Raw genomic sequence first — 51675 nt, forward strand, 5'->3', positions numbered from 1 at the left:
ATGTTGATTATTATTACACATAATTTTTTTTTCAAGAACTTTCAGAACTCTTAGAAAACTTATTCTAAAATATTGACGAGAAAACATGTTTTCCATCGTAAGCTTATGTTTATTTCCATTACAATCTAATTATCTCGTTTCAAAAATAAGACGAATACAACATAATGTGAAATCACTTACTTCATGGAATTAAGGATTACATCCTTTCTTCTTTCAAAGGCTTCGACATTCGAATTTCAAATCTCTGAAGATTCGAAATTGCGAGGTTCATTATTTGAATTTCGAAGATATCAAAGCTTCGAAAATCGGAATTATAAGATTTTTAACTATATAATTTAAACTATATATTTTTAAACTATATTTAGATCGTATTCTTCGAAGCTTCAAAATTTCGAAGATTAAATCCTTTCGAAGCTTCAAAATTATTGAAAATGAACAATTATATTATTAAATATACAGTGCCACTATTTGAAATAATATAATATATAGCACAATTTGGAAAGATATGACTATCTTTGAATAAGTAATATATTTTTAGTATCACATTTATTGACAAGTGATAAAAAAAATAATAATAAACGATAACAATTTACGATTATTTGATTATAAGACATCATGAAACTACGTTTATATCAACTTGAAGTGAAACTTGAAAGAATGGCTTTTGGCCAAGAAATGTCAATCTCAGACCATTGTGCATTGGCTGTGAACGACAACGGGGACGAATCGCCGCGACCCTGAGCGGTCTTTCGCGACGAGGACGAGTCGCGAATTATACTGTCGGTCGTTATGGAAAAATAAAGAAAGGGGCGAGGGAGACAACAACATAACGCGCGCATCACGGATCTCCTCGTGATCGTCTACGTGCTCATTCTCCGACTCGGCAATTTATCGTGCTTACATCCCCGTCGCCATTTCCGAGCCGTCTTATTCAACGTCAACCGGGACAGCTCACGACATAATCTGCACTTCCGGCATTTTACAAGGCATCAAGATCGACAGCGTTATATACTATTGATCGGTGATCGAAACCGCAACGTTGCGCGGTATTTGGGACGTTCAATGAAAAATCACGTCGTCTGATCTCGCAAATTACAAACGGATGATGTTCATGATGTGTATATATAACAGTCAGAAAGTGTCTCATTGTGCAATCAAAGAGCCTTACAATTATTTGCTTGAGACACAATATTATTATTTATTACTTCATTAGATACATTATTACTATTTATTACTATTAAAATGTTACAGACAATTGCTGTACTGTTGAATGTCATCAATTTTGAAATTGCAAGATCAGGCGTGATTTTCAAAGAAATGATTTAAAAAGAAAGGAGGTCAAATTGCGGGATCAGGCGTGATTTTCAAAGAAATGGTTTAAAAAGAAAGGAGGTCAAATTGTAGATTTAATCTGCATATATTTATAACGAATATACTGTATATGCAAATTATTATCGATATTAAAATAACTTGCATCTGCTGCGTGTATATTATAAATACATGGAAGATCTACAATTTGGCTCTTATCGCCTCTTTTTCTTATATTGAGAAATAATAATTGTTTAATAATAATTTAGTAATAATAATTTAATAATAATTCAGTAATAATAATTTGAGAGTAATAATAAAGTAATATTTTAAATATATTCTCTCGTATTTTCCGAAGCAAAATCGAGAAACGGTGTTCTTGCTAATATTCGAATTTAGGTGTTCTGAAAGCAATAACCGACGGTACGCATTTGCAAGTGCGAACGCAAGTGGGCGGCATCGCGCGGAGGTTGTAGTTACCCCACTTCCAGTCGAAATCGAGACAACTGCTATTGTTTCAAGAAAGTCGCTCGCGTTTATCCGACAATTTGCGATAATTCAGTACATGTTCGCGCTGAATCGGCCAAGAAAACGCACCGATAATTTCGGTTTGCCCGCCTGGCCGTGGCGAATCGCGTTCTTATATATAGAAATAGTCAATAGGACGTCGACGGTACTGTTAGGAATTTAGTAGAGTATACGCAACTCGGGGAAATTGATCGTCTTGGAAAGTTCGAAATTGCCGTGCGTTTGGAACGTTGTTTACCATATTGTCCGTTAATAAACGGTACCTCCGTCATTTTTACGGACGACCGGATCTCTTCCAGGAAACCGTTCATTGTTACCCCCTACTCCGCGAGCGCGTGGATATATAAATTATTACGATATTTCGCAAACGCCGCGGCACCGCTGCTCCTTTGTCGGAGGAAAAGCATTTTCTCTCGACATTCCAGTACGATGGTGAGGAAAGTCCGATTTGTCGCTTTTTGGTTTCAGAGATTATCATTGACCATTAGGTTGGTACAAAACATTTGGTTTTTTGTGTTAAATTTCATAAGAAATTTTGATTCTTTTGAGTTTTAAATTTCGATTTTCGAAAACAGTTGACCATTTGGAAGCTGAGATATTCACAATTAAAGATGTCACTTTTTATATATTTTCCTTGAAGTTAATGTCCTATTTATAACTTCTATTTTTAATTTCTTCTAAACTAGATTTAGGATTTTAATAAAAAATTACTGATATTAAAGATGATATTAAAAGTTAATATAAAGACAATTATACAATATACGATGAACATTTTGCATCAATCGCACTGAAAAATGAATTTGATTGGATCTACCTGACAATTAATAATCAAACGCATTCTGGTTGAAGGAAACAAAATTTCTAGTTAATAAAATAATTAATAGCTTAATTAATACCTGACATAAAAATGTATTATTATATCGGTAATCTAATTTTAAATCACTGGTAATTTGAATATAAAACATCCCTATTCAATCATTATTTAATTAACCCTTTGTGTTCCAAATTCCAACAACCTAAATTATTGGAAATCTTGGAAATCTTGGGATTCTACTATATAAAAAATTACGGACACCATATGGTAGAAAAATTTTGTTGAATTTGACACATTTGACATGTCCAGACATGTTCCAAACAGTCCGCACAAATTTTTATGTTAAATTAACCCAAATTGTATATGTTAAAAACAACACAAATACTGTGTCAAAAACTAACGCAAAATTAATATATCCATCGGCACAGAAATATAAAATGTCTTATTTTAACATTTATTTATGTTGATATCGACATGACACAAAATATGTATTGAGATAACATAAGCACAATGTGTTAAATTGACACACGGGTATGTTAAAAATTTAACACAAAAATTTGAACAAGTATCTACTTTAACGCAAATACAAAATGTTTTTTACTGCGTGTATAACCGACTGTTGATAAATGTATTCTTTTCACATAATTCGACAGTACTTATGAATAAACTGCCAACGTGCAAGAAATGGAGCTCATCGAGTTAAAACGTATCGAGCTGTTTATCTAGAAACACGAGACTCGCGCGTTTCTTTCCGTGTGAACGTACATCCGTTTCCGAAAGTGCCGAGATATATTCTATTAGGTTGGTACAAATGAAATGTCCGTTTTCAGTGTTTTGAATTTCCCACCCCTATAGATTACTTTTCATTCATACAGAGGACGGTGTATATATACTGTGTGAAAAGTACATGATCCACATGTGATTTAGCGTACATAACTTTATTTCTATATTGTACTGTTAGTCATAGAAGTTTGCATTAACGCTGTGATGGAAAATAGAGAAATTCGTATAATTTACTTATACGAGTTCAAACTTGGTCATATTGCAGCCGAGGCAACGCGTAACATTCATACTGCATTTGGTGAAGGTACTGTAAGTGAAAGAACGACGAGACGTTGATTTGAAAAATTTCGTTCTGAAGACACAAACCTCGACAATTTGTCTCGCGGATACGCACCTTCCGTCATTGATGACGTTGTTTTGAAGAAGATGGTTGAAACAGATCCGAGGTTAACAATCTGAAAGATTGTCAAAAGATTCGAAGTTGATCATTCAACTGCCGTCCGATATTTAAACAAGTTGGGAAAAGTGAAAAAGTTGGATAAATAGGTCCCCCATGAAATCATAAAGAGAAAGAAATTGAGACGTTTGGAGATCTGCATTTCTTTGCGGTTGCGACAGAACACAGATGGAATTTTACACAGTATTGTGACTTGTGATAAAAAATGGATTTTGTACGACAACCATCGACGTTCTGCGCAATGGTTAGATGTGAATGAGGCTCCAAAATACATTCCAAAATCGAATCTTCACCCCAAGAAAATGATGGTGTCTATATGGTGGTCTAGCAAAGGTATCGTTCATTATTCATTTACCAAACAAGGTGATGTTATAAATTCTGATAAGTACTGTCAGGAAATTGCCACCATGCACCGAAAACTGTGCGCTCCACAGCCAGCATTGGTCAACAGACACGGCATGTTTCTGTTGCACGATAACGCTAAACCACAGATTGCAAAACAAACCGTTCAAAAACTCGCCGAGTGAACATTGAAGTTCTCCTTCACCTTCCCTATTCTCTAGACATTTCACCAACAGATTATCATCTTTTCAAACATCTGGATGCGTTTTTGGCGGGCAAAAATTTCAATGAAGAAAGAAGTGTGAAAAATGCATTTAAGGAGTTTATCGATTCACGCTCTCTAGATTTTTTTAGAAAGTGCACTGATGCATTTGGATCACGTTGGCAGAAGTGTGTTGAAGTAGGTGGAAGCTATTTTGATTAGTTATGAAAGTTTTAAATTTGAAAAATACAAATTTCAACTTTACATTTATAAACGGCCATTTCATTTGCACCATCCTAATAGAAGTAATTTCTTCGAGGTTACTCCGAGAGAAGAAATTTACTTGAGGAAAATACGGGAGATACGAGCATGTACGCGCATGTAGCGCATACGCGATATATGCGTCGGGGTGTGAAACAAGAAGGTGAGAAGAAAGGTGATATTACTACCACTGATACCCGGTGCCGGCTGAGTGATTGCATAGACCTCGTTAATTTGAGACCGCATGTCCGTTATGCGCTCGAAACGCATCGCGTGCGTTTGTACTTTCGCATTTTTTCCCCGTGGTAACGTGAAGTGAACGTTGAATGCCGCGAATTCCTCGCCTCGGGAACGACCGATTTGTCGGAATCGCGCGATCCGGCCGCCGTGTTACGCGGCGTGTTCCCTCCTTCGAACGAACCACGCATCGCCGGCCGTTGGATCACATAGCGAGAGGCGCCAATTAATTCATCCTCACGATAAGAAGGCTATATCATCAATCGGCGCTAACGCAAAACGCACGAGAGATCCTCGGATCTACTTTTCAAACTGGGATAGGAAACGGATATGCTTCCTCCTCGCGCTACATTTCTGCAACTCAAATTCGATATGCGCGTGATGCAGAAAAAGAAACAAAAAAAGTTAAAAATTTTACGATATATTCACAAAATTGTGAAAGTATTATATATACGAGGGCGGTCCGATAAGTACTTAGCCTACAAAAGAAAAACGAAAATTTTGGAAAAGTGGCGATTTATTTCTCAACATAGTCTCTTTTTAGCTCGATACACTTGACCCAGCGATGCTCCAACTTCTTTAACCCATCTGAAAAATACGTTTTCTCGAAGTCTGCAAATAGGCCTCCGTGGCGGCGATGACCTCCTCATTCGGCCAAATTGGTCGAATTGGACTACGAACTGCTGCCCCATCCACCGTATTCTCCAGATTTGGCCCCGTGCGACTTTTTTTTGTTTCCAAACTTGAAAAAGTCACTCGCCGGGCAGAAATTTGAGTCGAATGAGGAGGTCATCGCCGCCACGGAGGCCTTTGCAGACTTCGAGAAAACGTATTTTTCAGATGGGTTAAAGAAGTTGGAGCATCGCTGGGTCAAGTGTATCGAGCTAAAAAGAGACTATGTTGAGAAATAAATCGCCACTTTTCCAAAATTTTCGTTTTTCTTTTGTAGGCTAAGTACTTATCGGACTGCCCTCGTATATAGTGAAAATATACAATAAGAAAAAATATAATATATAATAATATGAAAGCATTTTATATATTAATATATTAGTATTATAACTATTATTATATATATTATACATAGCATTTTTTAATATCATTAAAACAAGTTTCTAAAACTCTACCACTGAATTGTGCGTGGGCGTTTTTCAAAGTTTTCCGTAATTTCCAACGCTGCAATTCCAGAAAGTTTGCGCATCGATATCTCCAAAAGAAGCTCATAGATAAGACTTTAAGCATCAAACACTCGAGCCCTGCTTATCGATAGATAAACAATGTCCAGAACCAAATCAATGAACGCGTGATTATGCATGAGAATCTTTACGAGACGCGGATAGTGTCGGGAGGATCGTAGACAGCAAGGTGCGTCGACCGGACGGACGGACGCCTGCGTTCCTCATCGTGTTCGCCGCTTCTCGACGGTGCTGTCCTCTCCAACAGTCCATATATATACCTGCATTTGCCGTCCCACTGCGCGGGTCGACATAATCACAACCGATACCGTTATTTCAGCCCCCACCACGAAGGCCACGGTCGTGTACCTGCACAGCCCACGGCTGGGGGTTCTCGCGTAGGAAGCGGAGAAGGAAGGGAACACCACGTGGAGGCAATGACACACTAACCTTGATGCATGCGAGGCACCGAGGGGGAAAGCCGACGGACCAATCGCAGACACGGTCCGCTTTCCTACCTCGCTCGACACAGTGACCCCGTTTCCTTCCTCTTCCTAGTCTCCCACCTGGCGCGATCCTCTCTCTCTCCCCGCGCCCCCCACCCGCGTGACACGTCATTCTATCTTTTCTCCGTCCGTGAACCCGCATGTAGGTCATTAGCCTTCTCGTCTGACCGACTGAATAACCCGCTTACGGCTCTGTACGTACACGTACCATGTATCTTTCTCTCTCTCTCCATCTCTCTTTTCCTCTCCGCTTCGGAATGTGTCTTTCCCAATGTTCACTTAATTGCTCGCGAATCGGGAAACCTTCGTTGCGAATATAATCTTTGTCGAATATAACCTATATCGATGTCGCAAGATGATATCGCGAACTCATCCAGATCGAGCGATAGTGAGATATTGACGCGCCCCGAGCTCCGCAATTTGCCGATGATGCGTGGCACTTTTTGACGATTTCTCATCGCCGTCGCAGTGATAGACTGGAAAAAGGATTCTGTAACAATTATCGAGATTAGATTAAATAATTTCCAAATTGTTTGATTACTGCAAATCATTTAGTATTATACTGTATTGTAGTACCATGTGTTATATACAGTATTATATGAGGAAAATGATGTAGTGAAAATTACCATTGTTGCAATCTTTATTGATATACTCCATTGTGCGTGTCATTAAAGATTACAATATATCAATACAATAATAATTTCAATCGTAATTCCGGTACGGTCTAATATTACAAAATATTAGTAATTGTAATAATTTTTACTATAATATTTTCTCCGCGTATATACTAAATAATTTGTTTGCAGCAATCGCCGAACAATTTAATCGAAACTAATTAAATCTTGGTAATTAGTGCCAAATTCTTTTTTCAGTGAACATGGCTCTGGTTGCTTAGCCGATGTTGTAATAATATAGACAAGTTTTATTATAAAAATACGATTTATTTCACGTCAACATCAAAGGAGTGTATGCGCGCGAACACACGCGACGAATAAATAAATAAATAAATAAGTGGCAAGGTGACTTGTCGCGTTTCTCATTGGATATCGTGGTACGGATATTGTTCGCTGTTGTATTCGGGTGCCCAGCCTTTGTAGGGTGAACTGACCTCTTGCTCCGACCTGTGCCAATGATCATGGTGAATCTCATGCGGTTTTATCACCCCGTAGGTGACCCTCGGCGGCGGCGGCGGCGCAAGAAGGGCCTTCAAGGTCACAGCGCCCGATAGCAGAAGCGCCAAGAAGGCATTGCCTAAGCCCTTGAGGCCTATCAGGCCGATCACGGTGATGACGATGGGCAGGATAATCAGAGTCTTGAATTTTAGCAGCAACAACAGAGGCAGGATCATCTTTTTCAGCCTGGTGCGCGCTGCAGAAAGCGATGCGATAAAGTATCTTGCATATTGTTGTGTCATCGTCACACACGGAGAGGAAAGATTGGTTGAATTAACGTGAACAAATCAAACGCGTTTTCGTTCGAATGAAACAGAATTTATAGTTTTTGTAAACTGAATTCGATTTTTAGAACCAGAAATTTGGTTTCCTCCCACCAATACGCATACGGTTTGTCTCCTGTCACGTTTCGACTAATCTTCCTTTTCATGCATTATTTGATAACAATTTGTAATTTGTGATAATTCATTTTCATAAACGTGAAGAAAACCTTCCGGTTACATATTTAATGAGAAAATATAGTCCGTAATAGTAATATTATGTCAAATTATTATATAGGGCGAGACCGTAACTATACCATTATACGTATTATACCACTTTGAATATCTTCGAGAGATAAAAATATTTTATTAACAACTAGATGAAAGTAAAACAAGTTCACACGTACAGAAGGTGTGAAGGATCGAAATGATGATCATTGATATTAATGCAATTTCTGTTAGATGAATTTGTTTCCTATTATCATATTTCAAAAATATCCAAGATACTGTAATAATTATCGCTTCTGTATGTGACAAGATATTGTATATAGTAATGGGAAAAGATCTCAATAAGTTAGAAATCATTAACATAACGTTATTACAATGATATTTTATAACATGTAACATTTTCAAATATAGTAATTCTTAATATTGTATATAAAGTTATTATTAATAATATTTGACAAACATTAAAAATGATATTTCTACACTATGATTTTAATATTTAGGAACATTACATTATCAAGTATAATAATTAGGAACATTACGTTATCAACAATTTAAGAACATTTATAAAATATTATTACGTCAAAATATATATAAAATCCGATATAAAATCGATGTTTCAAAAGATTGATACGATATTCCTTGTTTACTGGGATGTTACATCATTTTCCTATGTACTACATAGAGACTGTAATTTTCATCCTTGTTGCTATTAATTCGCTACAATAACCAATATGGAAGATTAGATAAGATTATTCTCGACGGGTTCTCTCGTGAATGACAACGGAGCTCGGGGAGAGAACACACAGCGAGGTGAATAAAATCGTTATTAACTATAACGGAAATGTAGAGCGCGATTAACATCGGCGGATCGATAATCGCAGGATGCCACGCGGCGCGAGGGGCATTTCTAGGAGACTCCAAACGGACGTACATCATCCAGTCTACTTTCTTCGACGTGCGACACTCTCGTTCAAGGTCCTTCTTAGACGTCTTCTCGCGGTGGCCCCGTCCCAGAAACCCGGAATCCCACCAGACCCCGCCGAACGTTGGTAACCCACTTCGGCCCACTCCCACCCTGCGGCGTTTGTTTTCGCGGATATGGCTGCAAGTGGGACGCGTCGTCGTAGCTTTCTATGTACGAGTCTCCTCGTTCCGGTCGCTCTCACTTCCCTCTCTCTCGTGCCTCGTCGACGAACGTCGGTAACATGCGCGCGCGTGCGCGAATTTTTCAACATTTTCAAAACGTCGCATATGTGGCGATAAGAGCGGAGGAAAAAAATCCGGGAAAATTTACGAATCACCGGATGAAAAGAAAAAAGAGGAAGCTGCACATACCACGATAGAGAGATGCGGAGGACGCGTGCCGGCCGCGATCCAATCGATAGGGAAGATGCGGCGAGTTATACTTTCCAGCCAATGAGCCCGGGGGCTCGTGGGCTACTTCGAGCTCATTGGCAGAATTTTAGAAAGGTGAGCCGCTATAAGTTTGCGCCCGGTGAATGATGTATTCATACCGGAGCGAAGCGTCAGGGAGGAGAGAACGAGGCAGCTCCATATTAGAGACCTGACGGAATGCAGAGTCTTGTGCGTTGAAGTCGATAGCTTAGATGCGGCAAATATGTTCGCGGGATACAGATTGGTCCGATAAATAAATTGTATGGATGTTTGAGAGAAAGAATGTTTTACACACTTGTAATTGCGCGGAAAAAAAGAAGTTAGCTCCCATAGCTGAAAACTAGCTGCCGCGGTTAAAAATTGGCTCGCGCAGACAAAAATTAGCTGTCCATATAATACAACTGAAATTTAGTTAATTTAGCTCATTCTTTTTGTCCCTATACCTAGTTTTTAGCTCCCACAGCCAAAAATTAGGTCTGGTAACTAAATTTCAGTTGTATTATACGGATAGATAATTTCTCTTTTCCGTGTGTATAACGCGTAGGAAGGTATAACAAGATTTATGTGCATTATTAGATAGACTCAATGGACCAGTATTACAAATTCAATGGATTACCATTCGCTAATTGTTATCTCGAAATAATATCTATACCTTTGAAAATTCTAAAATTATCTCTTGATGTATGAAATATGTACTGAGGAAATAAATGGTAGAATCATTCCTTGGCGTATAAAAATATACATTGAGAATAAACGTAACCAACGAAATTTTGTTTAAATGAACAAAATGTTTACAAGTGAAAAATTTAGTTCATTGAATAAATTATACAACTACTGTAATGAGTTATTGATTGATTCAACGATTGCGATTTGATCAGCAACTATATCAACGTATTGTTGCACCAACGCGTAATTTGTTTAGTGGATACTTTTTTAATGAGTATGACCGCCGACTTTTTGTCATTCCGTTTCTTTTCTCAATGTAATAATAATTTATGCAATCGAGTATGAATAGACATGAATAGATTTTTTAAGCGATACGGCTGCGGGGAAATTATTATCTTTCCTTGAAGTGCATTTAGTAGTTGAAAATTGCCGAAACTGCCTTAAAAATGTGGTCTAATGCAGCTTTTATAGACGCTAAGCGCATCGTATTACGTGAATCGTGTTTCTTAAACTATAGTATAATTTCCTAACTTCGATCTAATTTTTAAAACGACATTTCTCTTTGCGAACGTATTTCTCCGAATTATTCTAATAACACGAGCTCATTATGCGTACAAATTTCAAGACGAGTGCAGCCGCCTTCCACTTACCCAATTGCACAAAACTGTCTGAAATTTACAAACTTGCGTTCTACCTGTTGAACTTAAAACAGGATTAATCCCCCGGTCCCGTTTCTTTCTCTTAAAATTCTTGATGCCTCGTTGCAGTTGTCTTGCTTGATAACGTCAGAAGCGAAAAATCCTTGCGAGATAAGTTGAAACAAAAGGACGTGTTCGTAAAATGACACTCGTGATCAATTGAGACACATTTGTAAAATATATTTAAATCTGTCCTCTCTTGCAATCAATAAACAACCGTAAAATTCATCTGATGTACAATCTTCCTTTCTGGCCTATCTTTCCTCATGATTTTGTTATGTTAATCTTACAGCTACTTACTGACCGTTTAAATAAAATTAATGTTAAAGTAAAAAAAAATTTTTCGGATTATTTTACAAATGTGCTCAGTTGATCACAAATACTGGATAAAAAATTTTATGTTACAATCAGTACATTGAAATGTTGTGTTACTTTAACATGGAGAATATATTTAAGAAAGTACACAAATATAATGTTAAATCATCATTTATCTTGTCAACGTATGTTGACGTTAATTTAACATTATACTTGTATATTTTTTAACACATTCCCCGTATTAAAGTAACAACATTTCAATTTGCCGTTTCTAACATAAGATTTTTTACTATGTATCATTTTATGGACGTATATTTTCAACGTATTCCTCAAGAATTTTCGGTATACCCGAATTTTCTCGCTTCCGACATTATCATTAATCAAGATGACTGCGACGAGGAAACAGGAGCATCGAGCATCATTCTTATACGAATCATCGTTTACCTTCGGACGCTCCGCTCGTCAAACTTCTTAATTCTACGTCGATGCTCTTGCGGCCAAGGGCGCGGCCGAATAAACCGGCGGTCGAGCTGTCATTCGGCAGATTGATTTGGATCTTCCGCGTCTTCAGGAATTTCTCAACTCTGCTGACGAGCGGGTCAGCGCTCTCCTCCGCCGGCTGCTCTCCTCCGTCCTCCGTGATCTTCTCTGCGGTGATCATATCGCCGTAGATGCTGATGGTGTTCTTCTTGTTGACCTCGTCCATCGCCTTCGTGAGCTTCCCTTCCACGTACTCCAGACTGTTGCCGTCTTCCCGGCTCGGATCGGCCGCCACCGCCAAGGCTGCCAGTTGCAAGGCCAACATTACGATCGCTCTGCTCCTCATTGTTACGAAAGTGCGACTTCGGAGAAACGACTTTTGACTGTTCGCCCCCGGGGCCATTTTTTCTTTTATACGATTCGCGGTCGATGGTGGGGTCGGGCTGGGTCATTTGGCAAGCTACGGACAAGGGCAGCGGTGTCGAGAATTTTAATGTCGCCCACCCTCTGAAAAGCGCCAACACGCGCCTCTGAACGTTCTCGTCGCGTGACGTAGCATAGAACCGAGTGGAGTTCGAGTAGCCGGCAGAAGAAAATTTTCCTTTTACTCGCGAATCACTTTCCGACCGTGTCGTTTGGAATTCTGCTCCTCGAGCATTTTTTCCCGACGCGCGTTTTCCAACGGAGAGTCCCACTCGTTTCCGAGCGGATTCCCTTGGCGAACATGCAACACGTCAGTCTTTATCTCGCGTTCCAACGTATGCAACCGCGCGTTGTTATATCTTTACGTGAAAGTTAATTACGTAATTAGCCAAAAGTACTTCTCTGCAAGTACATGAAAAAATGCGTTTCCAATTAACTGCCGCGTGCATCAATTTCTATCGTGTAGATCTCTTTTCGCGGAGGAAAAATTTCATTTCCACCAAGAAAGTGGAAATTAATCTACGACGAATTGTATCTTCCGGCCACAATCTGGTGTCAATTCCGTTGAAGTATAAATTTAGATTTAGTCATACAATTATTTATAAATTAATTAAATAAACTAAAATAAAATAATTATACTTTTGAAGGCTCGGAAAATCCTGGTCTCTTCTATTTTCCTGCAAATATTTTCGGTTTCTTTCCCAAGGACAAATAAATTCGTTCAGAAAAATTCATGTGTGTTCGGTTGAAACCGGCGTCATATTTATTTATTTCCGTAAGATAATAACATATATTTGACTGAAATTAAATGAAATTATTATGTTATATGTTAAACAACAATATATTGCTTTCAAAATATTGTAGCCAAATATATTGTAGATAAATATATAATATATAATATATATAATATAATGTTATATCACTGCGCATAATTTTTTTTAAATCCGTGTTAATAAGAAATAACTATTGGTTGGCTCATATAAAGTTACAGACTAACGTTTCGAAAAAAATTTATATTCGAAAAAGAGTTTCAGACAAAAGTTTTAAGATTTCGTGGGAGGCATAAATATCATTGCATTATTAAACAATTTTTTGAAATATTATTTCAAAGTCAACTTTCATTTTTTTAACGGAATCATACGATTTCCTCACATGGCAAAGAAAAAGTAAATTTTAATAATAAAAATCGTTTTTTTCTTATTTCTCTCCTGCAATCAGGCATCGATCTTTTAAACTGTAAGAATAACCAACTTTTTTTCTTAATCCAATTATTTCATTTCCCGCGATTGTAAGACTTCTCGCATGATCGCGAAGATCGTGAAAGTTGGCGTTAATTGGAAAAAATAATTGTGAAAGACGCAATCCCACCGTTTTATCGCGCCCAGACTTTTCTCACTCTCCTCGGCAAGTGTGCCGTTACAATTTCGTCGATGAGCGAGCCGCCTCGCGCTCGTAAGGATTTCTCCCGCTCGTCGTCATCTCTGCACCTGCATTTCGTATCTGCGTCACATATGCATACAATAGCAGCCCTCGCGTTTACGACTCGGCATGCATCATCGTCGCCGCAATCCGTCCGCGCGGACTCCGGTGAAAATTAGATTTCCGTGTCTCTCGGTGACACGGTATGGTATGTGAGGCTTGTGTCCCGAATCGCGCTCGCTCGGAAGCCGGCTCGGACAAGAGAAATGGAACGAGTGACCGATGCGGCGGTTCGAACGAAGAAGGAAGAAGAAAAGAAAGAAAGAAATATCGACGAGGCGTGAAGTGGGAGTGCAAATGACCCCCGTAGGTATGCCCATATCCGATCGGAATCGCGCATGAGCCCGGCGCACGCGATTGCAACGCCAAGCTGTCAATATTTCACGCTAGCTGAAACTGATCACGTACGAGAGGACAACGTTCTCTCTCTCTCTCTCTCTCTCTCCATGTATCGCGATCGCATATCCTCACACCGGCAATTCCCCCGCTATAATTCAGAAGTCCGATTCTCGCTCGCATTTCGTCGAATCTCGCCGTCGGTTCGTCGTTGTCGACAGCAAAATCTCAGGTTCTCATTGAAAGGAAAGGGAACAGGAAAGAAGAAAAGAGGAAAAGGAAACGACTCACGGTGGAATAATCACGCTCTCTTTTCACTTTCGCAAATAGTTTATTAAATGTAAAAAGTTGTAATTATATTTAAAAGACGTACGATCTCGTTCAATAATTTATATTTATTATAATCGTGATATTTATTCATTTATAACGTAACTTCTATAATTTAATAAATTACATACGTGTAGGCACTAATCTAGCAGTCGTAGGTGGGTCCAATGGCCTCGAGAAGGTCTCCGCAGTGTATGGCTGTCGGATACTCGCTGATCCTTCCGACGTTCTCGCATCGTCAGCTCGGCAGAGAGAGTCGAGCGAAGAAAAGTCGCGTTTAATTGCTGACGGTCGTCGGCACGTATGCAGAATACGCCAGTTTCTGGGCGTCGGCCTCCTGCGGCAAGCTCCTGCGGTAGGTTCCTTGGATCGGGGACCCGTTGGACCAGCCCGCGGAGCCGTTGTCGTAATAGCCGTACTGTGGAGACTTGACCATATTGTTGTTGTAGAAGAGCTTGTACAACAGCATGGAGCCGATGGCCAGCAGGGCGATCTTGGCGGTCATGAACGCCTTCATGGCCATCACGCTAATGAAGCCGACGATCGGTAACACCGTCACAGCCTTGATTCCGGCGATCAATGGGATGAGCGTCTTCTTGAGCTTGAGGCGTCCTAATTCGAAGAAATTGTGAGAAAAAATCTCATGTAACCGAGCTGCCAAATCGATGTAGACATTATTAGTTATATGAGAGCAGAAATCAAGTCAACTGTTAAGGAAACTAACGTTTCTAAAATAATCGATTCTAAGATGAATGATATCTGAGATAAACGATAATTGTGATTCTGACACTCATTAATGTGAAAAATCTGGAGGAATCGACTATTTACTTCTGGAAAAATGAATTAGATTAGCGCAATTATTTAGGTTTGCGGAAAATATGAAAATTAAAGAATTAATTTATGAAAATTAAATATTATTTAAAGGAAGATGTGTATGTACTCGGCTGAAAATTATTTTCATCGAAAAATGTATATTTAGATGTTTATTGATATTTTTATTTATATTATATTTATATTCATATGAATAATGAAAATATCGTTTAAAGAACAATGTGCGTACCCGATTGAAAATTTTTATTTCCTTTTGAAAAAATTTATGTTTAGATTTTCATTCGTATCTTTATTTACATTTATTTACACTTATACATTATATTTATATATGGAAAATTTATATTTACATGTCCTAATATACATAAGACAGAGTAAAAGAGTACTTATCGAAGCTCTCGCGTTTTCTGTTTATTTAACATATTTAGGAAGGAAAGCGAATTGCACTGGAGGAACGAGATTATCGGGAACAGGTCTGACGACGCACATATAGATATCGCGAAGGTGAAAGGCACGCCGAGGCGCTTATTCGTTTATACTCATGACGTCGCGAGTCCGTGACGTTAATCGTCTAGACATAATAAAGGAAAGGTGGACGCTCGATTGTGTAATCGAAATATTATTCAACGGAGTGGCGAGAAAGAAAGAGAGAGAAAGAGTACTCACCTTCTTCCAGGGCGCGTGATATCGGCACATCATGCATGGTGAGTTTCAGACTGTGACTCTTTAAGAAAGAGATTATTGAAGTATACAACATTTTCCCAAGTTTGATCACTCTTTCGTTATCGTCTTGCGGCAGTTCACTCAATATCTCATGTTCGGACTTCTGCAGAATCCTCGCTGTGCGCTCCACTAACGATCAATTTTTTTAAACGATTACGATCGGTGTTAGCAAGAAGAAGATAATCGATTATCACATGGGAAAAAATGCTCTTGAATCGATAAAACGTCCAATAAAAGCGTAATTGGAGTAAATTTTCTCGGTTCAATGGCAAATATAAAAAAAACCAGTATGTTATGTGTATTGCTTCAGTAATTAAAATATTAGTTTCAATGATATCGTTATTGAATTAAGAAGATTTACTCCAATTACACGTGCTGTTAGAAATTCGGTTGATTCGAACAGAATTTGTTCCGCACACACAAGAGGACAACTCGGTTTCGTGAACAAGAATCGACGATAGATATACGAAGTTATTTCTCTGTTTCTTCTTAAAAAATTAATAATATGCAATCTGCTTGCATATTTTTCGAAAGTACTAAATTTAACCAACTTACTTTAACTTGTTTAAGTCTACGTGTTTCACAGAAATTTGGTGTAATATTAATAAATATGTTCTCAAACTAGGCACTAATTGATCAAATTGACCTAAGCGGAAAATTAAAATCCCACAGTGGTCGAATCTTGAATTATTGCACATATATTATATATAATTATTGTACATAGAAACCTTCTCTTAAAGCTTACAAAATATCTTACTTCCGTGTAATCCCAATACACTATTTTCCCTTGCATACCTTAAATTACGAAATAAGAAACAATGTTAATAGCTCACTCGGTGCCTCCCGTATGAAGGTGACGCCATCGATGATCTTGATGTCGCCCGATCGGGCCGCTTTGTCGAGGGCAACATAGGTCTTCACCAAGAAACAGCTGTAGATATGGTTGTCCGTCGTCGAGCAATCAAATCCCTCCAGCGGATGCAGGGAACCCAGCATGGGTTCGGCCGCGACGCACGCGGCCAGGAATATCGACATTAGCAATTTGTGCATCCTCGTCGTCTAAGTCTCACACTCTTCTGGTCGTCGCACGACGTAACACCGAGACAAGCGGCGGCGGGAAGACAGAGAGAGAGAGAGAGAGAGCACGATGTGTGCGGACCACTCTCCGGAAAATTTTCGGAACCAAGTGTGACCTGGCCCTGCGTCGTCTCAATCTTTATAGGTGTGCACCGCAGCGTAGGACCCTCCTCGAATATCCCCACTCCCCGACCGCTTCGTCTGTGACGTCTGACGACGACACAGGCATGATGACGATGATGACGAGGGCGAGAACGAACGAAGTGCGACGAGACAAGCTGCAGACTCATCGTCCCAGGCAGGCACCACCTCCTCTTGGAGGAACGCTGCTCGGTGATTTTTTTAAACAAACTCGCAGTCACCCAGAAAGACGTGCGTCGCTGGTTGGGCGGATCTAGAAGTCACTTTGTCTAAACTGGCTGGGAGAAACGTGTTTCACGTGGGCCATATAGTATTTGGGTCAGCGCGGGTAATACTTGTCAGTGACTCGAAGGGATCACTTACCCGCGTAGGGTGAAGGACCTTGAAGTTCGTACTCGGGGAAACTCGGAGTCGATCGATCTAGGATCGTAACTCAGGCTTGACATGTTCGCCGTTAGGGTTTATTTAGAAGACTCTCTTCACCATCTCTTGTATTCTGTTTACTTATTTTGGTTTGTAGTATCTGTGTAGCTTGATAACGTAGAGATGAAACGAATTTTATTGCTGTCACACATATGTGACGCTGAACTCTTGCGAGAGATCGTGTAAAGATTTGGCGATATTTTACGCATTCTCCCTTTTCCCTTCTTGGCGGAGCATCTTTTAAACATAAAATAGTTAAATATCATTAAAAATACAATCAATACGTAAAAATGTGAAAAGTACAGAAACATACGGAATAATCCGGCGCCATGATTATTTCTTTAGTAGCGTTCATTCGAATATATTTATTACACAGAGAAAAAGATTTCTTTAGATTTAATGAAAGTTCTTTAACTGAAACAAATTTATATTTTGAAACAGAGCAAGTGAATGAACGTTTGATTCAACAAACAGAATTGTTTGGTTTCTCAAACAATAAATATCTTTACATTAAATAACATATTTTCATCCAAACATTACAATGGTTGTCACAAACAGTAAATTATTTGAAAGAAGTAACACGACGTTAGAAAACTATTAAAGAATTTCTTTGCTTCAATGGAACAATATGTAATATATAATAAAATGAATTGTTTTAATCAAAAACGAAATATTATTTCCTCTCATGGTTTATTTTAGTGAAACATTTTCATTCAAACGAAATGATATTTGATGTTAAATTATGTTGCTTATATTAAACATACCCAAGTCAAATAAACAGGTATACTAAATTCAAAGAACCTTTTTCTCCGTGTGTGTACGTATAATATATTCACAAATATATCCCTAACACGAGCAGTCCCAGCCAAAAGTGTTATACGTCAAAGAGCGATAAACAATTATTTCTTTATGAGCTTTAAATATTATATAAATTTTATTGTGTAATATCTTTTTCGCTATAGTGTCAAAATTGCATATCATAAATCATCTTTGTAAACGTTTAGCACAGATTTGTCAAGCATTTTCATGTTGTGTTACCTTTCTAACAGTATTGTCACTGACCAACTAATTTACGAAGTGAATATAGTTAAATAGATTGCAACAAAATTTTACTTAAAAGTGTCTCGCAACGCACCCGTATCCTGTAAGAAAATGTATCTCCAGAAAGTTATTAGTTATTCATACAGCATTTTAATTATTACGAATTCCTAATCATTATTTTCCACGAGAAATATTGATCAATAAAAGAAACAAATCCTCTTACTGAATACAAGATGTATTTGCGAAACCAACTGAAGTAAAGGTGTTACAACCTTTGAGCACTTAACTGCATTTGACGAAATCGACGTGTCGATCGACACGAGGTGGACAACCGAATGAATAATACGCTCCAAGGACTTGACTCCGACAATCATGTCCTTCCTTTAAGAACTGCAGGACTAACAACACGTTTCATGTCGTGTATGCCCGTACACCACGCTGTCGTGGACACCGGCACTTTCTAATTTTTCCAACGCGCGCCGCGTCGTCGAAAGATTGTTGTTTAGAAAACCGAGAATAACGACGGTAGGCACGTGCATACATTTCGCGCCTCGTCGCCGCCACCACGGCCATTCACGGCCGCATATGCTTCACGGTCGCGGATGTACGGCTTTTCTTACGGGCTTCTCTCAGCCTGCGCGTGCATCTAGGCGACACATAATGCGGACGCGATTCCCGGTAAAAATTTTTTTTCGAGAACTATACAAAACCCGAAGCGGGCTCGTTTGAATGTTGATATTCTTTGCTTGGGACTTTTCCACTGTCCAAATGTCCAATCTTAAATACAGAGCGATGCGCGTCCGAATTTTGTCGATATTAGTATAGAGATCCTTAAAGATCCGACGTACGGACCTTTCTTAGGATAATACAGGTTTTATAGTCGAACCTCCTGAGTAGAACAGGCCGATGCATTCCTGATGCGACCACGTGCACCATGTTGCTTACCTTGACCCAGACACACGCTGATCGGTGGACACGTGAATCCATGTGATTCTAGCTCCAGCGGATTATTCGATAATAATCAAAATTTATGAAACGGCTTCGTTGCTCATTAATGTTCGCGTTTATTCACGATTTTTTTAATTTCGTCGAGATAAATGAATTCGTACACCTTGTTCTTTATTTAATCGCTCGATCGTTCACTGAGAAAAGAAAATATTTAGAAAATAAAAAATGTTCATTCGGATACTATTAATGTATCTACATAAGTTTATATCTTTATAATAAATATAAATAATTGCTTTCATAAAATTGTACGTCCTTAAGAAAATGTAAATTTTCTCACTTGAGAAACTATAGTATACAGGATATTTCAGAAAAGATGGACTGGCTATACATAGGGTGAATCACTTAACTTTAGAAAGCTAAATATATAAAAAAATAAAGCAAAATAAAAGGAAATATTCCGAACAAAAGTTGTAGAGTTTGAAAGAGGATATAAGTTGGTGACCTTATATAAGTTTTTAAAGTTAAGTGAAGTAAAGTTAAATGATTCATTCTGTACAATCATGTAGGATATATCAAAGCAAACAAAAAAAATGCATACAAACATAGTTCTTAAAACGCTCATTTGCTGAGTAATGCGAAGATTACGAGAAGGATTTTTATATTATTATAGTAGTTTTAAGGTTAGTTTTAAGGTTATTGGATAATATCCTACTCGAGCACTTTAAGAGCACGTAGGTAGTTTATATATGGTGCTCTTTCACATTTCAATCAGAAACAATTTTCATACAGAACTTATGCTGTGTGATGTTTCGGTCGTGGTTATCTTCAGTCATGGCCGAGAGGATACGCTTTATTCAAAAATTGTCTTGCACCTTGACTAAAATGTGAAGAGCACCGTTGTGCATAAAACACATAAATACTCTTAAACTGGTCGAGTAAAATATTATCTTAAAACCAACGCCTACTATAATAACGCAAAAATTCTTCTCGTAATCTTCACATAGTTTTAACTCTTCAACTGAGGCGTTTTAGACACTATGTTTATACCTTTTCTTTAACTTTTTCGTTTACATTGATATATCCTATATGGCCACATGTAGCCTGGCTACATGTAGCCAGCCTACCTATTTTAAAACACCTTGTGTAAAAATATGTATATTATTACGATATATATTATTATTATTATTAAATTAATTTTATTATTATTACAAAATATCTTATTAATAACTACCAAATAAATATCTTTTATTTTTTTAATATTTTCCTCTCAATGTATCAACAGAGAAAAGAATTTCTGTGAAAATGTAGCACAACGAGATTTAAATAGGATGTCTACGGAGAAATGAATCGTATCCGGTTTTGTATTAAAAATATTGCGCAATTGTATGACGACGAAGAGAGGGAAAAACTTTCACCATATGAGGAACTATTTAGTTAACTCACGACGGTCGATTCGCACTTTTCCTGAACGCGACGTCATCCGCTGACTCAATAGACAGCGCATTAAAAATCAGTGTACACGAAATTAAGAGAAATCGATGTCACAGCGAGAAACAATAATCCGCGATAAAGGCGACGTCGACATCGCTTCTGAAACGGCGACCACTTAGAAAGGTAACAACAGATAAGTTATTCGCGGGAGGTATTCCATTGTACTGCGCGCGGATCTCTTTAAATATTTAACAGGTACGACGGGACCTCGCGTCATCTTCGCTTAACGGTATTCGGCTTGGCAGAAACGGAGACAGTTTTGCGATTGATTTTCTGGGTTACGAGTACCGCGTCGGCGGCAGTTACTTCCTGCAATGAATATGACGATCCTAACTTATGACGAATCCTTCGTTGCCATAGAAGCATACGTTTCCCTTCTAGAAAGCGAATTATTTCGGTAACTTTATTTATTCGCTGCAACGGTACAAGAAATCTTCTACCAATTGATTGATCGTTTCTATGTGTAGTTATAGTATGCTATGTATAGTTGTTAATATTTAAATATGATTCTATATTTTATGTTATGTACGTAAAAATAAATTGTATAATTTTATATATTGCATATTTTTAATATATATATATATATATATATATGTGTGTGTGTGTGTGTGTGTGTGTGTGTGTATGTGTGTATTTATATTTTATGTACTTTATGTTTAGATAAATTGAGCGATCATATAACGGCATAGAAATATTTGAAGGATATTTTCAGGGCATGGAGATTATAAAGGGCCGAGGGTCGACGACCGGTCCTATATTTGGGTCAGTAGCGCTCAGTTTTTTATCCCTATTTCTTGTTCTCTCTCGGTCTTCACACGTGACGTAATATCCTTTTTCGCTTTCTCTTACGATCTTCTATCGCACCCAGTGCATCGTTTATATGCACGTGCACGCGTGTCCTATTATCCGGATCTAGTTTACAAATTAATAAATACTTAAGTAATTCAACAAATTATGTGCGTGTATTTGAACAAAAAGAATTATAAAATAAAATGTAAAACAATAAATTAGTTAATAAGTGATTTTCATTTAATAATCGCGCAGAGTAATTTATTTTCGTTCGGAATTGACAGTCGATAATGAGGTTTGTATTTCAATTGCGGAGTTCAATCGCCAAATTCACTACTCGTGCGATTACGAGAATAAAATCTTTATTGAACGTGTATTTACATAAGCAAAAATATAATTCAGCTCGTAGAAAGGGACATGTCGCTTTTGCAAGCTAGTTCATCGCATTTTGTAATTGCGAAAGACTTTCTCTCTTCTTTACATCACACCAGAGAAATGACCGGGATGCGGGATGAATCATCTTAAAAAACAATCTCATTTCTTTCATCTCGTATTTGCTATAACCCAGACATAATAATGAGCGGTCAAATATAATCGTTGCTTTGTCATGTTAACAAGCCTGCGCATCCTTTCATGGTTCTTCCCGAATGTCTACTGGTTTATCGTCGTGTGTACCAGAGCAGTTAACGACTCCGTCGTAAAACGCTACTTCGTTGACATTAATCTCGAGGGAACTTTTACATTCGGTATGTGACATCGTTTTATAATAAGAGAATTTTTTTTATATTTATCATATTTATATTCTGCGATCTTATCGAATAATGCTATCACACCTACCTACGTGTGTGATATAAAGTGTAAATTTATTAATAAACAGAATAAATATAAATAATATAAATGAATACCGCAAATAATTAAATGTTATTCTTAATTCGACGTTATGTGTTAATCTTCTTATCGCTTATCTTTATGTTAAACTGGAACGTTCTCTCTCTCTCTCTCTCTCTCTCTCCAGCGCAACGAATATTAATGTACGAATAAGAACAATTTTAAGGAACCACATTATGAAGGAAAAAAGAAAAGTTCTAAAGATACTAATTCCTCTTTCACTTCTTTCTACGTCGTTCCTTGTAGTATCTGTAAGGCTCCAATTCCTGCTCGTCGCTCATGAAATCGAAAACGTCCTGCCGTCTGTGCTTGTTATACTCGTCGTGGTGACTCTCCTTCTTGGCAACGTTCTTCAGCCCAACTATGGCCGCCAATATCAAACTCATCAGGCTCAATACGACCGCTTTCCCGCTCAAAACAGCCAATGCCTTCAATGCGATCGGCAGCAGAATCGACTTTATCAGTACGAATCCGACGATTAAGGGCAGAACGTATTTGTTCAGCTTGAGTTTCTTCTTACGCTCTGCAAATGATATAAACATGAAGAGCAACGGTTAATTATACGAATTTCAATCAGAAGAAATTACGACGGAAAATCTACATAAATGTGTACACACACACGCACACATACACACATACACAAAGCATTCCATATGCATCTTTTACATTTTTTACGATGGAAATGTTTAAGGAGATTCGAACATTTAACGAAATATAAGATAAATCTGTGATATAAGTATACCTATATGTAATACAAAAGTTAATTGAACTAACAAATTGTAACAGAAATTTCAATAATCTTTACCGTGTTATTTCCGAAATAATTATATTAAATTATATTATTTATAAACTTATATGTGTGCAAGCATAGAGACTTCATAATATACAAAATTTCTTCTAATTTAACAAATTTGTATATAAAATAAAAGTTGAAAAAACTACTGTAATATTAAGAACGAATTTACAGATATTATAGACAAATTTCAGAATTATCGACTATTTCGTTTTAAAAATACAGTGAAGAAAATTTATAATGTATAGTAGCATTTAAGATAAACACACACACATATATATATATATATACACCCATGTATATTTCTTTTTATTATTTGTGTATCTCTATTAGATCAACTGATGTATAAATATAGCATTAATAAGAAAAATAAAAAGTGACAATATTTTCTCTATAACATTGTGTATATATATTTCCCTCAACTTCGTTTCAGATTAACGTTTATTATTTGGTTAATGAAATAAATGTATAAAAACGAAATTTTTTGTTTGATAAATAGTAAATTTATGAGAAGCACCCTTGATGCGCCCTTGATGAAAATACAGTATACTTAGTGCTAGAATTTCCTTCTCCTCCTATTGCCTGTGGCCAGGTGTGATGGGTGACCTCTCTTTCGCACATATCTATGCTGCGCACGCAGGTTATACACAGGTACATAGGACCTGCAGTTTAACGCCGATTCCGAACGGCAATTTGAACAGAGAGAGGGTTTTTTCTTGGCAAGTATTGTTCCCGTTAGTTTGCCGTTGCCTTCCGAGAGGAGACACAAGCGTGTGAGAAAATTTTCGGCTCAGCCAGGAAACGAACCCGGGAATACGAACGAATGAACTCAGGCAAAGCGGAGGCAGCAGCGCTCTGTCTGCTACGCCACGCTCGCGCTCCGAATCTCCTTAAGACGATGAAAATCGACGAACGAGTTACTTTGTTTCCTTTGCGACAAGATGGACGACAAGAGTAAATTGATAAAGCGTGGAATACTTTCTCTCGGCCGATGTGTCGCGCACCACATATCGCCTGCCTAACGTTAACTACCGCGCATACCAGTTTAAAAGATTATATTAGGTTAAAGTAATATCGCGCGCTTGCGAAAACAGGATGCAGGATGCACGTTATGCGCAGGCCTCATCGAAGCCCGCTTTTCTTATTAGGCACAATTGCCGCTCGCGGGAGCTAATAAAATGAACTAGAGTAGAAAGCACTTATATGTTTTTGTACCAGGAGGCCACTTGCGCGGCAAGCCGAAAAGCAAGCCTTGCTGCATAATGAACGACGCTCGCAATTATACGCTCCTTTAACGCCGTTTGATTAGCATGCGATCCTCGCGATTCACGACTTCGTTCCGCAATCGCTCGTTCGAGATCCTGCGACGAAGTGTACAGTCCAGTCACAAAAGAAGATCGGAATTGCTTTTTATATGCTTCCGAACGCTCTTCCCGTATCCAGTAAGAGAATTAATTTTTTTAGTCCTTCTCAGGACATATATGTTCCTATTGAATACGGGATGCGTTGCGAAACTCATCGAAAAAAGAACCTTTTCGTGAGTGACTACGCACGTACGAGCGCTCTCGAAATAATGCGATGATAACAGATTCGTCGACTCGTGTCTTCTCCTACATTGTTAAATTAATTTCGTCGTGAACAATTTACGTTCGCCGTTGGCAAGAAAGGCGTGTCATCGGATCGTGAGTGACCGTTTCGCGAACACGGTGCTTCGTCTTCGACGATTTGAGATGCTTGTATACAAAAAAAAAGATCGGTTAAATTAACGCGACAATGAGCGAACGAAACGCGTTTTATTTGAAGGAAACGGAATTTCTGATTCTTATGTGTCAAATTCGATTATGAGAATCAGGAATTCTGTTCCCTTCGATCAAAAGATGGCCCGGTTCGTTCATCGTCACATTAATTCAACCAATTCTTTTCCTCCTTATAAAGATTTCACGAATTAAAAGCTTTTTAAGGAATCTTTGTGAAAGATTTCATTACCTCCAGATTGTGTAAATAAATCGAGTATAAATTGTCGTCGCACATCCGGGTATCATTCAAGACCGGGCAAATTTAATGATCTCCAATGCGTCGATTTTACGGAAGAACGCTCGCCGGATCACGTTTCGTCGACTGCTTATTGTCTCCGTTGTAAATCGTACGAAGATAAAAGGAATCCTAGCCTCTCTGCCTCTCTTCCTTTCATTAAGCGACAACGAAAGAGCCCTGCGCTAAGCCTTTAATATTTACTGTGTACCTTCCGGATTGTCGTGGGATTTGGAGGCGGGCAGAAGTATATCGACGACGTCCAGGAAGCCTTCTCCGATCAGGTCGAGGGCATCCGGCGAGCCGTCGTCGCGCCTCGTCTCTCGGGCGAGCGTGCTCGTCGCTTGCGGTCCCACCTGCGCTGCGACGAGCAGGGGTAGCAGGAGCAGCACGTACGGCGGTAACATCTCTTTAGCATCTACGGTCCCTTCGTCGCTCCTCTTACCTTTACGCGTTTCTCTCTTCTCCCTCTCTCCGCAGCTTCACGCAGCACACACCCTCTCGCGATCTCTCGCCCTCTCGGTGCCGCGGTCGAACCCCGAGATGCACCACCGGCCACGCCGCCAATAATATGTCAACTGGCATTCGTGCTAGCCCGGGCCATTAGTTTATATAGCGGGATACCGCGAAAAGACCAGAGGAGGAGACCGCCATCTAACTTGGTACTGACGCGTGACGAAGGATCCAACGTCCACTCCCGTACCTCCCAAGCCCGGTCTGCCGCGATCATTGGACGCCGCGGACTCGCGGCTCTTGTCGGTAGAGAGAAGAGCCGGGCGTCTCTCTCCCCCGGCGGATTATTTCGACCGGGGTAAGTGGATCGCCGCCTCCCCTCCCTCCCTCGCCGTCATTGTCCTGTGTCTATCGGTCCGTGAGAGTGTGCGCGGCGTCTATTATCAATCGAGGTTCGTTTCACACCCGAGTAGCTACGGGGACAGCCACGTCGACCTACGGCCCGCTCGCGGAACACTAAAAGCTGCCAAGGTAACGACGAATCGAAGCCGCCGAGGGCGAGTTCGCAGAGGTGTCGACGATCGTCGCGCGTCACGTGATCTCGCAGCGACGACCGAGGTGAAATTCAGATTCTCAACTCGGGGAGGAGGGGCGCAGGTTAATCGCGCTCCGGGTTTTATCGCTGCCGGAATCGCGCACGGGGATGCGTACTTTCCAGTCCGTGAAAGAAGCGTTCTTCCTGAACTTTCGCATGCGCGCGTTCCGATCGCCATCGGTGAAATTAGCGGCCCGCCGGGGGTTTATTATTTGATACCGTTACGCGTGTTACAACGCGAGGCGTCTCTCTCTCCTTCTCTCTCTCTCTCTCTCTCTCTCTATCCCCCTTTCTCTCTTTCTCTCTCTAGTACGAGGAAGTTTACTTGATCCAAACGCGTCGTAGCTACTTTGTCGCTAATGACGGGCTCCTCCTTTGTAAATGTCTACCATTCATCAGAATTAGGATCACGGCTAAGAACGACGATAACGGTAATAAAAAAAAGTTTCACCTGAACGAGCCAGCGGAACAATGTTATTATGTCGGTGAAATTCGCGGTGATTACCGCGGACTGGGTTCGCCGAGTCGGCCAATGTCAAGCAACAAGCGGACGAGAGATCGCCCCTCGCGAATTTCGTTGCGCGACGGGCTGCCGGGAAGGATCGATCGATAGATGAGATGTAGTAGGGAAGGAGAGAAAAGAAAAAAAGAAACGGTCGCGCGCGACGACGACAGTGATTTAGCAGGCGTAGCGAGGAGAGTCAACAACGTATATACGTATATCCCCTTCATTTCGCCTTCCGGCGTCCCCTCGATATTTATCGCGGCCATAGTCATTTGGCAGATTCGAGCCCGTGGAGGAAACAGTGAAATTACGCCGCTGCCCTTCCTGGAATATAAAGTAATGGGTCTAGGTGGCACATGAATAAAACTACTGTACCGATATGTGGGTTGCCGGCTTCACACACGAGGAACTCGACTAATAGACCGGCATAGATTGTCTTTGAACGACGGTCCCAAGGACGACGGCGGCCGCTCGCAATTAAATGGGCGACCGATAAAAGATAATGCGGCGTTGAAGTGAGGTATTGTCATTTGAAACGTCGTTTGGTACAAGTGGTTTTTAGAAATCTTTCGGGAAGAAACCAATGTTGAACCAATGTAATTTCGTTGGTAATTTCATTGGCTCAACATTGACCATTATAAATGACTTTGTGCAACGTTGGAAGAAAGTTTTGCTTGCATGCTCGCCACGAGTCCAGATGTTGCACACATAGAAAAATATACACTGCATTAAAATAAACTATATTACGTGTTTCAAGTATTTTATAAGTTTATCTGCAAATATATTATAAGTTCAATTATAAGCATCAATATGTTATACCGTCAAAAATAGATAAAAAAACAGTGTTTTTAAATAGATATCTTCATTCATTCGAAGTACTGTCACAGTGAAACATTTTAATGCGCTTATTTTGTTTCTTTAATTTTTTTGGGTTTCTTTTCATTTTTTTTTTTGGAGTAGCGAGTAAATCTACATATACAATATCCCCAAATAATAACAAATCATAGAGCAGTCGATAATATGCTATATTTTGTTAATAATAGCAATTTTTAATTGGTCACATAAACGATCCCAGGTGATCGTTTACGTAAAAAAACGTGACTATTGCCGGATTAAAAAAAGGAAACTGAGTAATCGCTTTTCTTAATAATAGAATGACATTTTTCTCTGTGCATGTTTCTGAAATCAAAACGACGAATAAATGATTCAACTATAAATTTGTAACTATCTGTTATGATGGAGAGTAAAAATTGATTTTTTTACAAAATAACACGACTTAAAAAAGAAAAATCGATTTTTGGCTAGATCTTTTTCAGTTTTGGTAAAAAAATCGAATTATTAAAGATATTGACTTCATTGCGATATAAACGATAGCTACAAGTTTATTCATTTTAATCAAGTTTAATAAGTTTCTTTCGTCGTTTTGTTCTCCAAAACCTGCAACGTCTAGAACCATGGCAACCAACCACTTTCACGTTTAACACTAACAAAATTATTTATAACTTTATTAATATTGAAGACAATAATGCGTAGATATAATTGTATATATGCAGAGAAAATAGTTTTCTTGGATTTAGTATATTTGATTTGGGTTTGTTTAGTATAAACAATATAATTTAACATCAAATATTTTATTTTTATGAAAATATTTCATTAGAGCAAACAGTGTTGTTTGATGGAAAAAAAACATTATTTAGATGAAATAATATTTTAGTTTTCTATAAAAAAAAATTTATTTCATTACATATTAAATATTGTTTCATAGAAACGAAGAAGTTCTTTAATATTTTTCTAACATAGTTACTTCTTTCGAATAATTTATTACTTGTGACAACATGTAATGTCTGGGTGAAAATATAAAAGAAATATTTTGTGTAAAGATATGTATTGTTTGAGAAACCAAACAATCCAGTTTGTTGAATCAAACATCCGTTTATTTGTTCCATTCCGAAAGTCAAATTTGTTTCAATTAAAGAAATTTCATTAAATCCAAAGGAACCTTCTCTGTGGGCTCAAAGCAAAATTAAACTTCAACATCGCATGTCTTACGGCTTCTTCAAGAACAGTTCCGAAAAAATTACTTAATTAATCAAGCGAAACGTCCCAAACGAGAATATCCCCTTAACATTATTCCGCGACCGAGAAATAACGGCCGAGCCGCATCATATACGAATGAAAAACGAGACTGGTGTTCGCCCGAAGACAGACAGGAAGAAAGAAAAAGAAAATGAGAAGAAACAAGAAATAGATGGAAAAGAAGAGAGCAAAAACGACCCCGGTAGCAGCGCAGAATCAGTGCGTGCAGATTTCCTCTGCGAATGCGTCAACGTATGGGTTTATCGTTCGTGAAATTGGCCCGCGATGCCGCATCGCCGTCGGGACGAAGAAAGTCGTCGGAGAGAGTATCGCGCACGTGATAACGACCGTTAAATATCGGTTTATTCGATGGACGGTGCGTGTGATCGCGCCTCGTGATTTTCAGAGCAGATAAGATCATAGCGAGCGAGCGCGCGCGCCGATTGCTGGAAATTGCAGCGCCGCGCGCCCGTAAATCATCCCGATAACAAACTGTGTGTTTCTGTTGTATGAACGCTCGTTTGAGCACGGCCGTTTGCCACACCGTGTTGCATCGATCTCGCCGAAGTATTCAGCACGTATTTCGAGAACGCCACCTTAATTATGCGGATTTGTTATTGTTTTCACAACAGCCGTTTTCACCGGCGAGCGTATTTTTTCTCCTCTTTTCTTTCCTTCTCTCCCACCCTCCCTCTCTCTCTCTCTCTCTCTCTTTTGCATAGTACTCAGTACAGTGCTACGCGCGAAAGCCATTAGCAGCCGTTTGACCGGCGCAAATTTATTTCTCCATGAATCTGTCGCGTCAGCGCTTCGCGCGAGCGGATAATCGCCCCGTACGTACGATCATGCGCGATAACGAATCGTAATCGTCCGCTCGGTTGCAATCTGTCGCTTTTGCACTCGGATCTCCCGACGTTGTCTCCGGCTTTGTAGATCGATATCGATCGGCGGCGTCCTGAATTCGGTTCCCTCTCGGAAGAGAGATGACTCGTTATAGATAGCGATTAACGCCGGCCGACGTTAATGGCTCTTATTATACGCTTTGAAAACGATTTTCTCGCAGACGCACTCATCGAGATAACGCGAATGGAAAGTGACCCGGGTTCGTCGTAAACAATTTCGAACTATATACCTAAATACCTAGATACGCAAACTGTGGTTAATCGCAACCGGAGGAAAATCCGCTGCGCAGGTTGCAAGGATCATTTGAAGCTGCAACCGCCGGCGGATGGATTATTAGTGGCCCGTATGTTTGCCGGGCGTGACTAAAAAAAAATGGATCCCGAGGAGATCATCAGCAACCGACGTCTTCGTCGTCGTCGTCGGTTGCTCCGATCTTGTGTTACGTGCTTCACACACCCGCAGATTTCTAATTTCTTCTCCCGCGGGTACATCGGTGGAGAATTTATCGCCGACTGTTACGGCGAAATGCAACATTCGATCGCGCATTCAGGCGGAACTCGCGCGTCCCGAGTGCGTTCAGATGGCTCGGATAAATATGTAGCAGAAAACATGATGTGGTGCAGTCTGCAATGCTCCGCTGCGAGAGCGGGATGCTCCGACGTGGAAGAGGGAAAGAAAAAAAAAGCGACTAATCGATATTTTTGAGGCAGTTTTTCTCGACGGCGAATCGACGAGCAGGCGGAGTGAAGTGAAACCGGATGGCGCTTTCTTTCTTTTCTCACCACCGGACGTGTCGATCGACGTCTCGATCGCGGGTAATTAAGAAGTCGATTAAAATCGGTCGTTTTCACGTCGAGGCATCTTTTTCTCTCGCTGTTTCGCTCTTATTCCCCCTCTTTTTCTCTCTTTCTCAGTGTGACGGAGTTACTCAGCAGGGCAGTGAACATTAAACGACGTTCCAATGACATAAGAAGACCGCACGCACGCATATGTAATCTCGTAAGATAATCGAGAAAAGAGTGGATCCGCAGCAGGAAATACGAGTCAACGCGTGTATGTATTACGGGCGATCGTAAATAATAAATGAATCATTTATATGACTGATTCTTATCAGCTTCTGCTTCAGTTGTGCGGTATATTTTCTTAGTCTGCTGTTTGTACGTAAGTTACTCAATTCATTATATCATTGATGAAAAAGAAAAGTTTTGTCTCTATAGACAAATAGCAAAAAGAATTAGCCGATATTTTTATCATTAATGTTTTGCCTGTAGATGCAAAGCTTTGATTCTTCAATCAATGTCTCTATAGACAAAATTATAATAAAAAATATAGGCAATCTTATTTTCTTTAGTCAAGATCATTCGAATATAATATAAATAAAATATAATAAGTGTGATAAATAAAAAATAAAAATAAAAAATAAGTATATATAATAATATAATGCATTCCTATATTTACAATATTATGTTTATATTTGGTTTTAATGTCGCGTTCGAAATTAACATTTATCACTTAGATAGTTAAATAAATTTATAGGAAAGTCTTTCTTCGGTAAATAATGAACTTATGAAAGGGCCTCTTAATCGCCACTGAAAATCTGGTACTTTGCGGGCGAACTATCTTAAGCATAGGAACATTAAAAATATAATTTGATTTATTAACCTCCTAATCTGGTATTCAATCAAACTGTGACTTGACTCTGGCGATAATAGTCGCACTCGGCACGAAGCAAGTCTCGGCGCACAGCCAATCAGCGTAAAAGAGGATTCACCTTATATTTACAATAAGAATGCGATTGTCAATTGGTATCATTTTGGGATAACCTACTGAGAAACCTGAGAAATTCATTTAGTTGAATCAACTCAATTCTCGTTTGGCTATACGATAAACACATTTTTTGGTTGTAATAACCAAAGTTTAGTTGTCTAAACCAAAGGTTTGGTTCTCTGAAGTTCCAGAAGTTGCAAACCTTCAGTTTAGACAACCGAACTGGTTATTACAAAATTTTCTTTGCCCATAGTCAAACGAGAATTTCATTGGATCAACTAAATGGGCTCTCAGTGTATATCTTGGAGCAGCTTTTGACGCTCGGAACCTGCTGCGTACCCCACAAAATCTGGGAAAAGTCTATTCGGATGCGAACTTATCTAGAATCCAATTCGTAAATCCAGGAGAAAACGATCGCCTCGTCTTCCCCACCAGACGGAGAAACGGGCAGGAAGGGGTCGCGGGGAATCTCCGTGACGAGCATGACCATACCTCCGCGTCGTCATCGGGCCGAATATCAGCTCGGTGTAAGCGGAAAGAAGCGCGTGTCGGTCGGCAGGAGGACGTCGTGGCTCGCGAGATGATTTCCGCCCCCTGATGCCGGCGCGCTCACCACCTTCCCCGACTCCCTTTCTCTTCGCGGGTTCACCCGCGGGAGCCTCCTTCTCGTCCGCACGGGCAGGCGGCGTGTACCGTTCCGCGGTGCAGCTTGACACATATATCGGTACTGACAATTTAGATCATAGTGTTTACCGCGCGCTCGCTCGCGCGTATATATCGCCGACTAGCCGGTCGGAGCTCATTTTTCACGGACTGCCGATTTTCCCGGCAACTGAAGCGTGCCCGACGTGCCGGGTATCCGCGCCGTCCGCTCGGGTTTGTCGTCGCGGAATCAACGGCGGATCGGTTAGTCCGCGGTTGCTCGTTGCACCGTTCGCTCCCTCTTGCCACTTCGTGCTCTTCGACACAGGACAGCGACGGATAGACACGCACACACACACACGGCCACGACGCATCTTTACCGATTTCGAGCTTCTTCCGTTCGGAAGCGAGGCTGACGACGACGAGGGCACGAGAGAGCGTAGGAGGTATGTCGGGGACAGCGCGGCGGCTGTGACCTCCCGGAGAGAGAAGAGAGCGCCCATCGACTCGCTCGGATGTCTCTCGGATTCGAGGAAACCCTCGCCGGGTGCTCCGTGACCCGGACGACCCGCCAGCGCGCCGAAAGCGGCTCGACGATGTAATAAAGCCCCAGCTGACAAAGCGAGAGACAGCGAGAGAGCAAGAGAGAGAGAGAGAGAGAGAGAGAGAGGACGTGGACGATAACCGCGAGAGCAGACTCCGCCAGTTGGATTTCCGGCGTGAGCCCGCTCTTCATGAACGTGAGGAAAGATGCTGTCGAGAGTTAGCCTGATCGCGATCCTGCTGACCTTCAATTGCTTGATCCGCGAAATGGAGTGCACGAGGTCGCCGGAGAAACGCCACGAGGAAGACGACGTCGTAGCAGGGAGGAGGGTCCTCAGGTACACGCCCGTTAATGTCACGTCGGAAAGCCCACTCCCTCTCACTTCTTCCTCTGACAACGACGCCAAAGACAAGCTGGCCCAGGTGGACCTTGAGGACGGGCATTCTAAGACTGAAGTGAAGGAACGAGGTAACTCAATCGGTTCCGGACCCCTTGCGCGATCCCCGCTCTCATCAACGTCGGGCAAGCCTCGACCTGAGTTTTTCAGCTAGTTCTCTCTCTCTTTCTCTCTCTCTCTCTCTCTCTCTCTCAACTCACTCACTCATTCTCTTCGGGCGAAATTTAAAAAATTTCAAGATCGTAAGACTTGAGCTCATGTTCAGATACTCTATAATCGATACGAGAGCCGTGTCTGAAAAGGAACTTGAGACGATCTTAACCCTTTCGGTACATTTGACGAGTGAGACTCGTCATCTGCTTACTTGGGCATAAAATGTATTACATTTACATATTAATCCATATAGCGACAAATTAAATCCGTCCCATGGGCATAAAAATCTTAAAATAATTCAGTACTCAAAGGGTTAATACAAATATAAGATGTCTATGAATATCGCCCTGAGTTTGTTTATATAAACTTTACAACTTTCACAAAAACTCACACGCTGAACATTTATATCATCTCGCAAAAATGACATACACTGAGAGAAAAATATATTTGATATTTATAGCTATAATATCGTAACTATATATTGTAGTAATTGAATTATAATCAGGAGAACCAAGTTTTACAATCTCTGTAATAATAATTAAAGATAGTACCATTCGACATATTCCCGAAGTTTCGAAACTTCGGTATAATTCGACATTTGATGACGGGGACGGAAAATTCGAAATCGAATTATTCGAGGTTTCGAACTCTATTCGAAGACTCGAAATATCGAAGCTGTTGATAGGATTTTGGAGAGCATAACAAAATGCTGCAGTTGCAAAGTGTTAGTTTAATCCAGATAATATTAAGATATTCTAAGACGTAGAAACGTTCTCTAGATAACAAGATATCTAAAGGACATCTTTGAGACATATTTTAGACATACGTGTTGTTTGGGTCAATATCTAGTTCGATTCTGAGATTGTATTTGTCTTTAAAACAAATTAAATGAAGGAGGCACAAACAGTAAACAACCAAACTTATTTTTATTTTAATAAATGCAAATTTTGCCATGATATATAACAGTATAATACAAGAAAAACATTCTTCAAGACAATAAATATTATTTACTACATCTACAGAACAAGCACACGTCTAGTTCGTGAAGTCTCAAATATTCAGACGTTCAAATATTCGAATACCCGAATGTTCGAATTTTCACAGTTAAAAATCTCATTATTCGAATATAATGTATCAAAAGTTCTGTAATTCGAAGCTTCGAAACTTGAACTATAATTTCTAAACCTAATAATAACTATACATATCGCCACTGCTATTTTTATGATTGAAACCAAAAAGGAGGATACAATTGAGGTCAAAAGTAACGAAAATTTCCCTCAGTGCAATAGGTAATACGTCGCCACAGCAGTCGCGTTTGGTCCTCCGGAAGGTCCGTTATTCTACGTAGTTGAAAACACTTGAACTCGTGTTAAGGTCTCGTCGTTGAAGTAGAAACGGGCACAGGACGCGTTTATTAACTCTGTCTCGTTTTCGGGCGCCGCCATGACGCTTCATAGTCGCGCGAAAAACCGTAGTCGCCGAGACGACATGTCGAATTGTCGTCGCGAGCACTCTTGATGAAGCCTTGATGAGCGATACCGTTGTATAACGGCGGACCCAGAGATCCGTCTTAGGTTCCTCGATATCGCGTTTGTCTCTCGCCGGCGAAACGCCGGTGAATGCGCGCCGTAAATACGCGCCGAATATTCACACGCTCCGGCGAGAGACGCGGTGAGTCTCGTCCCACGGTAGCCGTCAATGGAGCAACGGGCTGTTCGACCACCGCGCGTGCCCTCCAGCCAATTTGCATTCCATTCGCGCACTGATTACGTCGTCGTATCGCGTGCGATGCCGCATTAATATCGAGAATATCGAATAACTGCAGCGCGCCCCGCCTCAGTAGCTCCCTCTCCCCCCCGGTAGTGGAGATTGTTATTACCACTATTACTACTACCACTATTGCTGCTGTTAATACTATACTGGCGTTATTACGTTCCTACAATTTAATGAATTTAAACGGCCGGAGATGCGGTCGATCGATCGTGGATTTAATCGCGTATCGCTGCCTGTGATTTCCAGACCGACCGCGGAATCGCAAACGACGGATGGATCGCACGATGATGGCGTTGCTGATGGCGTATAAGCTGAAATTCATCGCCCTGATACCAACGATGATCGGGGGCCTGATACTCTTGAAGGGCACGACGCTGCTCGCCGGGTTCTTCTTCGCTCTCTTCGCCACCGTTCTCGGACTGAAGGTGCACTGACGACCAGGTCTGACGAGAGATTCGCGGAGGAGACAAAGAGAGAGGTTAAGAAAGGAGAAATAAAAAGAGAGAAAAAGGGGAAAGAGAGAGAGAGAGAGAGAGAGAAGAGGAACACATCGAGAGATGAACGAAGAAGTGAGAATGACGTGATGACTTTATTTCGTAATAATTTACAATCAGGTTAGACTAATGTAATTATGTCGTCCATGATCATCAAGCGAGTACGCAGCGAGCCTGTGTGACCACCGGGACCGAATTTATCATCGCGTCTCGGGTCGAAACGTACGCGCACGCATGTCGTCTCGCAACACGTATTTCGCGCAGTCGCATCGCCGTGCACGTCGCAGACGCTCTTCGTCAATGTCCTCCGGGGTCGCTGCTCAAGACGATGCACGACGGGTGCGACGATCCGCGTCTCCCGTATTACCACGATCATTACGAAGTGAACGTCACGTCTCGAAATGTAACATATGAGTTATACATATACGAAGTTATCATTAATAAATGTTGACAATGGAATCAGCAATCTCTTACTCGCTACCGTGTCTACCGTGTCTCGAATGGCGGTTTCTTCTTCTTCTTCTTCTTCTTCTTGCTTGCTTTCTTACTTCTTCCTTCTTTCTCTTTTTCATTCTTCCTTTTATTATTGTGTCATTTCGGCGTTGCCCCCCGTCGTCGTCCTTAATCTACTGAACACACGATCACACCATTCTGTGATACGCGAATGTTGATTCAGATGCACTCGCGTGGCGACCCGAGCCGAAATTTTGGCCCTATGTTAAACCTTTAATTCCACGACACGGCAAGAGCCGAGATAGCAAAATGTACAGTAAAAAGAAAGCATTCGGTATTTGTGTAAAATCGGTCCTTGTACAAACTTTTGTGTTAATTTTTTTGCGTATTTGTGTGTTAATTTAACATATGTATATATATTATTTAAATTTACATGTTTTGTTTTGAATCGGTATTCAATATATGTAAACGTTAAACTAATACATTTTACATACTTCATTGCCGACCTTAACGTATTAAAATTACGTTCATTTTTGACATAATATTTCTGTTACTTTTCAACACGTCCATTTTATGTTAAATTAACACACAAATTTGTATGAACCGTTTGAGACATGTGAAATACGCTAAATTCAACACCAAATCTTTACCGTGGGTCTAACTTTAATTCCAATAATACTCTTACTTCTCGGCCATAATTAATATCTTAAATTCCTGTTTCCGCCGTTTCAGCGTCGAAACAAGTCGTTTAATATATCCACGTGAATTCAATAATCGAAAAATCGGAAGCATTCGTAACTTCGAGATAGCGTGAAAACTCTTAATCTGTAGAATTAAAGGTTCAAGAGAGAATTTGACAAGCGTGCAGTACCGTCAGAGTAGATTTTTATTAGTCTATAGGTCATCTAGGAGCAAACTATCCTTAAGAGCGTCAAAGTGGCATCAGGATCCCGACTCAGAGAGCGCTCGCCCCACACGTTTCCTACATTCTGCGCGCCGTATGGTTAATTCGCGAGTCCCTACCATTGAAATGAATACTCCTTCGACTCTATACGCGTTGTGCGTCGGTGTGTGCTACCACTAATAAATAAATAAATCAATACGAGTCACATCTCTCTCTCGTGCGCTGAGAAGCGACTGCAATTTCGGCCGTTGATAAAATAAGAGCGACGCGACACGCTTTTCCTCGGCTTCGTGAGGCCGATCGCGTTTCGATTGTCGATACCAAAAGGAAGATGAGAAAAAAAGACGAAGCACTCGGGCACCGTTAGAAACTCGCGTGCGTGGAAATGGCTCTCTCGCTATCATTTCGATGGTTTATTTGCGGCAGTCGGCGATGCGGCGGAGAGACGCGAACATCTGTCGTCGCGCGCGGCTCCTGTTGTTTCGCGCAACACGACTGAATCGCGCGCGACGCCACGCTGATCCGCGTGTTTTCTTCTCCTTTCCTCTTCTTCCTTCTGTCTTTCCTCTATTCTTTTTGAATTTCACGCTATAATGTAAATTGCATGCGCGCACGCTGCGTCGAACGGAAAAACACCGTTAATCCGAGAAAACGAGAGATTGCAGCGCATCGATGATTGCCCGGAAAGCGATCAGAAAATGTCGAGGCTTCTCGAAAATTGACACGGTCTTAGGAATTTGAAGTGGTTCGCGTTCATTCGAGTTTTCTCTCCTGGATTTCATTCCCCTGAAATTTCTTTTCTCCTTTTCACTCTTCCGCGTCTCATCAACGCGTTCGCTACTAAGTTTTATTCGGAAAAAATTCCCCACCCTCCACCCCACAGACCACTTTGAATGTTTGTTTTTTTCTTTTTCACGTGATCGTGTAAAACAAACTTGGTTTGATAATGTGAACATGGGAAAAGAAAATTTTATACGCAAGCAACGCCGATCTGTCTGATGAAAGATCGTTGCGTCACGTACATGTCACGCCAATAGCGAACGTATTGACACGTTCATTACTCAGCCCACAGATCTTTTCGTATTTTCTTCCTCTTTTTTTTACGCAACTGTGTAAATTTAGGTCGATATTCGTAGACTAAGTTCACTCTCAGATGCTGTAAAAAAAATTCCAGTTATTTTGGGCACCAAACATACTCTTTTTTCATTTTTAACTGGAAAAATATTCAGGAGAAATTTTTATAGTAAATATTATTAAAGTATCATTATTATAATAACCTTACATGTGTATTGTTATTTACTATAAAATATCTTTGGCGCCGAAAATAACTATAATTTTCTATCTGTATACAAAGCACCTAAAGATGAACTTAAGACGATCTTAATTCTAAGATCTGGCTACACTGAAAAGAAGTGCTATACCATTCAAGTATTTACTTAATCTCCAAATAAAATAGTTACTTCAATATTCCTTGGCAAATACTTACTAGGAAGTAGAAACATAATTGACTGTATAAAATATGATGTTTCCTTCGTATAAATCGACATTTACTTGTACGTGTTAAAACAATTGGGACAAGTATTAAATTCATGATATCGGAAATATCAGAATTTTTACACAATATTTGTTGGATAGAAAGATCTAAATTTGAAACCATTAGATTTCTTCGGTGGAAAAGAAATATTACATAATTCTAATAAATACTCTGTTAAATTTAAAACCACTTTACACTTACATCTAGTAATTCCTTTACAAATTGAAATATTACTGCGTTGATGTAAGTATTTACCTATTGAAAAAAAAAAACCAAGTAGGAATCCACATGAAAAACCCATATAAAAGCTCAACGTTTCTCAACGAATTTCCCATATAAATTTGTATCGATTCCTCCGGAAACTCATCTGAATTCTTTTAATAAGCGTATACACAAACCGTCAGAATATACTCAAATTAATAAAAACATTATTCGATTTAAGATGCTGAAAAGACAAGTAATTACATTTACTTCATTCTCGCACTTTTTTTCTATGTACGAATACCGTCCTCAGTTTGCAGTATGAACGAAGAGAGCAATCAATTTCTCCGTCACACCTATGCGACGCCGGTCTCTCACGAAGAGATCGTCACGTCACACACGTGTGACGGCGTGATCGGCGAACGTGTGATCTCCAATCATCGATGCGCCTCCGTCGTAACACTCTCGCTCACGATTTGCACGAGTTTACGCGCTTGAATCCGCCTCGATGTGCCTCGACGTCGCCTCGAATGAGCGAAACCGTCGCGAACGAGCAGTCCCCGAGAGAGAAAAATGGCGCGTTTCTTTCAGCTGCTTCTCAGCATACATACACAGGCGGTGCATCGTCTGTCCGCGATAGTCTGTCCCGAGAATCTCGCCGTCCCTCAGTGCTTCTGCCGCGCGTTGTACGCCAAGGTCTGAGCGTACTCGCGCTCGGCTTCCGTGATCGCCGGTGCTCCGGTTCCCTTCAGACTCCTGTCCCAACCGCCGCCACCTTGCTGCCAGCTGCCGTGATGGTGGTCGCCGCCCTGCTTCTGGCTGAGCAGCTTCTTCAGGCCGATGATGAGCGACAGCACCAGGGCGATCTTGCTGATGATGAGAGCTTTGCCGGCCAAGAGGAAGAGCACGCCCAAGGCGATCGGCACGATGGCGGCCAGCTTCATCGCCATGCCCATCATCATCATGCCCATCATCTTCTTCATCTTGCCGCGGCCCTCCTCGACGCTGCGCTTCAGCTCGCCCGACGTCGTCCTCGGCAGGCTGATCCGCACGTTGAAGCTGTTCATGAGCGCGGCCACGCGCTCGAACAGAACGTCGTTGAGGATCTCGTCGGCGGCGCCGCCGTTCGTGCGCGCCAACGTGGCCTCCAAGTCGGCGCTGCGCGAGCTCTCCTCCGTCGGGACGGCCAGCCGCACGAGCTCCAGGTTATCCCCGAGCGGCAAGGTTTGTATACGACCGAGCCTCTCGAAGAAGGCTATCGCTTTCTTCTTCAGGCACGGCGACACCGGTACGTTGCGGTGCTGGCACTCCTCGTAGACGCGGTAGAGCGCGCGGTAGCCTCGCTCGAGGAAGCCGCCGTCGTCGCCGGCAGCCACGGCGCAGGCTGTCAACAGCAGCAGCACACACTTCGGGGACGGTCGGCCCGTCGTCATCTCGCCGGCTACGAGTAGGCTTCTCGCGATCCAACGATTCACCCGGGTGCTCTCTTCGTGCCACGTCGACCACGCGAGACACTCGGGAATCCGTCGACTCGGAGATGAGAACGGAGGAGCGCAACCCACGGGCTGGGATTGATCCTCGACTAGAGAGAACTGGCGGCAGGACGAAGTCTCCGGGCCGATATATACCACCGGGCATAGCAGCCGGTGGCATCCTTCGCGCAGGGGCTGAGGGGGTGTCGCGAAGACGACGCGCACGTGACGACGACTGCGCGACCTCACGTGTGTATGAGTGAGGTATAATCCTCTCGGTCTCTTCTCTCACCGGCCCCCTTCGGCTCCTCCTCGTCCTTTCATCCTCCTCTTTCTCTTTCGGCGCGCTAGGCAGCTGCCGCGAGCAGGAAGCCGAGCGGGGGGAGGAGCTGGCAAAAATTCTCATGCTGGTAGCGCGCGCCCGGAGGAGCTCCATGTGACCCTACCTGACACAGAGACCCACTCGCGCCGCTCGAGATCAACGCCGTTCAGCGGCCACGGCGATTCGTCCGTTAAATTTCGCCGCTGCGCTATCCTCGAAGAAACCGGCGAATAGCTCTTTGTGTAAGCGTGCGCGCGCCTGTCGGGAGCGCGGAGTACGTCGATGTGCGCCCCATCATCGAGATTCGTACTCCAAGGAGGAGAGGACGGAGAGGGAGCGCTGTGGACCGTATTGGTGTACCTGGCACCGTGACCCCCGTTGACCCCCGGCGTAACGTGGGGATGTTAGAAACTGGTTCCAGGTCGCGGACGGCTCGTGACCTTCCTCCTATCGCGCGGTATCTCTTCTTCCGCTTCTCCTCCTCGTCGCCGCGAGGAGTGGGTGAGGATTATCGGCCTGCATGATCTACTTTCCCTGCGCGCATCGGCCGATCATTCCCGCGCATCACGTTGTTCCCCGTCGTGTTCGCTATCGTTGTTCCCCGTGGAGAAGCACGGGGGATGAGGAGGGAGGAGCAGCGAGGAGAAGACAACCGGGTCGACGACGCGTCGTTGGTGATGATGCGCGCCGGTCTTCGTTGAAGCGCGTTTCTTTCGCAAAGACAGCGTCTCCCTTCAGTGTGTAATGAAGAGAGATTAGTGGAGATTTAACTGCTTCGGGATTTTTCACATACCACGTGGTGGAGTAGTAAACGAGAAATGTTAAATCGATCTTTCGAAAATTGATTTTATGGGGATTTCATAAACATTACGACGCAATTAGTTACTTCTTCTTCTTATGTTAGGCCTTAAGACCTCTGTTCCTCTCACATATGCTTGTGTTGATTGACAGAATGTTTGAAAAATGTTTTTAAACTGTCACTTGACAATATAATATTTCTAAATATTAAAATTATGCACTGAGAAAAGAAAACTTAAACATTTATTTGTGAAATATAAGATTCATCACGTAGAAATAAGTGTTCATTTAAATATGGCGAAATACAATTTTATTTTCCTAGCAAGTAAACCGGTTAATAAAAAAATTTTGATATATTTCACAAAAATATATATTCCGTCATCGCAGTCAAATTTCTTTCTAACCAGTAAATATCGAAGAAAGTGTCACGAAGTGAAACATTTGCTTCGCAAATTTAAATTTATATTTCTCTTTTACTTCAGTCTAGCGTGGAAATATTATTTTTAATGCTTGAATCAAATATTGTTAACATTGTGGCGTCGTATACAACATTAAGAATGACATATTTGGAAACGTAACATATTATAAAAAGTGTCACTGCAGTAAAATTATGTTAATGATGTCTCTCTTACTGAGATCATTTATACGATAAGTGCAGAGGCATATACTCGTATAGGCGCAAAATGAGCAATCAGCAGAGAATAAAAATGAGAAAAGACACGAATGTACTTGGAAGAGAAGGGGAAAGATAAAATGACACTTTTAGCACTCAAGTATCCGAAACAAGCTTAATCTTCGTGCCTCTCGGCGGTTCCGTCGATTTGTGCGCGAAGTTGACTCATTCACTCACTCTCAAAGGAGAATCATTAACGCGGTTTTCGCGGCCTTCCGGACCGGACGAAAGCAAATGCGCATTGATTATCGGGAGGTAAGCATTCACGCAAACTCGTGGGATTTTATTCTCGTCGCTTGTTCCTTCAAAACGAATGCGCACGTTTTTGTTAGATGAACGGTAACGTTTCGTTCCAAATTTATCGGCAGTGCGGCACGCAAAGCGAGACGGAAGAAACTGTAACACGAGCCTCTCGCGGTTACGCGATCACGAACGCGTGGTACTGTGTTCTCCGCGTTGCGCAACAGCAAATTTACAGTCGCTCACGGCGCCTCACTTTTCCGCAAATCGCACCTTGATTACGTATGCGTATCATCATACGTTCGCGTGTTCGTTTTCGGCACGATAACAATCATCGCGAAATTACCGATAAACGCCCTGCTCGCGGCGCGCAATTAGCTGATTTATCCTACCTGATAACCGCCGATATCCGAACACGCACATATCGCGATTACATTGAAACGCTTGTTAGCGGATGTTAGCGGAGTCGAGCGTCGAGTAACGAGTTCTGTTCCCGGGCGATTGTAAGCTCCCAAGCTGCTCCTTCAGAGAGATCAACGCGGAAACCGTACATGGGAAGGTAAAGGAAATCGCAACGCACCCTTCGAGAAATCTCTCGACGTCTCGAGAATATTAATATTGACCCATTGAGGATTCCGCATATTCGGAGTTTCCAAGAAAGAAGAAAGTATATCTCGCTTTACTCGGGTCGAAATTTGAATACTACATACTTTGACGCTCTTCAAAATTGTTTGAAGCTTACTTAGGTATCCTAACAGATCATTAGGTGGACTAATGGGAACCTACTTTGACTGTACTACACGTATTAACTACTCTGTTTTTTTGAACCTTTAATTTTGCAGATTTAATTCTAATGCTATCTTGAGGCTATAAATGTTTTCGATAATTCGATGATTAAATTCATGTCAGTATTCAAAACAACCTATTTTGACAATAAAAACTTATTTAAGGCATCTTATGGAAATTTAAGGCATCATCTTGGTCAATGTAAGAGTAAATTATATCATTAGAATCGAATCTATATATTTTGTTATTTTAACTCTTACTGTATTGCAAAATTAAAGCTAAAGCCAAAATTTTAGCTGGAATATCTTGTTATGCAGAAAAAAAAATATTAAAATCGACTAAACATAATTGACTATTTTTCAGCCGTTTATGAATCAAATAATATTTTTATCAATTTAAATACATTTTAATAATTTGTAGCAGATACTTACTTGAACGTAATAATAATATTTTAATTTGTATTAAATGAATTTGTACTGAAGTGTAAAAGGTTTCTAAATTCAAGGGAATATTTGCCAGAGTTATGTCTTTTCCATTGAAGAAACTTAGTGGCTTTAAATGTCGAGGCTTTCTGCGCACTAAATACTTTCTAAAAATCAATTCCGATATATTCTCAATATTATGAATTTAACACTTGTCATAATTGATTTAACGCATACGAGTAAACGTCTATTTATACGAACGAAATATCATATTGCACATACTCCATTATACTTCTGCCTTTAGTAAATATTCACCAAGGAGTATCGGAGTAACCATTCTACTTGTATCAAATAAATATTACTCCAGTGGTGGCCCTATTTTTTCCAATGTACGACGAAAAATTTCATTCACTTCCCTTTATCCCCGTTTTATTTCACTTCACCATGCTTCATTTCGTTTTCCTTCGTTTCCTTTCACTTCCAGCTTTTTCTCATTTTATTTCTTTCATTTGATTTCTCCGATTTACTTCGACACCCTCCGTCCAGCCACACCATCGGTCCCACCGATTTCGTTACCGAACGCGAATACGTACCCAGACGGAATGTTCATATATTACCGGCGTATTACTTACGGCGCAATTTGCGCCGTAAGTATCGGGCTCAATGTGTCAATCTATTCCATCTTCTTGTATCATGGCTCGTTAGGAACGCGATGCCGAGATCGCGCGCGCGCACCATCGACACGCTCGATCGAGGTTAGCGCATCTCTAATGCGACAACAGCCTCCACATGATGCATCCTCCACGCTGTTACCTACTTCGCGATTATCCCATAGTCAGTGCCGGCGGGGCGGCCGTGCCACATTCAGCGTTACGGCGCGCGGAGCTTCTCGCGCGCGGTTATATTCTCACGCGGAGCGGCGCGAGAAATGGATTCCCGCGCGAGAAACAAGCCTTTCGACGCACAATCGCGGTTGGACCCGCGATTATCACTCGTCTATCTGATGCCGCCGTTCGCGCACGCACACCTGCGACGCCGAACGCGCCGTACTTTCGATTGTTTCGTAAAACTGGAGAAACGGGACACCGTGCCGACGAGACAATTGATCTCGACGACATCTTAAGATCAATTATCTCGTTCTCGCCCCCACGACGTCTTCTTCTAACGTTCCGCCGGCGGAACGCTTCCTGGCCTATTGAGTCGCACGGGGTATTCTTCGCGAAAATTAACGACTAAGTAGGCTTCGCTCGCTTCGTCTCGCTGCCAACATTTTGCGACGAAGTCAACCTAGTCCAAGTTAATTACGACTGAGCGGAAATAATTAGAGGAGAAGGTGGTATTGTGGCCCCTCATTTACATAATAACTTCGTTAATTGACAATATTTTAAATCGGAGTGTCTTAACGATTACATTCGCTAAAGTGTTGTTCGAGCGATTTTATACTCAAAATTATGAAATATTTATTAGTTAGGAAGTTATTGATAAAAATGCGGCAACGCTGCATAATGGGTCGAAGGGAAAATACTAGTTTCGTTTAAAGAAACACAGTGTTTGGTTAAATATTTATATATTTATTCAAAATGAATTCTTTTAAAAAAACAACATACGATCGTGAATTTTTAATATAAATATCGACTTATTTGTCAGAAGATAGATATAAACTATTAAAAAGGCAGTATTTACAAAATAAATAAACAATTTTAAAATTCATTTGAATTATTGATTTATCGAATAAAACTACATCGATATGAAAATCACGAAAGTGAGACCGTATTAAATTTATTTTAGTGAAAAACCACATTAACATAAATGTCATGCTACTACTTAATTTTGCGTAACTCGAAATATACAGTACATTAAAATGTTAAATAATGAACAAAACATTCAAGTGTACAGATATTCGTGTGATAACACATCCAAGATTAAGAAGAACGAGGAAATATATATAACTAAATGCTAAAATATCTTGAAAACATTTCGAAATGCGAAAGTAAAAATGCGTTATAACAAATGTCGGCTATTATATATTGACATATTAACGTCACTATGTAACAGCGGCCTACTAAACAAACGATTCCATACATAATCTGAAAAATTTGCCATCTAATAGCAGAGATATTAAGATAGTTGATCCGTCGAATTGATTTCTTAGGAATCCTTTTCAATTTTAGCTACATATTGATGGAAATACTATCTACGCGTCTGTAATTACAATATAAACGATTGACCATTCGGAAGCTGAGAGATTCGCAATTAAAAATGACGTTTTATACATATTCTTTAAGATTAATATCCTATTTTTAATTTCCTTTTTTCATTGCTTCTAAACCATATTAAGAACTAATATGCAGACATTATATAAAAATTTCAAAATTATTGACAATTTTGCTTCGAAAGTATAGTCACACATAGGAAATTTACAGTTTGTAATAATACCCGCGATATATATGCACATATATACACATATTTAAATATTTATGTATCACTTTCCATAATAAGTGCGTCTCTATTATCCCAGCTAACGTATAAAGCATCAATTAGGAAAACAAGAAATAAAATAATATACCTGTGTTTATAATATAGCCAATATATTTGTCTTAATTTCACGCTCAAAATTCACATTTATTAGATAGTTCAATAAAGTTAGGAAAGTGTTATTCTCTCAGTAAATAATCAACTTACGCAGGAGCCCCTTAATATCACCATTGAAAATCCGACATTCTACTGACCAACTACCTTAAGATTCGCCGTTATACTTGCAAGAACCGTAATACCACCTTCTCCTCCGCAATCTTGCGCAATGAAGCAATCCTCTTCCAGCCGTGAGCGGAAGCGCGATAAAACGTGGGTTTCCGGAATGACGAAAGTGAGGCAATAGGTTACGGCCCGCTCGTCATTTCCTCGGGAGGTATTTTCGACAAGAACAGGACCGTGTTCTGCTCGCCATTAGATCGAGGTCGGCAACAGGTGGTTCTGCCGATTCGCGCACACGGAAGGTTCTGACTTAGCTCATTACCGGATCACACAGCTAGTTCACGGGAGTATTAAATTTGCGTAAGGCGCGGATACCCGTTGCGCAATTAGCAGAGGTGAGTTCCCGCAAACGGGAATAACAATATAGACGAAGGAATTCGGTGAAGAGCGAGGACGGGAAAAGCACCGTGTACGGTAAAACGGTCGGGGAACTCATCACTTGTCGTCGGGAGATTTACGCATACGACTCGCGGAATTATATGTCCGCGTGAGGAAAAGACACGAGGAGAGAATTTCAAACGGCACTAAAACACGGGAGCAGCATTCTTCCCGCGATAGGGGACGGAGGGAAGGTGACAGGGGGACAGGTAACCCTTGGCTATGTATACTCCGGAGTAGTGAATCGAGAATGCTCGATTGGCCCAGTGGCATACAAAACAGCCGCCGAGGGAGAAGGATCGGGCTTTTTAGGCCTTGTTCTCCACTTTCCGCCGCGGAAAAATCGTGGGAGCGGGAACAAGTGAAACGCAGGAACGTCTTCATTCACTTCTCGGTGACAATCTACTTACCTTTTTAATTCATTCGGCTCGCCCGCGCGCGAGCTGGGCGATAAGATCAGGGCGGTTCTTTTTTCCTTTGCCAAGCGTGAACACCCTCCGTCATATATGTTTACTATTCTCCTTGCTGTTGTCTAGATCGAGAGTTTCACGATTTTCAAGTTTATACATGTACGATTGAGATAAAAATCGCATAAGTAACTCTAATTATAGTGGTGGGATTGTAATGGCTCTAACGGTTTCGACTTTGTGTGTCGGTTTCAACTGTATACGTGTAAGGCTGAAAATTGTGTAATTTTGGGGAACGGCAAGGCATATGTGTATGCTGGATAAACGATCATCGAGGTAAGGATTGATCCACCAGATCGGTTGACAGTGCGTTAACATTTGTCCGGTCGAAACGCACCGGTGATTCGTACGCGTCGTGTGCGGATGTGCATGTACGTTATGACTGTTGACTCTTCAGTAATCCGTCATCTTGACAGCTTGACATATATTGTCATATATCGCGTCATTTTATACCCAGACTTCATTTCAGATATTTTCAAAGCACATAACTAGAAATTACTAGTGAACTTTGGCTTGTAGCAAGTTTTAAGACTTTATCAAAACTTGATGACACACATACATACACACACGCACATAGTCGAATGATTGCTTTTCTCGGCAATTTCCACGCACTTCACAATCGATAAGATAACTTGTTCTTCAGTAATTCTCGAAAGATATATTTTCCTACTGAATACGGGATACTTTGCAAAACTTGTCGAGGAGAAATGTCGTCTTTAACCTTTAACCTTTAATCGTCTGACTAGATTCAAGGTCGATTTAAGTGATCCCCATCGTACATTCGCATATTGCAACGCGCGTCTAAGAGTAATCACGCGAATTGACAGTGAGAATGATTATTCGTCGATCGAAAGACGCTAGAAAATTGATGATTAAGAAATAACGGAAAGTAATTACAATGATATTACGCACTTCGAATTGCGTAAAGCGACGCACGGAAGGGAAACAGATGTAACAAGCGCCGAAGTAAGCCAAGATGCTAATACCGATTATAAACCGTCTAATTAAACTCAACATACATATCATATTTCACTCTACTTTCTTCACTGACAGCATTTTCTATCGCCGGCCTGTTTAATATTGCAAATAAATTGCCTCTCCCGCCAATTACGAACCCCATAAAATTCTACACGCTGCACCGCTTGTAAAAAAATGTAAAAAAAAGAACAGCTACTTTGGCCAACATATTCGTTGATGCTCGGCGTTCGATTTCGATAAATTTCAAATTTCCTCCACTCTAGTTTCTCCAGGTTAATTTCTCTACCCCACCATCCTCAATCTTTTTCTCTATCTTTCTCTCTCTCTCTCTGCTTTTGTCTGTCCATCTGTACGGAGAATCTACGTGCGAGCCGAACTCGGGCCACGCACACCTGCACACAAGCACACCGATCTTTATTCCACACTCCGGATGGGAAAGAATACGAGAGATAATGCGCGCCGATGAAATCTAATTCCTCTCACTGCTCGCCTCGTGCACTCCATTTAACATTGTTGTTATCGCACTACTATGTACATATTAGCCGACGTGCGCGCCGGAAGGGGCGACGTGCGTGCGGAGAGCATACGGAAGTGCCGGGCGCGCGGTCGGAATAATTTTACGCGCATAATGCATTTTACCATAGACGCATTCACGCTCTGTATGTCGTAACACCACAATTTGCTCCGCTATTACTACTAATTGCCGGTACGCCTATAAATATGACGAAACCCGTATAGTGCCAGTCCTTGTCGAACATGCTTCGGCAACTCATCGTGCCTCTCGTATTGGGAGGCCTGATCGCCATTTGTTGTTGCGAGCCCGTCAACAGAAAACATCTGCCGAGAGCTTCGCCGTCGACGGGGACGATCGAGTGCGCGAACGATGACGCGTCCGGGTGTGCCGAGAGCGACGAAACGGCGGATGTATCGCCGGAGGATAGCGAAGAGCAAACGCGCATCGCCAGAGAAGTCAGGCAAAGATCCGTGGACGATGACGATGAAGACGGGCCGGCTGAAGGTAAGGCTTTCGTCGATTTCTTCAAACATTTTTGCGCATTCTTTCGGTTATCGCATGTCATTCGGCCGGCGATTTAATCGAGGATATCGCATACCTCTTGAGAAAAAGTACTGATTGGCTGCATCAGTAAATGATGAATGTTCCAATTAACTGATGACTGGATCAGTTCGCATTAGTAATTGATAGAACATTTAGCAGTTGCCGATGCACCCATAATCGGTTCTTTTTCTTAAAGTTTAATATGTTATTTGGGGAATGATTATTGTACTGAGATAATATATTATTTGGAGAGCGGACTGAAAACATAAGATAAAAGAAATTAGAGTGTCGTTAGGAAGTTTCAAAATAAGATAAAAGAATTATCTAAAAAGTTATACGTAAAAATAATTATCTAATATAAAATAATCATTTAAAATAGAAAGATATAATAAAATGAACACTCCTAAAATAGGAAGAATATTTTTTATTAAGAATTTACTTGAATTAAGAAGGAATATCAAGATGGAAAATATCAAAATTAAAAATAGGAACGAACAAGATGCCTATGTAGTTTTGTAACGAATGAACGTTGTGCAGAGATTGAAATTTTGCAAAACGAAAATTATACAGTTAAGATACAAATATATAATATTGTAAATCTTCGATCTCTGCACAATGTTCATTTATTGCAAAACTATATATCTTGTTCGTTTTTCTTTTTAATTCTGATAAGTTCCATTTTGAGATTTTTCTATGTTAGAGATGATTACTTTTATATCTCTTTCTAGTTTAGATAATTATTTTGTACAGATTTAGTTATTAAGTAACCAAATCATTTAGTTTAAACTATTTCATCAAATGCTTGATAATTGTTACCAAAACCTTTCTTCAGTATATATACAACTTTTAAATAACTTTTTTCCTATCTTTCTCTTATTTATCTAGATAATTCTTTTCTATCTTTTTTCTATTTTAGATAAGTTCTCTATTTCGACGAGTTCGTACAAACATCGTCTGATCGATTAATAAAATTTGGGAGGGAGGGGNGATTTAATATAAATTTTAAATTATAAATAGCAATATAATATAAATAAACGACTAACGGTCACTTCTGTTGGTTTTCAGTTACTGGGCGAAGAAAAAAACGCGGTGGTAACAAAATATTATTATATATGCTTGGAGCTATGAAAGCAATGTTAGTTTACGGACTGTTACACGGAGTTGCAGCTCTTGCGGGAAAAGCGGTACTAATTGCTAAAATAGCCTTGGCTATTGCAATTGCTTCAATTTTGAAAAAGCATGGTACGTAAACATATGGTACGTAAATACACGGTAATTTAGAAAAATTGTAATCTAATTTTAATTTATATGTTGGAGATCTTTCACGTTTCCTTGGATGTTTCACGATTCTAAATAGCATGTAAACTTATAACTAAAATAGCATGTAAACTAAACGAATTTACGAATTAGAATTTATTTTCAATTTTTTCCAATTTCACGAAAAAATTTATGCGTACTTAAAAAATTTTCAATAACAATTTACTTTGTAATTGTTCTAAGAATCTGAATTTAAATTGTTACATTAACATTTTTCTTTTTTAAAGATTCTAAAGAATTAGCACCTAAGACGATACGAACGATTACGATTCCCTTTATTACGATTCCCCTTATAAATAAAAAAAGAGGCCATCGATTTTAATGGAATATTATACTTCATTCTAACGAGCTCTTTGTTTTAGATAACGAGAAAACGTCTTACGAGATAGTGAAACATCCACATCATAGTTACATACAAACGCATAGTTCAAGCGTTGATTACGATCATCGTAATGATTACGGGGAAGAGAACGGCTACGATAAAATCGATCATCGAAAGCGACGACGAATTCTACGATAGAAATAGATCTTAAGTAATTAATAATTCACGAGCAACGTGAATAAAATAAATCAGCAGCTATTTATAAGTACGAAAGCTTAATGTGTGTTGCACCAAAAAAGAAAGTAAAAACTTACGCTAGAAAAATATAGAAATAACCATTTTAACTATATATATTCAAATATGTACTCAACAACGTAAATCTGATTTAGGAAAATATCTTATAGTAGAAGCTTTCATCTGTAATACCTTAACCGTGTGTTATACCTTAAAGTTATATAATATAACTATACAATTATGCAAAAATTTTACGAATAAGTGAATTATATGTGGATTATATGTGGATTATAATGTGTATCTGCAATAATTTATAAGAACTTGAATACAGGAGCATTATAATAATAGAGTAATATATAATCGTCCACAAATGATACTTAATAAATTTAACTTTATTCTTTCGATACGCTTTGAATTCTTTACATAATGTACACATTTAGTTTTTTTCATAACATTCATTTTATAACATTCATATAAATTAATAAATATTAATATAATA

The 51675-nt window shown here is 40.4% G+C and overlaps 5 protein-coding genes across 5 annotated transcripts; 1 reads left to right on the top strand and 4 right to left on the bottom strand.

Annotated features, from left to right (window-relative positions):
* Positions 1 to 7646: 7646 nt before the first annotated feature.
* On the bottom strand, positions 7647 to 12170 carry LOC106744947. Its single transcript, XM_014620130.1, has 2 exons — positions 11789 to 12170; positions 7647 to 7978 (listed from the first exon to the last, which is right to left on the bottom strand). The coding sequence occupies exons 1-2, from the start codon at positions 12168 to 12170 to the stop codon at positions 7647 to 7649; spliced, it is 714 nt and encodes a 237-aa protein (XP_014475616.1).
* A 2496-nt stretch (positions 12171 to 14666) lies between these two features.
* LOC106744948 lies at positions 14667 to 16990 on the bottom strand. The gene is made up of 3 exons (XM_014620131.1): positions 16774 to 16990; positions 15884 to 16069; positions 14667 to 15001 (listed from the first exon to the last, which is right to left on the bottom strand). Exons 1-3 carry the CDS (start codon positions 16988 to 16990, stop codon positions 14667 to 14669), a joined length of 738 nt encoding a protein of 245 aa, XP_014475617.1.
* A 5966-nt stretch (positions 16991 to 22956) lies between these two features.
* Positions 22957 to 25969, bottom strand: LOC106744949. The gene is made up of 2 exons (XM_014620132.1): positions 25774 to 25969; positions 22957 to 23261 (listed from the first exon to the last, which is right to left on the bottom strand). Exons 1-2 carry the CDS (start codon positions 25967 to 25969, stop codon positions 22957 to 22959), a joined length of 501 nt encoding a protein of 166 aa, XP_014475618.1.
* Positions 25970 to 33253: 7284 nt separating this feature from the next.
* LOC106744994 lies at positions 33254 to 35804 on the top strand. Its single transcript, XM_014620188.1, has 2 exons — positions 33254 to 33515; positions 35617 to 35804. Exons 1-2 carry the CDS (start codon positions 33254 to 33256, stop codon positions 35802 to 35804), a joined length of 450 nt encoding a protein of 149 aa, XP_014475674.1.
* Positions 35805 to 39621: 3817 nt separating this feature from the next.
* LOC106744950 lies at positions 39622 to 40389 on the bottom strand. The gene has a single exon (XM_014620134.1). It carries the CDS (start codon positions 40387 to 40389, stop codon positions 39622 to 39624), a length of 768 nt encoding a protein of 255 aa, XP_014475620.1.
* Positions 40390 to 51675: the final 11286 nt, after the last annotated feature.

The sequence above is a fragment of the Dinoponera quadriceps genome, unplaced genomic scaffold, assembly GCF_001313825.1.
Source record: "Dinoponera quadriceps isolate SergipeBrazil2010 unplaced genomic scaffold, ASM131382v1 scaffold717, whole genome shotgun sequence".
Classification (NCBI taxonomy): Eukaryota; Metazoa; Arthropoda; class Insecta; order Hymenoptera; family Formicidae; genus Dinoponera; species Dinoponera quadriceps.

Coding starts and splice junctions, on each gene's coding strand:
- LOC106744947 (XM_014620130.1), bottom strand. CDS start 12,170: ATGAGGAGCAGAGCGATCGTAATGTTGGCCTTGCAACTGGCAGCCTTG. Junction 7,979..11,788: donor GACGAGCGGAGCGTCCGAAG/GTAAACGATGAT, acceptor CGCTTTCTGCAG/CGCGCACCAGGCTGAAAAAG.
- LOC106744948 (XM_014620131.1), bottom strand. CDS start 16,990: ATGCACAAATTGCTAATGTCGATATTCCTGGCCGCGTGCGTCGCGGCC. Junction 16,070..16,773: donor CTTCATACGGGAGGCACCGA/GTGAGCTATTAA, acceptor ATTGATCGTTAG/TGGAGCGCACAGCGAGGATT. Junction 15,002..15,883: donor ATCACGCGCCCTGGAAGAAG/GTGAGTACTCTT, acceptor TCTTCGAATTAG/GACGCCTCAAGCTCAAGAAG.
- LOC106744949 (XM_014620132.1), bottom strand. CDS start 25,969: ATGTTACCGCCGTACGTGCTGCTCCTGCTACCCCTGCTCGTCGCAGCG. Junction 23,262..25,773: donor ATCCCACGACAATCCGGAAG/GTACACAGTAAA, acceptor TATCATTTGCAG/AGCGTAAGAAGAAACTCAAG.
- LOC106744994 (XM_014620188.1), top strand. CDS start 33,254: ATGCTGTCGAGAGTTAGCCTGATCGCGATCCTGCTGACCTTCAATTGC. Junction 33,516..35,616: donor GACTGAAGTGAAGGAACGAG/GTAACTCAATCG, acceptor TGTGATTTCCAG/ACCGACCGCGGAATCGCAAA.
- LOC106744950 (XM_014620134.1), bottom strand. CDS start 40,389: ATGACGACGGGCCGACCGTCCCCGAAGTGTGTGCTGCTGCTGTTGACA.